We start from the raw sequence: 62,462 nt of genomic DNA on the forward strand, positions 1-62,462 counted from the left end.
CTTATCTACCACTGGATGCTTTATCCTGCTGCTTGCTCCAGGCAGAGCTGGAGTGTCAGGGACCCACACTTTAAAGCATTAATATCACTCTCTGATATGCTGATGGAGTTGCAAAAAAAAAACCCCAAACCTTCCGGTGAACACTAAGTGCTATCTGCTCAGAATTTAAACGTGGGAATCAAATGCACAGTGGGATGCACCAGCCATAAGAACTACAGACAAATCTTCGAGGTCTTCCCTTAGACATGCTGGGAACATTTTTCCACTCAGCCTTGAAAGGGCCAGGATTTCTCCAAGTCAGCCAAGTAAAGCTAAATTGTTGATCAGCATCCAGAGCAGACCTGCCTGGTCGAGGCTGCAAAAGAAAAATGGCTTTATTAGGGGCTGTCAAGGCATAAACCTGGTCCCATGCTGAAGACACTGCTTGGTGCCTGTGATAAAGAACGTCTGTGCAGCGAAGGCTCAGCCCCAGCAGGGAGATAAATGGGCAGCACAGCCCTGCTTTGGGTGCTGTTGCTGTCGGGGCCGCTCTGTGTTGGGTGTGTCCTCGTCAGAGAGCTCAAGGGTTGGAGCTCTCAAAGCAGCAACTCTGCTGGGGTTTTAAACTTCCATGAGCAGCTTTAATGTTGTCTTTATACACCCCCACCACGTCTTACCTGCCTTGCTTTCTTGCAGCATCTCCGGGGCACTTCAGCACAGGGGAGAGGTGCACCCACAGAGCCGTCCTCGCTCAGGGGGAACAGGCAGTTCCTCCGGGGTGACAACCTGCAGGATTGCTCAGGAAAATGGCCAAAACTAAGCCAGATTACTGAGAATAAATGAGCCTCCATGTAAGGCAGGAATGTCTCCAATTCCCAGTGGAAATGCACACAACCCCCCTTGGAAACATCGCTGCCCTACAGAGAGCAAGTTGCCTTTCTCAGAACTTCTGCTTTTTACTTACACTTATTCCTCTCCCAAGTAGCTTTTCTACAATTGAATGAAGTATTTCAGGGCATGGGCAATACTATCCTAGAAATGTATCGACTTCTGCTATTTTTCTACCTCATCAGGAAGGAAAAATTGGAAGAGTACAAACTTAAGAGTTGAGAGAAATGCAGAAAAGTTGTCAAAGCCTTGTCTTTCTTTTACTGGCCACCAAGGCTGGGTAAGGAGAGGTGAGGGCTGTAACATCATGATTATTTCTATTTACTGGGGTATTTGGATGGTGTCCAGCCACAGAACATCACAGCTTTAGTCTTCTTATCAGAGTAGAAAGAGAGTTCAGACAACCCACAGTGCAATCCTGCAAAGCTAAGAGGCAGGAGTGTTATCCTCGGTGTCAGGTGTGTCCAACAGACAACCTGCTTGATGTGTGTCTATCAAACCCAAACCAGAGTCAAAATCTGGTCACTGGAAGGCAACCCTGGGCTCTATCCTGCAGTTTTGGTGCTTCAGCAGGGAGCACTCCCTAATTTTGGTAGGGAGGAATCATTGAGGAAGGGAACTCAGAACCCAAAGTGGGGTCAAGGATGCTGGCACAGCCACAGACAGCTGCCTGTTATCACCATCTCTTCTCCAAAGCAGACAAACATGAGGAACTCTAGACCAGATAATCCCAATAGTCATGTTAGCGTGGCACAGAGCCCAGACTAACATACCAAGCCTCTCAGTTTATTCCCCCACTGTTTATACGTGTTTGTAATCTTTAAATCACGGCTCTCTCCCATACTGAATGATCCCAAACAGCTCCAACAATAAACTGAAATTCCAGACAAACAGCTTGGGAGGCAGAGCAGATTCATTTGTGGTGAATCACAAATACTGAAACAAAATAAATGAATCAGTTCTAAAGAGTCTAATTAATAAAGGTTAATTTATTTATCATCCTGGCTAACCTGATATATCTGAACTCATCTAAATTAATGCAGGACGAACAAAGCACAAAAAGGGCAGCAGTAATTGGAAAACCTCAGTAGATACATTTTCCAGGAGCTTCTTTTTCTGCTACATAAAAAGCATCCCAGGTTCATTTGGTCAGGTGCACAGAAATGCTGGTTGGCAGCAGAATAATTAAAGGATGTTAATGGATTAACTCTTTCTGAGTCAGAGACAGATCTTTCTTCTCTTCCCTTTATCATCAAAGGCATCAGGGAGAGTCACCAAGAGCAGCTCTTCCCACACATGAAGCCATGCCTCTAGCTCACCCAACACACTCCTCACAGAGAAAGAGTCCACTGCTCCCAGCAAATCCAACCTGGGACACTGACACACTGCAAAAGAATTATTTGATGAGCTTAAGGATAAAGTTATTGCCCCCCAACTGATAAACTTCAGCAACTGGATTAGTGAAACACTCATTGCATTTGTTGGCTCGCTGTAATTGCCCCTCGACTCTGATGTCTTCTAAAACATCTAAACTCACAAAATTCGTCTTCAAGACTCAACACTTAAATAAAAAGGATTTTCGTGGTTCACAAGGGTGAAATTCACGGTGACACCACACCTCAGGTGGGCAGCAGGAGTGCTGGGACAGCTGTAGGTGCCCCAGTCCTCCCACCACCCCCTGAGCTGCCCTGCATCCAGTTTATGCAACAGAATTAGTTGTCTAATATTTCAATAGCGCCAAAAATCCCACTAAGTTCTGTGCTTTCTGTTGCACCATTAGAACACTTCAGTGTGTTCTTGGTAAATTCAAGGTTCCCACAAAGCCATCACTAGTTTTTAATTTGAGGGCTTCACTAGGTTCTCCCTTTCTATTTTGGCTCCTTAGCTTGTGAATTATAAGATTGATTTCTAATATAATTAGGCAGGGAAAAAAATGCCTGGTAGGTCTACAAAGACCATTTCATGCTGATGATTTCTGAGTTTTTTTGGGGGGATATCCTGATATCAACCTTTTCACTCCCCTTCACATCCACATATGAGGTCACATCCTCCTGCCTTCCATCGGCAAGGAAAGATGCATCCACCACTGAAAAGCTTCAATAACAACCTACAAAACATGGCTTGAAACACAGAGTAAAGAAATCTAAGAGGGATAAAAAGCATTTTATTTTCTTCCTTTTTTGTTTCTTTTTTGTAAGAGTCCTTCTGAATGACTGTGTCCTGCGCACTGTCAGCGACTGTGTTTCATTTCTGAAGGTGTTAAGTGGCTGTCACTTATAGAAATAGCTGTGGGAAACGGCAGGGGAACATGTCAAAGTATTCAGTTCAGAGGGGCAGGTGTATCTTTCATTACTTCTTTCCTTGACAATCCTGCAGATGTTTAAGGAATGAATTCCCCTTTCAGAAGAAAAAAAAAAAAAAAAAAAAAGACACTTAGGACTGTATTTTTCTGCTTTGAAAGAGGTAAGTGCAGTTTTTGAAAGTGGAGATGGGTTACCACTCTGTCTAAGCAGAGCTGGGAGCTCTGATGTGTCACTGGAGGAAGGAGCAGAGCAGTTCTGGGAGGTTTTAAAGGGCACAGCTTAACTGAGCCGTGATTGACTTCCACACATCGATCCATTATTATTAGTGTTTGTTTAAAAATCAAAGGTTATTTAATTTGAAGTTATTTTGCTGCTTTTGGGGGTCATGAAACCTGTTTGACTCCACTAAATTTGATCATTCCACCAAAGCAAAGAAACTTTCTAGAAGCTTTTCTTCTAGTAATCCTCTCTCCTTGCCCTCACTGTAGACTTCACTTCTCCATAATCAAATTCCTGTGGGGACTTCCCTTAAACTCCAGAGCAGCATCCACTTGGTTTGGCTTCTTCATTAATGTGGGTGCTCCCCATTAATGCCTTCCAGCTTCCAAATGTAGAAGACAACCCTGGTTTCAAGTTCTAGATGCTGTCAGCAAGATCCTTCAGATGTATCTGCAGCGTGAAAACATCCACCTTTCTTCCAACATGGTTCTTAGAGGTAAAACAGCTCCTTTTGTTGTTTTCTGTGTTCATGGGCTGTGTCTGTCACCACCAGCAGGTCCCAGGCTTCCATCAAAAGGGTAGAAACTCTTTCCCATTTGATTTCCACTGGTCCAAATGACTTTACTGCTGACACCTTGAAAGAACAGACACACCACAACCTGAACACCCAAGTGGGTTAGATAGAATTAATTTTCAGTTGCTTATTCATTCACTATTGCAGGGGGGGAAAGCTCCAGATGTTTCATTTGATGAAGATCATTTAAACCTTTTTTTCCAATTATAGGGTAAATAAGAAAACAGACAATTTGAATGTTGTGTATGACTCCATTATTACCAGACCTTCTCGGAACAGAATTGTGATTATTAGTCCCAATTCTCATCTTACCCTGAGACTGACAAAGTCAATGTCTTCCTAACTAAATCTCATAAAAAATCCATTCAGTTTGCTTGAACCCCTGAGGTTTGGGTCTTTAGGATGTTAAGTTTTCATAACAAAAATTACAGCCATATAAACCTCAATTTCCTTTTTTAAAAGCAGCGATTTTCATATAAGCACATGACTTCACCTGGGACTTGAAGAAAATGGTCCATTGCTGCAGAAGAAAAGCTATGAGCCACAAGGATTGACCAGAGGAAGACTATGAAGCTCCTCAGGCATTACTTTATAAAAATACAGCCAGATATGGAGCATAATTGGTACTAAGGTTTTAGTTCCCAGTGCACAGACTGGGTTTGTTGGATTTTTCATATTAGCCAGCACAAAAAGGCCCTGGACCTGAGGCACAACAGTAGCATAAATAACATAAATAATTTGGGCACTGACCATATGGGACCAGACCCAAAGCTACAGCAAGACAAGTTGATCTGCTGCAGAGGATGGAACTGTTCCAGCTTGTGCTGAGGAAATGGCCCAGGATCTGATCCTGTTTGTGGGTGCCATATGGTGGTTTATGGATTTTTTTTTTCCCATTTAAAGTTCCTCAGACTGGCAAGGGAAAAAGGGAGAGAGGAGTGGTGTGTTGCAGCAGGTTGGTGGGTGGTGATGTGGAAGGGAGGAGGAACCAGGAGCATTTCCCTACATTTGTGGAGTGTGACGTAGAATGAAACAGCACTGCAGACTAAACAAAGTTAATCTTGGGTATGAATCCATTCCTGTCATTGCATAGGAGTTTTTTCATCTTCTCTTCCACCAAATCCAGCGAAGGATCTGGTTGGTTTGCTCCAGCTATGGGTCGAGTCCAAGTCTCCTACACATCCCTCCTTTGTCCCTCCTCCTTGGAGCTACAAGGAGAGTGTTAACAAACATGAGAGTCCATCAGCTCTTCTGCGTGTGCTCCACTCTACCCACACTTCCCACATGGAAAGAGTGAGTAAACTACCACACTACTTTACTCCAGTCCATTTTCTTTAGAAGGAATGTTACTTCAGTTGAAATGTTGAAGAGCAACAACTCCACGAAGTGCAGTGAGGAGCTACTTCAGACCTTCCAAGTATCTTCAGCTTCTGGAGAAAATTAATAAGCCACTGAGCAGGCAGGAGCACATAGCAGGGAGCTTTCAGAAGAGGAAAGATCAGCAGCAACTCTGTCTTGCTCTGCCAGGCAGGAGCTCCTCTGGAGAGATGGATGACAGGAGCCAGGACAAGTCACTGAGAGTCCCAGTGTGAGAGCTCCCATGGGACTGTGCCTTTCTCTCTCTCTATATAAGTATTTGCTGCTCTGTGTGTGTGCATATATAGGCACACAGTTAGAAAATCTCAGCCCATGTGGTGGGTTTGGGTCTTCAAACATTGTATTCAACAGTGTTTCAATAAAATGAGGAACAGTCAATCCAGTCAAGATTTGACAAGTCACCTATGTGGGTGCTGTGAAGGCACAGATGTGAGAAAAGAAAGCTCTGGGGAGGCTTTGGAGCATCTTCCAGTGCCTAAAGGGCTCCAAGATAGCTGGAGAGGGACTTTGGACAAGGGACAATGGCTTTAAACTGAGAGAGAGTAGGTTTAGATTAGATGTTAGGAAGAAATTCTTCCCTGTGAGGATGCTGAGGCCCTGGAACAGGTTACCCAGAGCAGCTGTGGCTGCCTCAGCCCTGGAAGTGTCCAAGGCCAGGTTGGTCGGGGCTTGGAGCAACCTGGGCTGGTGGAAGGTGTCCCTGCCCATGGCAGGGAGTGGAACAAGATGATCATTAAGATCCCTTCCAACCCAAACCACTCTAAGATTCTGTATCTCTTGCAGGATACTCTGTGCACACATTGTCATTCCTGACCAATTTTAAACTGGAATAAGCAGCCAAAGACTGTTACACCCAAAACACTGTGACCATGATCATCCCCTTCCTTATGAGAACCAGATGATCCTGCCAACCATTTGATTTCCAATGCTGGGCTGGGGGAGCTCTCACCACCTCCCTCAGCTGAGGACTGCAGGGAGCAGCCCTGATTTCCCCATGAGCACCCCCAGAGCCCATTTCCAGCTGCAGAGAGATTTGCTGGGTGGTGGAAGCACAGTGGGAGCCACTTACTCGAAGGCAGAGCCTCTCTACTGGCAGGGGGGACACTGCAGAGGCAGTGATGAAACCTCTGATACTGCTTCTAATTGCAGCCTTTGCCCCCCAGGAGTTGCTGTCTTTATTAATGCAATTATGATGTAGCCAAAGGCAGCAAATGCTTCTGCTGACCTTGCTTGGGGAACGGAGGCCTTTCGTCTCCACGGGAAATTGCTTCCTCCCCTGGCAAGTGGCACATAACCCAGTGTGTTCCCATGCCTGCAGATGCACCATCGTGTCATCTGACCAGACAGGATGTAAATTGCTGTTTGATGGCACCTCCCTGGCTCGTGCAAATCAGAAATACAATCCAATCGTGTTCAAGTCAGTCTTTCGCAGGAGGAAAATCAACAGTAAAACGGAACAGTCACTCTTACATCATGATTTACAAAAGATAGTAATATTAATCCTTTAAAATTCCTAATTACGAGCATTTTTGAGCTCTGATTTAATTGTAGTTTGCAGCCTCGGTTCAATTAGCCTGAAGGCACTCAACATGGAGACCTGATCTCAAAACAATATGTCCATAAATTGAAATTCTGTATCATGGCAAGAAGCTGCTGTTAACAATAATAATGGGGTGTTGGGGGAATATCTTAATGATTTAAGGATTAGATTTCTAATCACACATTACAGACTTAGAGCCAAAGCAGATTCCAAACTCAGAGCAACATCTACATCTACTCTTAGTCAAAAGAGCATTTCCTAAGGTTATGATATATCCTTTGTCAATACAAATTTGAAAGAGAATTAACAGCTGTATTTGGATTTTAGAGGACCAAAACCCTCTTCTCCAGACCTTAGTCTGGAGAATCATCCAGCACTTTATCCCCAGAAGGTCTAAAATTACACTGACTGCCATCAAGATTTGAGGTTCTCCATAGATCAATCACGGAAAGAAGAAAGAACATCCCATGACTGGACTTCTCAATTTGACTGCTCAGGGCAGAGAGTGAGTGGAAAAATGAGAACTGTTCCTTTACATAAAAATATACTGAGACCTGGAGGGCTTGGGTGGTTTAGGCAAGGTCATTCATGAAATCATATGCAAAATTATGGAATATTCGGGTGTCACTGGACCTACATTTCCTGGTGGTGGCCCCAGGACGGGTGATGTTCCAGCCACAGGGTCTTTGGCTGGGCTTCACTGCAGAAGAAAGTACATCCTCCACGTTCAGCATCTGCCATCCTTGAAGACTTTACTGGGGGGGTTTGGGCCATCTAAGTCAAGGAAACCTGCAGGGTCATTTTTCAAGGTACCTGCGAAAAGGACAGAAAGACCTACAGGGTCATTTTGCAAAGCAGAGGATTGAGAATCAGAAGAAATAAATGAGCGTGTGGAGAGGCACGGAAGGCAGGTTGGGCAGGTTGCTGGCACCTGCCCTGAGGACTGATACACACTGTGACAAGGCCCTGGGGAGACCCGTGTCACCAGCCAAAGGCCCAGAGAACTAAAGACCCTCCCATAGTTTGAGGGAACAAGACACGGACAAACGCTTTTAGTCAGATGACTCATCGGCAAGAAGAAGCCTGAGGGCCCAGAGTTTTAAAAGACATTAGAATGCATTAGTCAACCTTAAAGTAAAGGCTTCTGTGGGCCTCAATATCTCAAAATAATTATGCCTTAGAGACATGCCCGAGGTGGCACAGTCACTCTGACAGCCCAGCAGGGGAACAAGACCCCGATCCCAAACTGCTCCTCCCCGGGACAATCCCAGACACCCTTTAAGCAGCAAAGGGGAATTTGCATGAATTTTCCTGTGCTGCTCACAGCCCCTGATAGCTTCCCATTCTGCATGATGCTGTAGTTTAGTCTCCTACTGTTAAGCATGAAAACCTGCCATAAAGCAGCAGCTGGTGCTCGCAGGATCTGCTCAGTCCCCACCACCACCCAGCATGTACTAGTGCTGAATACTGGTGGAACTCAGAGCTTATTACTATGAGCACAATATGTTCCCTGCCTATACATCCCCTTCATTCAGAAGGGGAAAACAAAACAAAACAAAACAAAAAAACCCAAAAAACCAAAACCAACACAAAATGAGAATCCAGGTTAGGTCCAGATTCAAAAACAAAACATTTAAGTCAAGGTTTTGGAAAGCCCTATGGGTCTTGCTTGGCTCTAGGAAGAAGTGCTTCCTACTGCAGAGGTCTAACCCTGCTGTGAGTGACCCCAAAGCTCTGGGGGTCAGGTCTTGATCCATCTCTACTTAAGAACACACTTGGATCCGATCTGATGTCACGCTTCTTGAGGATAAAGGCAAATTAACCACTTCAGAGCTGCCTCCACACACAGTGAATTTTGTTCTCTCTCTAGAACTCGAAATAAAAATCCCTGTTTACCAAAATCAGTTTTTCATCTTGATGTATTTCAAGTTCAAAACTGGAAATGAAAAGAAATGTTACATGATCTGTATCAGTTCAGAAATAGAAACACAAGTGCAAATGATAAGGCTATTTCAGATACAGATAAATTTTGAAGGAGTTTTACTTCTGGGAATTTGGTGAACTTAGATCTGTGCATCACTGATTCATTCTTTGGTAGTGTTCCAAACTACACAAGATCCACATTATTAACTTTCTGTAGTTGATAAAACACATTATGAATTCCCACATTCACCCCCACAACCAAAGAAATTTGGAGAAACAGCAAAAGCAGTTTTAAATACTCTGGTGGTCTGCAAGATGCTCTGTGAAAAGAAGAAAATATCAGAAAACCAGGGGCAGGGGAACATGCACATTATTGCCTCCCAGCATTCACACACAGGGCTGGTTCCTGATGGTGGGAGTGATCCCAGACAGCATCCCAGGAACCCTCTCCTGCCTTGCAGACCAGAAACAAGGAGGGAAGAGACCTCAACAGGCCTGGCCTCTACACTGGGGGAGATTCACTTTCACACAGACCATATCTTCATGCTTGTGATGAAGCTTTCATAGTGCCCTAAGGCCAGTGATGTCAGTGCTGGATTATCCTTCCTATTGGAAAGTTCCACTCAATGGTCTAAGTATCCAAACCTGAACCCGTGACTTCTCCTCCCATGAACAGTGGGCACAGAGAGAGCATTTTATTCCTCACTTTTTTGTTCAAAATTGTTTTAAATCCTAGTCCTTCTCTGACGTATTTGCAGCTGAGACCTTCTGTTTGACCTCATTTGCAAATCAAACAAGAATATCTCATCCTCGAGATCATCAATGAGAACACTTATGGACAGCAACCCCAGTAACCTTTGCAGAACCCCACTTTGCAAAGTCTCCTCTTTTGATAAGAGATGACTTTCTAGCAGTGCTTTCCAACCAGATTTGCAACTACCAAATGAAAATTTTCTTCTAATGAGGTTTCTCTACCTTGATTGTGAAAACCTAATTGGAGAAAATCAAAAAGTTTTATTAATGTCAAGTTATACAGTACCCACTGCTTTCCTTTTGCCCATAAAACTGGATTATACTGTCACAGGAGAAAAATCAAAATGTTTTGAAAGCCATTTGTTCTAGACAAAGCCCACAGGACGCTGCTGACCTCCTTGTTATGTGCTAAGGTTTTCATTATTTGCTCCAATATTTTGCTGGCAGAAAAATTTAAACTGCTGGTCGTTATGTGGAGCTTCCTTAACCCCATTTGGAAGAGAATTATTTTTTTTAATCTTTGCCAGGAGACATTACCCACACTTTGTAATGTCTCAAAACCAGTGGTGAGCAGCTCCAAGTTTGCTCCAGGTTTTTTCCCTATGTCCCCTACGGTGATTTGAGAACGACTTGAAAGCAGCAATCCACATTTTTCACTTGCTTTTTCCTCTGTGTGTTGGCTGCCTGATGGCAGCTGCACATTCTGGTTCAATCTGAAGCAGTTCAGCATGAAACACTGATGAGCTCCTCCACATCATCCCCTTCTCTCCGAGGGCCGGACCAACACTTCCCAACTGCCTCTTGTGTCTCATACACTTGTGCTGAGCGTCTTCCTCTATATCCTGCCTAGTTCCCTCATCTTTTTGTGCCTTGGCCTTTTAGTTCTGCCCTCCCAGGCTCACACACTAGGCTTTTGTACTCCTCCTTAGCAATGTGACCCACTTTCCCCAAGTCTGGACTGCTCTGCTTTGCATTTGTGGCGACCAAAGGCATCGTGACTTAGTACGAATAAACAAAGCCTGTGAGCTGCACAGACAAAGCACAGCAGAGAGATCTGGGCCACCATCAGCCCTGTCCAGTGCACCAATTCCTCTCTGCATGCTGATCCCAGAGACTCGTGCCTGCAGAAAAACAGGAGAGACATCCCTGGGGTGCAATCAGCAATTATTTGCGTAAGTGTCTGCAGAAACTGGCTGTGACTCAGTTGTTCCAGGCAGTGTACAGAGCAAAGAAGTCTCTTGCCTGGGTGATGAAGGTATCCCATGTTGATGGGACAGCAGAGGGAACTGGGGGCAGATCTCCAGGCCCTGGGCTGGGAGCAGCAAGAAGCAAAGGGCAAGGAGCTGGTGTGACCTCCTGCACGTCACAGGGAGGGCATCAACCCATTGGAGTGAGTACAGAGGGGACACCAAGGTGATCAGAGGGATGGAGCACCTCTGCTCTGAGGAAAGGCTGAGAGAACTGGGATTGTTCAGCCTGGAGAAGAGAAGGCTTTGGGATGACCTAATTGTGGCCTTCTAGTGACTGAAGGAGCCTGCAAGAAAGATGGAGAGAGAATGTTTACAAGGGAGCCTGAAGTGACAGGACAAGGGGGAACGGCTTCAAACTGAAAATTAGTAGGTTTAGACTAAATATTAGGAAGAAAGTCTTTACTGTGATGCACTAGCACAGGTTTCTCAGAGAAGCTGTGGCTGCCCCATCCCTGGAAGTGTCCAAGACCAGGTTGGACAGGGCTTGAAGCAGCCTGGGCCAGTGGAAGGTATCCCTGCCCATGGCAGGGGGCTGGAATAAGGTGATCTTTAAAGTCCCTTCCAACCCAAACCACTCTGTGATTCCACAATCACTCACTACCCCTGTGGACCTACTGCTGCCCTCGGTGAGAGGAGGGAAGCAATAAGGGAGCAGAGGGGCTGCACTGAACATCCCCATAGACTAAAGTCCCATGTTTGTCCTCTCCCTGATGTCAAGGCTTGAAGGTGCAAAACAGACCTTAAAGGAAGAAAGAAAAAGCCCATCATGAGGAATCTGGGAAGCATTTCTAGGCAGTTTGTCCAGCTGTGGGAGACCAGTGAGGAGAGGCTGCAAAGATGCTTGTCAAGGTTGGCATCAGGGAAGGAAAACACTCGACTTTTGCAGACTGAAGACAACAACCCTGCTGGAATGTTGGTGCTGTGAAAGGGGAGAGGAGCAGCAGGAGTGCAGGTACAGGAGGAGGGGTGGTCACAGCAAATTCGCTAAAACAAGATTCCCAGAGAGGTTTTAACTGAGCAGAGTGGGGCAGGATGCATTTGCTGAGGGAAGAACAGGGCAGCAGCAGAGATGACATCACATTCCCAAGTTTCTGGCACTTCTGGGTTTGCCCAGTTGAGGGGGTCTTATCCATCTGAGTGAAAATGTCTTGCTGAGGAGGAAAAAAAACAGGATTCATGTTATTTTCCCATAACTCTGGAAGTCTATTAAGAGAAATAATTGAAGTTGGCTTAAGGGTATCTACAAACCTACCCAAACACAAAGAAAGTCTCCAAACCTGCAATAAGTTGGTCAAGCCCCAAACCCAGTTTGGCTATGGAAGTTTTAATACCTCCCTCCCCCTGCACTGCAGCACCAGAAGAAACACCTGAGCCCTCAGTAAGCTAAGGGGCACACACAACCTCCCTGCACAGGTGGATCAGAAGGGTTGAATTATAGAAATGTTAGGCAGAAAGCCTGCAAAATTTAGAAGTAGCTCCAACATGAGGACCCAGAGGGAAATGTGAGTCTGAGGAAGCAACAGGGAGCTGACCTGAATGATAATCATGGTATTGGCAGCAGATCAAGGAGGGAAGGGCATGGGGAAGAGGCTGAGGTCTCTCTGCTACATGGAGACTGATGGTTGTACCTGCAGAGGACACTGGACAGACAGGCTGAGATTTTTGTACGAACGGAGGAGAAAGTGGAGTGACCAGGCAGAGGTGCAACAAATCTGCACAAAATCAGGAGCTGAGTATTTCACAGAATCACAGAATGGTTTGGGTTGGAAGGGGCCTTAAAGTTCCTCTCATTCCACCCCCTGACATGGGCAGGAACACCTTCCACCAGCCCAGGTTGCTCCAAGCCCCATCCAACCTGGCCACCTTTGCAGCAAGAAACAAGTCACTGCAGCCTTAGAGCAGAGGTGCATTATATGAAAAAACAGTTCCTTAAAGAAACATCTGGGGGAAGATCGCCCCTGAGTGACTGGGAGAGACAAATTATTAATAGGAAATATTTTTTGGTGAAAAGTACCACTGATTATCTTTCTTGCTGGTGTAAAGCAGAGCTTAAAATCATTGTTTGGACAGCAGTGAAGGGTCCTGCTGATCAACAGGAGCAGGAAGAAAACCTCAAACCAGGATTATTTTGGTTTTTTTATGTTACAGGAACAGGTTGCAATTCCTCAAAGGAAGGCTTTAGGGACCCTGGCACCCTGGCAGTGGCTCAGCTGCTGCTGGACCCAGCCTGGTACTGGAAGCTGAGGGGATCTCTGTATTCATGGGCATCTCAGTGCCCACTTTGGCTCCCAGCATGTTTGGATAGCAAACACACAGCACTGGGAATTCCTGCCAAAAGTATTCAGCCTCTCTCAACCCAGTATTAACTGTTACTGAAGCACTTTGAGGGAAAATCTTCCTTCGACTTCAGAGGCTCCAGATCAAACCCCAGTAATAACACTTTAATTTCTAGATGGAGAGGCTCTCAAATTAAAAAATAAAAAGACAAGTCGACATGCAATTCATGGGTAGTTTTGTATGTTCTGCAATACCTTTGTTCAATTTGGATGACCCAGGTGGTTTGCTTGAAAAGAAAGCAGGAATCCTGTGGCAAATATTTGTCCATTCTTCCACTTTCTTTCAGTTTCTTTGTAAAATACCAAATCTTCTCAGAACTGCCCACATTTTCCGTGGCACTGATCAAAGATATCATTATTAATGAGGAACATCTCTGGACAGGGCATGTTCAAAAATACATTTTCCCCTAACAAGACCCTCAAACCTGGAGCTCAGCATCAAAAATACCCCCCAAAAAAACAGCCTGTGTTGTAACTGGAGGAAAAAGGCACCAAAAGGGCTGTGGGGCAGAGATCCCACGTGGCCAGGGCAACCACACACCCTGAAATAAATACAGCACTGCCACCAGCAGCAGGCCAAAAGCTCTGTACCAAGTTTGATAAGCGCAGGACTACAAGAGAGCCATGGGATGTAGCAGAGAGGAGGGTGTGGTGTAAACACAACAATAAATAGTCAGTTAAAGAAGTTCAGACCTGGAGCAGGGCAGGATTGGGTTTGGGAGTCAGAGGGGGTAGAAACAGCAAATAATCCATGAAAATGCCACAGCATGTGATAAATTTAAACATAACTCAGCTGCAGACCACGGAGAAATCAGCAGTGCTGTAAAAGCTCAATGAAGGAAGAGCAAAGGGGTAAAAGTATGTTAGTAAACAAACAACAAAAAAAAAATGAGCCCAGAACAACTAAACTAAAATCACCACATCGTATTCTTAGCAAAAGATTCAGGCACTGACAACTTGCTGTAACATCCCTCACTGCCACAGAATGAAACCACCAACATCGAGAGCCAGGGGAGCAAGGCAGAGATGAGCATAAGGCTCCTCAAAAAAAGGGGTAAAAGCCAATTGCATGTATAAATATTTTAAGTGCATTATTTTTGGTAACAACCTATCTTGTCTAATAATCATTTAACTCTTAAGATACTGTATGTACCAGCAATATGTGCCAGGCTTTTCTTTCACATAAGGCACGTGAAATATGAATTTGAGCATAGGAATATTTTCTGAGTGAAAATGGACTCAGTACAAGGTGTCATTTGTGCGTTGTTTAACAGGATTTGGTCTCTGCTTTCACTCTGACTGGGTTTTCCTATGGAAGGGACTCTCCCAACTGCAGCTGACGTTGCTCACTCCCCATTTCTCTCCCCGAAGAGACCTTTGCAAAGGCACTGTGAGAAATCCTCAGTTTCTTACGAAGCCCCAAATTAATTTTCTGCTCTACCCGGGGCCTCGAAGCCTCAGTGAGTGCCCTGCAGTCATGTCTCAGTGGCACTGTCCCCTATCCCACAGCACCATCTCGTGGGAGACTGCAGGTTGAAAAAAACCCACCAGCAAAACCACCGGCTCGGATTAAATCCGCTTCCAAGAACCACACCGCTCTTCCCACAGCTCCAAATCCCTGCAGGAAGCTGCCGTGGCACGGCAGGGCCAGCGCTGCAGCCTCACAGGGCTTGCAGTGCCTCCGGAGGGCAACCAAGGCTCAGAGCAGGAGCAGAAGTGTCTTTTCTCCCGAGTAAAAAGTGACAGAACAAGAGGACATGGCCTCAAGCTGAGTCAGGGAAGGTTTAGACTGGATATTAGGGGAAATTTCTTCTCTGAAAGGGTGGTCAGGCACTGCAACAGGCTGCCCAGGGCAGAGGTGGAATCACCATCTGTGGAAATGTTCAAAAAAATGTGTAGGTGGTGCTCAGGAATGTGGATAAATAGTGGTTTTGGCAATGCTGGGTTAATGGTTGGACTCAGACTGCTTTTCCAACCTAAGTTGATTCTATGATTCTAGGAACTGTTTAGCCCACCTTTGAAGTGCCCTGCTGCGATTCCATCCTTAGCAGAAGACCTTCAAAGGCTGCCTGCTCACTTCTCCCAGCTCAGTCAGTGGGAGGAAGAGCCCAGGCAAGCCCCTCCCGTGCTCATGTCCAACAGCTGGCAAAGCCTCCACCTCCCCATCTGCGATGATCTTCCTCAAGATCAATCAAACATCCCCCAAAAGTCTCCCCCAGACAAAGCCATGAAGAGGTTTCGTAAAACCTCTCTTTGGGCAATCTGGGAGATCTTATAGTGAGCCCAAAAGCATCTCAAGCACATAGGGGAAGCCTAGATCAGAGAAAGTTTTCATCAGCTCAAAAAGATGTCTATATTTGTGGTTCCAGTCTTTTGGAGACCATGACTGGAGTCAGCTGGGATGGTTTCATCTGTGTTTACCAGACTTCCTACAACAGCACTGCTGTTTGCCAAGGAAGAGGGGGACCAGACTCAGTGGGTACAAACAAGGCTCCTGCTCAGAAGCTGTGCCAGGCCCAGATTTGGAGCTTGTCCTTCCTCCGGAGGTTTCCCAGAGAGCACGTTGGAGGGTGGAATAACCATGTAAAACCAAAAATATTAATTAAATTGGACTTATTTTCTGCAGAGAAAAAGTAGGATTTCTGTCTCAGCAGCCTGCCTGCAGCTGCAGATTTCCTGGGATGCAGGGAGAACCAGAGGAACCAGTGTTCCCAAGCTTGGGTGCTGCAGGATATCAGCTGGGTGACATCAGCTGGGTCCCACCCTGCATCTCAGACATGCCCAATGCTCTCCACCTTCCAGAAAAGCCAATTTTGATGATCTGAGCCAATTTTTATGGTGATGGTGCTGCTTTTCTTGATGGACATCCACACAAATCTCCCACAAAAAACATTTTCTGCTTCCTTTTAAATAAAATTATTGCTATTCTTGGAAACCCTCCCTGCTCTTCGCCAGCACTGCAGCGAGAATAGTGGGAGTAGCAAACAGCTGTTATCTGCTACAAACATTTAACATAAAGCACATCAAATTAGCAGCAAATGCCTCATACCTACACATCCTGCAGTGCTGGGAATCCTGTTTGGGAGCAGCAGCCTGCACACAAAGGCAGGAGCTCCAGATATTTTTCTCCATCTCCCCTCACCTTCCCCCCCTATACCCAAAACTAGAGTTTAGCCTCCAGCTTGTAACTGTGGGAGCTCAGTTCTTCCTATTCCTTCAGTCACCAGCCCTGGGGGGTTATTAATGGGCTCAATTTACAGCAGCACGTTGGAAATGTGGTGTGTCAGACATTCATTAGGCTTCCAGGTATCCTGCTGAGCTAACAGGCAGGATGACTTATTTTCCCAAACAGAGCCAGTGAGATGATGGTGATGGGGAGAGCACTGGGCAGGCTGGTCCCCTAGACAGTGTCAGGCACAGGGAGCAGAGCAAACACCTCTGCCTGCCCGTTCAGACCTCTCTGAGGAGGGAGCCAGCAGACAGAGGATCCTGCAGTGGTTTTATCCATCCTTCCCTTCCTCACCAGATGCTCTTTGCTCTCAAGCATGTAAATCCAGCCCAACAGAGCTCAGCAGGGCAGAATCTGGGGTTCACCCTGCTCCTTTCTCCATCCCCTGAATGAACCAGCAGAGAAGTTCTACTACTTTCATGTCCTGGAGCCTGTTTTGCACAGATTTTTGTCTCAGCCATGAGCATTTTGTGCTCTCTCCCACCCAGGAAAGGCTGAGCTGCATGCACAGGGAATCAGCTGCAAACTGAAACAACCCAAAACACCCCAAGACTCCACTCCTATGGGCTGTCTCCAACACTTATAGACCCATTTATTGTGCTATCAGCCCATCAGCTCCCCAGTGCTTCCATCTCTAAAATTCAGTATAATCAAGCCTGGCTAATGCCTTGGTTTTTAGGAAAAGTGGGCAAGAGGCAAAGATGGAAAGGGTTTCTATTGGCATTCAGACATTTGGGAATTCAGGCCCAACATGAACAACCTTCCATTGCATTTCAAAGTCTGCTGGGAGACTGAAGTTCCTACCTGGACTGCAGGGCTTGCTTGGAGCTTTAAAGCAGAGGCAAGATCAGAGGCCAGACCCTCTATTCCAGACACACAGACTCTCAGCAATTAAACTGAAATGGGTTTTCCATTAATGAACAGTAATTAGGGCTTCTGCTCAGAGCCAAGCAGCTCCAGCTCCATCTGAAGGTGGTGTCTGTGCCCTTGTGCACTGGCCAGCTCATTACAGGGGCTTTATTTGCCATGTCCAGTGCAGGCAGCATTGAAGGACCTTCCCTCAGACTGTCCCCTGTCACCAACATCAACATGGCCCTTCCCACACTGCACAGAGAAGGTGCCAGGTGGGCAGGATGGAATAACAGAGCTGAGACAGATAATCCAGGGTTTAGGCTATAAATGAGCTGGGAATCTACCTTATATCGACTACTTGTTTCTTATTCAATAAGACTCTGCTTCACAGCATCCACTGCTCAAAAGCAGGTTTGATTTTACTGATATTACATTCTCTGAAGGCTTCACAATGTCTAAAACTTTTAAAAAATGCAAATTTGTTCAAGCTTTTAAGAAAAAGTGATGCCTGTGAAGGTTTTATTTCTGCATAGGGACTCCTCCAAAGAAATCCCAACTTTCCTGTTCAATACTGACCTAACACAAAGCTGCTGAGGTTGGGAGAGAGAAGCTGAGAGCACACACCAAAGAGGTGTAGCCACATTTCCAGCACTTGCTCCTACAGGGATGCAGAACCCAGCTACTACAGAAAGGACAGAGAAGAAGCACAACTCAAACTGACAAAGACAGAGCCTTCCTCATACTCTGAATGCAACACTTTGGGGCACTGGGACTGATCAAAACTCGAATTCGGGGGGGGGTTGTAAGTATGCCATCCCTTTTTGTCTGGACTGAAGCCCCTTGAACTCTGAGGGTCTCTGCACTGGCTCTCTTCTGGATTGTGCTGTCTGAGCTCAGCTCTGCTAAATAGAAATAGTCTTTAAACAGCACATGAAACAGATTTGAAGGATGATGAGGCAATGGTAAATCCAGGGGGATAGGGAATGGAGTGGTTAAAGCCCCTCTAACTTGATCAGAGGCTTTCTAACTATATTTAAAATTTAAAACTCAGAGGTGTTGGCTTGCTTTTCACATATAACCAGTCTTCTTCTTCAGACATGGATACCCCACTCCTCTTCTTCCTTGCAGGAACCTGCTGCCCCAGCCTTCACTGCCAGCCCTTTTCTCTTCCCACAAGGGGACAGGAAAGTTCTTCCTTGAGCCTGATCAGCAGCAGCGACTAATCGGTTCACACAGGGATGTGTGAGCAGCCAGGCAGAGGTAACACCAGGCTCAAAACCTGCAGAACCACCTGCTGCTTCTTCTGAACCCTTGGCATTTATATCCAGGTTTTCCCTCGAGGAAGGCCAGGCTGAGAAAGGTCTCTGCTCACCCAACACCAAGCCAAAGCAGCCAGGATGAGCTGCCCAAGATGTGCACCACGGCCACAGGGAACAGACCCAGACTGTCACAGGGCTCACTGAACAGGGGAGCAGCAGCACAGCACCCACAAAAATCTCCTGTCAAGGGCTGTGTCTCCTACTTGGAAAAATGCTCCTTGCAACAACACTCCAGTGCTTTCCTCAGAGGTAACACTGGCACAAACCTCAGTTAGGGCTGGCAGCCACTGCAAACACTGCCTTTGTATGCAAAGGTGGCTGCTCACAAACCAGCTGCCAAAGCCATTGCAACACTCAGGACCTTCCAGGAAAAGAGCAGAGGTAGATAAGGACTGCAGAAAAATTGCCTAACAGCACTGTCTTTGAGCAGCTGCAAGAAAAAAAGCTGTTCCAAGGAGTGCCTTAGGATAAAACTAAGAGGGAGCCTCGGGTCTGCACTTAAATGTTGCCCCAGGACCAAGTGGAGGACGGGACTGGGATTCCAGGTGAGGTTTATCTGGGGTTCAGGTTTATTAGTGCACTCAGGTGCACTGCTGGTGTTTAAGCAGAGGGGTTGCTTGTGTGGATTGAGCCCTCACGGTGTGCTCCTGTTAGCTCAGCTGATGGAGAAGGCTCAGGTGTCTTGGGGGACACAACAAAGTTTAAACAAGGGGGTTTTTTACTTTTATATTACAGAGACTTCTTTTTCTCTATCCAACTACTAAATGTCGATACTGTTTATCTTTAAAGCTACAAAGCGTCGCTTTTTGCCTTCCTTAAGGAGACCTTCCCTTGGGAAAGAGTTAATGGTTTCTGTAACTCTCTTCCTTCTCGCTGCTCAAGGCCTGCCCTGGGTTTCTGACTGGGCACTTTTCTGAGGAGTGAATGTAAATGTAGCTGGGCTTTTTTTTCCCGTTTTTTTTTCCCGGGAGCAGCTTGGAGGTGGCTGCGCCATTCCACGTGGCCACCGGGTGGCGATGCAGCCCCGCAGCTCCCGCCCGGCAGAAATGGGGCAGAAAACCCCGTTTTGGAGGTTTATTGCAGAACTTCGCTGTTAAGGACCTCGGTTCGCTTTGGGCTTTTGGGGTGCTGGTCCAGGAGAAGACTCATGGGTGGGAGGACCGTGGCGATGCTCTTATCCCTGTCCCAAACAGAGCAGCCCTTGTGAGGCTGAGCTGGGGGAGCTGGCAGCCTGGGAGATGCCCTCAGCATCCCAGAGGGCCACTCTGATGCCCTAAATTCCCGTGGCCATTCCTGGACCGAGGATCTCCGTCCTGGGAGAGCCAGGCTGCCTGCCAGGGTGCTGGAAGTGCGGTGGTATTTCCCTGGTGCCCACGGGGTAAAGGTGGGTGGGAGGTGTTGAGTGCCGTGCTGGGTTTCTGGAGCAAATTTCTGCTCGTGAACACCCCCATCCTGCCACACTGCGGTGTCACTGGTGTTGGGGACAGCCAGGCGGGGGGGCTCCTACACCTGGCCCCAGGACCTGAGTTACACTCCTGCACTGCTGCCCTTGCAGAGCCTGAACACTCAGCATGTGGGACAGGAGAGCTGGGCAAGGGGAATACAGTGATCTTATAACCCAAAAGCAAGACCTGCCCCCTCCCCTGCCTCCCCAAACTGGTCCCAGGAGTACGGACAGCAGCAAAACAGCCCAGAGCCCCCCTGGCCTGTGCCTTAAAGGGAGGGCAGCAGGGGCTGGGGGGGTTCTGTGTGCTTTGGGACCCACACTGAGGGCAGGGTGGGGAACCAAGGATAGCACCTGTAAGGACAGGAGAGAGTGAGCTGCACAATCCAAAGTGCTGGGAGGCGGGATTGGCTCGGGGAGGGGCTGCAGGGCTCGTGGTCAGGCTCAGCTGGTGCTGGACCATCAGGTGCCACAGCTGCAGTAGCCCTGACACCAGCTGGTACAGCAGTGGGTGCAGCTCAGGGCCAGGGAAGGGGAGCCAGGGATGTGTCTTGCTTTGTTCCTCTTTGCATTTTGTAATAACCTCACTGCAGGTCAGTGAGATGCTTGTGCTGTGCCATGGAAACAGGGTGCTGCTCTGACATCCTAAATCCCTGAGACTATTCCCAGACCCAGGGAATACTCTCCAAGCCCCAGCAGCCATTTCAGTGGGCAATGCCATCGTGCCCTGCTGTACAAGCTGTGTTGGCACTGCTGTCTGCTCACAGGTTGCTGCTGAGCCCAGAGGTGTTGGGGTACTTGGCTCTTCTTCCTCCCTCCTGTGGGATCCAAGCTGTATTGGGGCAGAAAGGCTGCGATTCCCACCCTGCTGAAGGAGACAGCCAGGGTTTGGGGTGGTGCTCAGCCAGGGTTTGGGGTGGTGCTCAGCCAGGGTTTGGGGTGGTGCTCAGGGGTTCTCTGGAGGCTCAGGCTGCTGGAGGTGGGATTGCCTGGAGCTTCTGGAGCTGCTCACTGGGCCCAACACCAGAGTCCTCACCTGACAGGGGACAGCAGAACCTCAACCTGGGGACCTTCCCAGGGGCAGATCAGCCTCTCTCCCCTGCCTGGCCAGAGGTTTTTGCTGCCATCTCTCAGGCAGCAGCAAATTTGGGAGAAATCATTATCATTTTTCCTGGGAAGGTGGAAAGCCAAGGCAGACCCGTTGCTATGGTTGCCGCAGACCGTCCTTGATGCAACATCATGTCAAGCAGCTCTGCAAGCAGATGTGCCACAGCTGGAAAGCAAAGTGATTCCTGCAGCTGTGAGCATGTCATGGAAGGCCACACATGGTCCCCTCTGCTCCCTCAGCCTCCCCTGGGATGCTGGTTGTGCCTGTGGCTGTGTGTCCCTATCCAGGACCCTCCCTGGCAGCAAAAATCCCATCAATGGAAGCAGCACTGGGGAGGGGGAACGAGGCTCTGACAGTAAGCAATGCATGTAGGTGTTTAAAAATAACACAGTTGGAGTATTTGTCATTCAATGTGTGTGTGTGTGTGTGTGTATATAAAGTACTTGATAGCAGATGCAAACTCTGCTTGAACGAGGGGGATGCTGAACATTGTCTGAGCATGACAACCATTTCTAAATCTTTTGTCCCTAAGAAATTGTAGAATCATCAGTTTAAGGGGGTTTTCAGCTTTGCTCAACACAACTTGGGCCATTTTCACTGTGTCCTGCTGCACCTCTGGAGACAGAGGGCTCAGGATCTGCCTCCTGCCACTCTCCAGGGCTCACTGCTCTTTGCTACAAGGTTTTTAACACCTTATCCTAAAATGCACCTGACAGCCTCATCAGAGGGCTGGAGAGAAGCCAGCACTGCCATTGAGAGCCAGAGAAGGAGCAGAGAGTGTGCAGAGCCCAGGCCCTGACCCAGAAATGTGTTCAGGTGCAAAGACCTGCTGCTGATTCCTGGTGCTCACCTGGGCTCTGCCTTTGGCACTTGGGACACACATTCTGGGATCTGTCCCCTTGAACCCCCTGAAGCGCTTCTGCCCTTGCCCACACCGAGCGTGGTGCCACTGACTGCAGGGCTCCGGAGGTGACAGGTGGCTCTGGGAACCTTTGCAGTGCAGTGGGGTGATGTTCCCTCTGGTCACTTCTCCTTGGTCCCCTTTCTGGGCCCCAGAGCCCCCCAGGATGGGCTGAGTGGCTGGGGGAATCCTGCTCAGCCCAAGCCCCATCTCCAGAGGCACAGGCTCTGGTGAACACTTTCCCTCTGTGCTGCTCAGGGATGCTCCAGATCCTGGCTCCAACTGGCTGCCAGCCAGGCCTCCCGAGGGCCCAGGGGGCTGGTTAAGCTCATTGCTTTTCTTTCAGAGGCTTCAGAAAGCCGCCTGCCCGCATTTAATTCAAATTTATTGAATAATTCTCCTGGGAACAACTAGTTCAGGACCAAGCACTACCACAGACCATCAATGAGATCAGTTGGCACAGCCCCGGCCCTGGAGTGCTCTGTCCCCTCCAGCACATCTCCATGGTGGTGCCAAGGGGATGGGGAGTGCAGGACCAGGCGCCTGGCCCAGGGCAGACTTGGCTCAGCTCTAAACCTGGCTGCCTGCATGGCCTCCAGCCCCAGGGGATGTTTTGAGGTCTGCTAATATCCCTCCCACTTCCATCCCAAACCTGTTTCACCCTTTTGAGCCATGGTACCTGGGCAGCAGTCCCAGAACAGGGCTGGCTCAGCCCTCACCTACCTCCCAAGCCTGTTGCCAGCTGGCTGTGCTGCACAGGTGGGGAGATGCCATGTCCCTGTTGGGATGCACAGGTACTGCTGGATGCGCCTCCTGCTGTGGTGGGATTCACATCCACCACTGGGTGCAGAAATCTGAGTTCACATGGGCAAGTCAGAGCCAGGCTGGGAGCACAGGGATGAGTCTCCAGCTCCAGCAAGTAGGCAGTGAGTGAAGAGACCATCCAGATCCTGGAGATGGGCATCCCGGAGGAAGGCTGCTCTCTAGGAAAGCAATTTTACTTTGCTCACCCTGAGCAATTCTGAGGGTGTGTCATGTGCCACATCCTTATGACATCCTGGGGGCTGTACCCGAGAACAAGGCTGAGGACAGGCTGCCTTCAGCCCTGGCTCCCCTGCAGCTGTGTGGCTCCAGGAGGGCAGCCCACGGTGTGCCTTGTGTTATGCAATTAGCCACTGCTCAGAGGAGAACTAATGATCTTCATTAATGAGCGCAGCACTTGTCGGTCAGGGCCTGACGTCCTGCTCGGGGGCATGTGCAGTCATGCAGCAGGACTGAGTCACAGCTCTGGAAATGATGCTGTGGGGAGAGCAGCCTTCGTTAGCGCTGGGCACGGGTTGATCTGCAGCACGTACAGAGAGGCAGGTCCTGCCACCCTCCATCCATCCCTTTGTGCCCCAGGATGTTGGGCAGGACCTGTGACTGCTCAACCTGCTTTTTCCCGCAAGGGGTGGGTTTAGGAAACATGCCAGAGCCTGGAAAATGGCACCTGTGGCTGTGATTCATCCTGGAAAGGGCAGGAGTGCCCAGGGACCTTCCCCTGGTGCAGTGGTTGTATTGCAGCATGGGGATGGGACGCTGATCCTCCCACCTCTTCCTGAGAGGATTCCATCCACACCCCCCTTGTCATGCTCATTGGATGGTGACCTCAGGATTCACAGAGCCACAGCAGGGGCTCAACAAGCTGTAGCCAGAGTCACCCATCTGATTTGCAGCCCTTGCCCAGCCCACGAGCAGGAGGGAGTGATACCTGCAAGGAAAGCCTGGGTTTGTTGTACAATCTTTATTTTGCTGTGCTGGATGCGTGGCTGGTTTAGGGCAGAGAGGGGGTGCAATTCCACCCTGTGTCCCAGAGGGTGCCTGGTGCTTGTGGAGGCTCCCAGGGAGGGCAGGGAGCTGTGTGCTGAGGTGAGAGGGGTGTTGAGCAATGCCCTGATAAACCCCACGTGTGTTTATTTGTGTTTGTTTTATTTTAATCCGATCAAGATGCAGGGTGGGCTCTGCCCCTCGGCAGGCTCAGGTTTGCCCCTGGAGGGAAGAAGCCACTTCCTTGGGGTTGTGCTGCCCAGCATTAAAAACCGAATCTGAGCATCCAGGGGGCCCAGGGGTCTGTATGACACGGCAGAGCATCACTTCCCGTGGCGAGGCCACGGCCGGCAGTGCTGCCGCGCGGGAAAGCACAGAGGAGCATTTTACAAACACAGCTGAGGAGCATTTTTCAAACTCAGCCTTCGGATGCCGGCGGAGGGTTTGGGGCCGGTTGGTAACGTATGACAGACGCGGCGGGTGGGTGGGAGCAGACTGGAAGAGGCACTCGCTGCTGCTGCCTTTCCCCCGGAGAGGCACTGCGCGAGCTCCGACTGCTCACAGGGCAGCTGAGCCGGCCCTGGGCAGCGTGGCAGGGCGCCCCATGGGACTCCCACAGATGGGGGTGCCTCAGGGGATTGGGGTCAGGAGGGGCCCCCGGGACCTCCCATCCATAAAGTACATGGGAAATTTCCATCTCCGAGGGTGCCCTGCACTTACAGTGCTGCCCCGGGGGACCCCCACCCACCGAGGTACCCACCCCCAGAGACCCTCACCCACGGGGTACCCTGGGGACCCTCAGCTCCGAGACTGCCCCGGGGGACCTGCAATTACAGGCTCTCCCAGGGAACTCGCTCTGCTGAGGACACCCTGAGGACCTTCTTCCCCAGACCCATCCTGGGCTACCCTTACTCTCAGGGGCATCCCAGGAACCCCCACCTACAGGATTGTCCCGGGGTGACTCTGCCCCGCAGGGGCACACCAGCGACCTGCTCTGCAGAGGACAAGACAGCATCCAGGGATGCTCCAGGGACCCGCAGGGGTGCGCTGGGGGTACCTGCCATGACACCGCTCTCCTAAGGACACACACTGATGAAGATACCCGGGGGGGACGCCTCGCCCCGGGGATGCCCTATTCCTCGGGAATGCCCCATCCATGGGTGCCTACATCCATGGGGGACGCCCCATCCTTCGGGGATGCCCTCATCCATCCCGTTTGTCGCCATCCATCACAGGTGCCCCATCCACGAGGGATGCCCACATCCATAAAGGATGCTCTCATCCATCACACATGCCCCAGTCGCGTACACCTCATCCATCGGGGATGCCCCCAACAACCGTGCACGCCCCATCCACCGGGGATGCCCCCATCCACGGGTGACACCCCATCCTCGCGGGATGCCGGGGCTCTAGGGTGGCGGTGGCAGGGTGGGATCTCGCAGCGCGGCTCCGGGCGGGCGGAGGGGTCGCTGTTGCCGCCAGCACGGCCAACCACCATCACCACTACCACCACCCCCCCCGCTCTCCCCCTCACTCCCTCCGCCGCCTTTTGTTCGCCGCCCGCGCTCGTCCCCGCCCGGCGGCGGCGGCGGGCGGAGCCGGGGCCGAGCCGGGGCCGCAGCCGCAGCCGCAGCCGGGGCCGAGCCCAGCGCAGCGCAGCGGGAGATGGAGGCCGCGCCGGCAGAGCCGGGTCCCCCCGCGCCGCCGCCGCCTCCGCCTCCTCCACCGCTCCCGGAGAGGAAGAAGAAGCCGCAGCGGGCGCCGTCGCCCGCCCGCCCCAAGGAGGTGCCCGGCTGGTCGCTGGCCAAGAGCCGGCGCGGCGGCCCCGGGGGGCACCCGGGCGCGGCCCCGCGGCTGTCGGCGAGCGGAGCGCACCCGCACCCGCACCCGCGGCGGGCGGGCGGCAAGGACGGGCGGCCCGAGAAGCGGGGGGCGGCGGGGGCTCGGACAGGAGGCAAAGGGCCGGCGGGGCGCGGCGCGGCGCGGCCGAAGGGCCGGCGGCACGGAGCCGACACGGCGGCCCCCGGGGCGCGGAGAACGGCGGCGGTGCCCGGCTCGGTGCCGGCGCCCGGGCCGGGCTCCGGGCTGACCGACAGCAGCTCGGAGGTGTCGGACTGCAGCGCCTCGGAGGAGGCGAAGCTGCTCTCTCTGGAGCTGGGGCTGAGCGGCAGCGATGGCGAGTCCCCCGGCAGCGCCCCGCCGCCGCCGCCCTCGGCCGGGGAGGCGTCGCCGCTGCCCGAGGAGCCCTCGGTCGCCTCCGTGGCCAGCAGCCGCCTGCAGCTCAGCACCTCGCTCGCCTTCTCCGACCTCACCGAGGAGCTGCTGGACGCCGGCACCGACGGGCTGCTCCGCGAGCTGGAGGACCTGCGTTCCGAGAACGACTATCTCAAGGTGGGCACGGCGGGACGTCCCTGGGCACGGCTCGGTGTGGCGCGGTATCCCTGGGCAGTACTGTGGCAAAACGTGGCGTGGGTCAGCCAGGGTCAGCATCGCCGTCCATAGCGTGGTTCAACGTTCTAGAGCTTTGCAGGGCGTCTGAGGGCACGGCTCAGCATGGCACAGCATCCTTGGACGTGGCATGGCACGGTGTGGCATCCATGTGCACGGCTCAGCACCTCTGGGCAGTAGCATGGCACATCATCCCTGGGAATGGCATGGCATGGCATGGCACTGCATGGCTCGGCATGGCACAGCATCCCAAAGTGTAGCTCAGTGTGGCACAGCATCCTTAGGTACAGCGTGGTGCAAGGCACCCCAAGGCATGATTGGGCACAGGGCACAGTTTGTCTCAGCCCGGGGTGCCCTGTCTCAGCCTGGCCTGACATCATCAAGCACAGCCTGGCCTGACTCTGTTGGGCAGCCCAGCACAGCCTGTCTGGGTGCAGGGCTTGGCACTGCTCAGCCCAGCATGACATCACTGGCACGGCACAGCCAGGAATGACCTGGCATGTTGTGGCTGGGCCTGGTTTGGCTCGTCTTGGCACAGCGTGGCATGACTGGATGCAGGGCCTGGCTTGCCTAAGCCTGGCATGGCCCTGCTGGACACAGGGCAGAGCTCTGTGGCTGTGGCACAGCGTGGCCCAGCTGGGCATGGTCCAGCGTGGTGTGGCATGGCTGGGCACTGCTCGGCTCAGCGTACCATGGCACGGCTTGGCACAGGGCAGGCACTGCCACAACATGGGCCAGCTCAGCCTGGCATTACCCAGCTAGGCATGGCTTGGCCTGGCACAGCACAGATGGGTGTAGCATGGCCAAGCCTAGTATGGCCCAAGCTCAGCATGGAGAGGCTCAGCACAGCCTGGACTGGCACAGCTCAGCATGGCTGGGTTTGGCTCAGCCTGGTTTGGCATCCTGGGACACAATATGGCATAACCTGACCTTGTGCAGCTGGGCACAGCCCAGCCTGGCATGGGGTAGGATGCTCCCTGCTGCTCTCCCTGCCCGCTGATGCTGCCAGACCCTCGGGAGATTTTCCAGCTCTCTTCTTCCCGCTGGTTCCTGTGCACCCTGGGGCCTTTTTCCAGGCGTGCAGAGTGGCTGCCTGGTTCATGGGTGCGTGATAAAGCCAGGGCAGACGTGCTGTCTGAGGGGACAGGGGCACAGAGCCATTCTGCCTCTGGCCACACGTTGGCCTGATGCACTTGGCACACGCTGCCTGCTGCAGGGTGGGCACCAGCACCCACCAGCTGCCACGTCCTTGGGGCTGCAGGCATTTTAAACCCTCTGATCTCCTTCAGGGTGGAGCTGTGAGTGAGATGCTTGTGCAGTCACCTGCTGCAGGGGTCAGGGATGGGTACCAGGTCTCCCTGACTGCTCTTCGGATGCCACAGGTTGGAAGTCAGGCCAGCTCTCATCTGCTGGTGCACACGTTTGTAAATGTGTCGGGATTGCAGCCCCGAGGTGGGAGCTGGGCATTGGTGACACACTCTAAGATGCTCAATCAGGCCCTTTGTCCATTAGTCAAGCCCCAGTTCACAGCTGGTGTCCCAACTCCTGCCAGAATTAGCAGCAACAGCTTAAGGGCTTTGATTTACTGGGAGTTGGAAAAATACAGATGAGGCCCCTCCGTTTCCAAGAACACGCGTGCGAGCGCTGCCATTCCTGTGGACAGAGTGATTGCTTCCTCCAGTTCCACAGGATCTCCGTCCTGGCAAGCTGCAGGCGTGTGGGGGGTGAGTGTTTCACCTGCCATGAGGAGTGGTAGCTCAAATCCCCTGGCCAGGAGCAGTGGGAAAGCGGAGAGCTGCTGGAGGTGTGCACCAAGACTGACCATGGGGATGCTGGTGGCATCCTCCCTCCTCTGCCAGCATGTGTGTCTCCTCTCTGACATGTGCATCCTGCTTACATCCATGTTTCTGTGTTGGAGCTCGCTTCTCCTGACGCTCAAGCAGGAGATTGGGGTGGTACCCTGGCTCCAGCTGGGCAGAAGCCCAGAGCACACTCCCCTTGTGCTCCAGAAAAATGCTGGAAGGTTTGCCTAGTTTCTCCAGCGAGGAGCAGTAAACTGGGCTGGCCTGGGCTGGGCTGCAGCAGATTGCTGGCTTGTGCTGTCTGTGCTAAAAAGTCAGGGATTTGAGGACTTAGGGCAAAAATAAAGCCCTAACCCAAGTGTTGGCATTGCCTGCCTTGCCACGCAGCTCCCTTCCCCTCGGGTGCGGATGAATCAGGCTTATCCAAGGTGACTTATTTCCTAGGACTCACTCGAGTAGCTGCAAATGAATATTTTTTTAATGTATTCACCAGAGCCAGCTAAAACCTAGTGCGTGTTGAAAGCGAGATGAGGATTTTTGGGGGTGGGAGGGTTTTGGTGACGTTCTGGCATGAGCCAGACGTGTGTGGTGCTACTACGCCCGTGTGCTGCACGCTGGGGTTTGGGAGCTTCCCAGCAGAGCTCCAGCAGTGCCAGCTCACGTCCCATCTTTCCTCAGCTGCCATAATAAAATGTACACGTTTAAACACATTTCACCCCTTTCTCTTTGCAGCCCAGATCTGTGCAAGGCTCTGCCTCCTTCCTCCCAGTTTGGGAGTACGAGGCGGACTGGTGTCTCCTCTTGTCCCTGGCTCTCAGGGCGGTGCACCTGCTGTAACCCTCCCTCAGTGGGTTATTCCAAGTGTTTTCCCAAAAAGGGGCTGTTCCTCACGTGCAGGTTGGCTGCCTGGTGAGGGAGGAGGTGTCTTGGGTGTCCTTGCCCCGTCTCGCTGTCGCTGAGCCGTGCACTGGAGAGCAGCTCCCAGCCCTGCTCAGTGGGCTGGAAAATGTGAGATGTGATACGGCAGCAGCTGCGGAGGGACAGGCAGACAAAGAGTGGGCATGGAGGGGGTTTGGAGCGAGGGGAGGGGATGCCTGCAAACCCTTTCCTCTCCTCCCTGCGGGAAGGGGCTTAGGCAAGAGCCATACAACGCTGGGAGCGCAGCCCTGCCTGTGCCTTCCTGCTGCTTACCCCCCCACCCTGCTCCCTGCCCTGAGTCATCCCACATCCCTCGGGGTTTTCGTGCATTTCCCAGCTCTGGGAGAAACATGCAGAGTGGGTGGGTGCCTTGTTTTCCCTCAGGCAGTCAGGGACCAGCACACACCAACAACGAGGGCTCTCTGAGAGCATCCCGAAGGGGCACTGGGGGCTGTGCCTGGGCAGCCTGGTTGACACTGAGCCCCTGCTCTGCTGCTGTTCAGATTCTGCCCAGCCACAGGGACAGGGACAATTCCCGGGGATCCCAGTAACCACCTGCAGAGCCAGGGGCACACAGCTTTGCCACGGAAGGGTCTTTGCAGCCTCTTGCCTTTTTGGATGGTACACGACACGGGTTGGGCTGCAGAGAGCCCCCAGCTGTTTGCCTGTGAATTTATGGGGGCAGGTGTAAAGGCGAGAAATGTTGGTTTTTCCCTCACTGCCAGTGCTGATCGGGAGCTGGTGTGCTGGCCAGGGGCAGGGATCAGTGCACAGGCTGCTGCGCTGAGCTTCATCCAGCGTGACATGGAGGGAAGGATGGCTGGTGTTTGCTGTCAGAGCTGGGCTAGAGCTGCTGTTAATGCACCTAAAAAAAAGCGTTTTGTGTGATATGGGCGTGCCTTGCCCATCCTTCCACCCACTGCACCCCGCCATGGGCTCGGGGACACGCCTGAGCACCCTGGGCAGTTTCCTTTAAAAATCCCCTCTGATTTTATTTTCTCTCTAGCAAATTCTAGCATAATTCCCTCTCCTGCCTGACGGGCGCTCAGAGTTAATTGAAAGCTGCTGCTTTTGTCCTGTAATCTGGGAGGAAGCCGGTGCTTGTTGCTCCTGCACGGTAATCCCTGTCTTTGCACGAGGGAGCCGCGGGCGCAGCCGCTGCCAGCAGGACCCTGAGATTTGCACAAAGGCACCACTGCAAATCATCCAGGCAGCTTCCAGCCTTTCTCCTCCTCTACATCCCGCACTGAGGTTTAGGGGTGCCGGTGGGGGTTGCAGGCAGGGCTGTGCCCCACAAAGCGCTGCCCGTCCCCCACGGGCAGGCGGCTGCTGCTTGGCTGTGCCCCAGAGCCTGGGGCTGCCAAAGTGAGGGTGTGTGTGCTGGCAGCGGCTCCGGAGCCAGCCATGGCGGCATTTGCATGATCCTGTTTTGTATCCCTGGCTGCTTTCTGCTTCCCGGAGATAGCGGGTCCTGCTGAGGAGCTGCCGGCGTTGCACAGAGTCTGAGCTCTGCTCTGAGCTCGCTGCATTCTTGCACTCACTGAAGCCAGCGACTAACTCCCCTTGGGAAGGAGACCCAAAGGTTTAACTCTTCTTCTGCAGCCTCTGATGGGTCTGGTGTGCATTTTGAGGTGTGCTCTGCTGTCCCCACTGTCCCCCCTCCTGCCCTGACGCTGCTCAGGGCCATCACCCTAAAGCTCAGCCCTTTCTGGGTCTTGCCCTTCCAGGAAGAGCTGGTGTCCTGCAAGTGGATGTGTGGACACAGCTGTTACCTCCTCCTGCTCTGAAAATGCATGGTTCCTTTTTCCTGAACTGGAACCAGGCAGTTTGCATCCCACCTTTTCGTTTCTTAGTTTCCTTAATAATCTCCCTGGGGAGAGTCGGTTGTCTCCGAGGTTTGTGCGGAGGAGGTTGAGGGAAGGTTGTCTCTTGGGCTCCTCCATCGAGGGTAACCTGGCTCCTGCAGACACAAAATGGGCTGTTTGCTTCTGCACACAGTCCTTCGGGCATTCAAATGAGTCTCCCTGGACTGCAGATTCCCAGTGTCTTTTCCAAGACAGGTGATTTCTGGTGTAAAAACACCGTGAAATCTTTGCCGCTGCAGAAGGCAGGACGAGCAGGATGCAGCAGTGGGTAATCCTGGAGGATGGAGGGCGTGAGCACCCCAGGAGTGTTTGGAGGCTGTGACTACACACAAGGGTGGGAACCCTGTTATTTACAGGACAAGTGGCCGAGCACAGCAATTGTGTTGGAGAGAAGTCGTTTATCTCCTCCTCAGTGTTGCCCACCTCGTCTCCATTTCACACTTCATTTATCGTTGCTTATGGTGCACCATGCTCACAATGCCACCCCCGAATCTGTGGTGTTTCTGTGGGGTTCCTCCCTTCCCCTGGCTCTGCTCTCACCTTAATCCAAACGGAATTTTTACTGAGTTGGGCATCAACTCCAGAAAATGTGCAGATGCACAGGGTGAGGCTCAGTGGCTGTCACAGACTCCCGAAGCCATAAGGAGCCCCCTTTGCAACCCACCTGCTGCCTCCAGACCCCACAGGGCTGCTCTTTTGCCATGGCTTGGCCGTGAAGGAGGTCAGCTCTGCCCTCCTAAGGTCTCCTCTAGCTAGCTGGCATTTTTCCACTCTCCGATCCTAATCCCTTTACTATGGCTTAGTGGCGTGGCTTCCTTCCTTGGGGCAAGCTGGGGCTGCTGGGCTGTGGCCACTCCAAGGGTTTATTGGCGTTATAGGATGCGGGTAAATTCCTGTGGCTGGAGCGAAGGGAGGTGCTCCTTTCCCAGCCCCCCCAGTGCCAGCCCTGCTTCAAAATCCCCCAGCCCCATCCACAGGGAAGCAGCCAGTGAAGGAGCAGCTCAGGGCTGTGTCTCCAGGCCGTGGATCCCGCTGGACACGGCCTCCCCCTAAAATAACGGTTGCTACAACCCGAGGCATAAACAAGCAGGAGCTCTTAGCAGGGCAAGCCCAGGCTTCCTTCCAAGCAAATGCAAGGTTTGGTTGGGTTTTTTCCAAGGTCCCTGCTCCCTGCCCTGCTCAGCTGCTGCCTGGGGAAGCCGCATAGCAAACGGGAGCGGGAAGGGTCAGTGCTGGAGTGGGATTGGAATTGTATTCCAGCCACGATTCTCCTGACTTTGGTGGTGAGAGGCTGTTTTCCACCACCCGTTGCACTGCGCCTGCTCACCTGCAATCCATAATGCTTTTTTGTCCTACGAAAGCTGCCAAGGAATAGATGCCATAAACCAGCTCCCTGGGCTGGTTTGGCTCCCTGGGGGATTTCACCCCTGAAATCCGGGGCGGTTTCATGTGCCTGGGGGGGTTCCAAAATGTATCTGCAGTGATGCCCTTTCACAGGACAGTCTCTGGCAGTCCCTGGAACAGCCTGGCTGGGTGTCCATCTCGGAGCCTCGGGGCTGTTTCTGCTCTGTTGTTGTTCTCAGGACCCCCCAGCAAGAAGCAGAGCAGTGGAGGGTGGCCGGACACTGGCAGCCGTGGTGCCACCGGGCTCTGCCAGCCCGGGCCAGGAGATAATCTGGGATTGTCTAATTGACGTTCCTTCTTTGTCACAAAGTGTTTAAAGCCAACAGTGAGTGACTGTGACTTGTCCCTGCAGCTGCCACCCCCCTCCCCGGGCTCAGCTTTGCCTTTTGGGGAGTTCTTGCAGCTGGGGCTTTGTCTGGGCTGGGTGAGCGTGGCAGCCGCGGTGCCAGCGCCTGGCAGAGCCGGCACAGAGCTGCAGTCTCGGGCTCTAGGACACTCTTATGGGCAGTGTGGGGAGCAGAGAGGTCCTGTGCCCCTCTGCCCAGGGTGAATCAGGGCTGAGCACCCCCACTGCCTGTGCTGGCCCCTCGTGTCCCTCCCCTGGCCATGCTGTGGTGCAGGGTGGCAGCAAGAGCCCTTCACTTCTCAAGTGGCAGTTGTGTTTGGCAGCAATGGGTGGTGTTTAGTGGTGGGGTTTTTGGCAGGAATGCAGGGGTTTGATCCCTTCCCAGGAGCGTGCTGGGTCCACCGGGTCTTGTCAAGGAGGAGAACAACCAGTGTGATGGCTGGAGCATTTGCTTGGAGGATTGGGGTTGAATCTATATTCATGGCTACATGGAAGGAGCTTTGGGCAGTGCAGCCCGTGTGGATCCACAGGGGACAGTCCTTGAGCATTCCCAGTGGACACAGCCCTGGATGGGGCTGGACGGGGCGGTGGCACTGGGGATTCCACAGCAGTTGTGTGCTGCAGCCCTGGAGGAAGCTTTGGGTTGGCACCTGTGCCAGCAACCCCTGGCCCTGCTGTGACAGTGATGCAAAGGTTTCATGCCAGAGGCTGTGCTGGGCTGGGAGAGCTGATGGGACTGGGAAGGGGTGGAAATGGGCACCCAGCTCAATGACTGCTGCTTGGTGGCAAAACAAGGGGCAAACTCTGGTCCCCCGTGCTGGTGGCATCTCGTTCATGTCCCTGCATTGCCTCCCCTGTCCTCGCCTGCTGTCTTCTCCCTCCCTCCCTTGCCTCCCTGACACATCTTTTCCAAACATAACCTAATTTTTCTCCCTGTGGCTGCTGCCTGAGCTGCTCCTGCAACTCCTCTCCCTCCCCCTCCTTCCTCTTTCTTTTACCACAAATACTCTCAGGCACCCATGTTGACTGTTCCCCCACAATGGGTGTCAGGCTCGTGTGTGGGTGATGGTGCCCAGCTGGCTTTGAGCCCTTTTCCTGCCAGATTTGGGCTTGACCCAAGGAGTTGAAGGCCTGTGAAAATGGCTTATGGGGTGGAGGAGGGCAGGGGAGCCACAGTGGCGAGGTGTCCCACAGCTCTGCCCCCTCTAACACGCATCTCCCCACAGGATGAGATCGAGGAGCTGCGCGCCGAGATGCTGGAGATGAGGGATGTCTACATGGAGGAGGACGTGTACCAGCTGCAGGAGCTCCGGCAGCAGCTGGACCAGGCCAGCAAGACCTGCCGCATCCTGCAGTACCGGCTGCGCAAGGCCGAGCGCCGCAGCCTGCGCGTGGCACAGACCGGCCAGGTGGACGGGGAGCTCATCCACAGCCTCGAGCAGGACGTCAAGGTGAGCCTGGCAGGGCATGTCCCTACCCAGGCAGGGCCCCCAGAGTGGTTCTTGATGAGCTGTGGCCATGGAGGTGGCAGGGGATGCTGGGCTATGGGGAGCTCCGTGGGGCCGTGCTGTTTGTGAGGCTGTTGATGGGGACAGCACGATTCCCCACTAGCAGTGGGGATGTGAGAAGTGGGAGCAGTGCTTTGACTGTGCCCAGACCCCAGATCTGAGGACATCTTGGGGTGGAGATGGCCAGTGTGGCCCAAGGATGGGGGTTTCAGTGCCATTTGTGAGGTCCCTTATCCTGCTCCAGTGGGGATGTTATGGGGCCACCACTGAGGGCAAGGAGGGAGTGTGGGAATTAGGACCCTGGGCACCTGGGAGCTGCTCCTTTCAGCACTTGGGGAAACTTTGCAGAGCCCCAGGAATCACAGCACTCCAGGCTGGGGCAGGGACAAGGGGATTTCTGCAGGGTGACGTTGCTTTGCCCTCGAGGAGCTGCTGGTGCCGGTGAGTGTTTGCTGAGGGCTCTTGCTGACACAGCTGCTGCCAGGAGGGGGATGTGGTGCCAGTCAGAGACAGCTCTGCATGGATGGGCAGCGGTTCGAGGACTAACTTTGTTTTTTGAGCAGAAAACAGCCGGTCCTGGTGCCAAGACATGTCACAAGTGTAGGGCTGTGAACCCGCCTTGTGCTGCCCATCCCTGCTGGGGCCCTGATCCCCTCCCCAAACCTCCCATCAGCCCCCAGCTTGGGCTGCTGCTGCCAAAAACGCCTCCTCCAGCTTCTCCCTTTATGGGAAAGAGAGCACAGCCCATCCTTGGGGGAACAGGAGCCTGGCCCCATGGCCTGAACCCCCCCCAGGCCTATAGAGGGTCTTGCTGCTGCCTCCTCAGCCCTGGTGTCCTGGGTTGTGCTGAGGAAAATGGGCATTGGGGACAATTCTTCCCTTCCTATGGATGCAAGAGTGAATGTTTTGTGCTATTAAGCTCCCTTTATGCCAGGGCTGCTCCCTTGCAAGGATCTGGAGAAGAGAGGAGGCTCTGGGGTGGATGTAGGCACCCTTCACCTCGGGGCAGCTGCTGGTTTTTCTGTAATGTGATGCAGCAGCTCGCCTTTCTCCTGACCAGCACAGCTGCTGCCCACAGTGAGAGGCTGCCTGTTCTGATGCTTCCCAACAGATTTTCCAACTGTCTGGGGGCTTTTCCAGCCTCATGGTGTAGGAAGAAGGTAGAAAAAGGCAACAACAGCATGGGGTTAGAGATGGAGAAGGCAGGTTGGCCAGGGGATGGGGGCATGAGGCAGCCTTGCAGCTGGGGTAGGGGGAACATCAGTCAGCACATGTTCAAGGGACACACACAGGAGTCAGGGTGTCACCCACCAGTGTCTGCTCCAGGGGATCTCAGTAACAGCCTGAGGTTCTCTGTGTGAGTATTGTAGGTGCCCAGGAGCCGCAGTCCCAGCCCCCTGCACAGTGTGGCAGTCTGATGAGACCCCTGTTGTGTCCCCAGGTGGCCAAGGACGTCTCTGTGCGGCTCCACAATGAGCTGGAGGTGGTGGAGAAGAAGAGGATCAGGCTGGAGGAAGAGAACGAGGACCTGCGCCAGCGGCTCATCGAGACCGAGCTGGCCAAGCAGGTGGTGCAGAACGAGATGGACAAGCTCCGAGAGGTGAGTGGGGCACGGGAGGAGTCCCCAAGGCTCTGCTCGTAGCAGGTGTCCTGGCCTTGAATCATGGGATCCCCCAACCCTGCTTGAATCACTGAAACCCAAACCGTGCTGCAGATGCTTGTGAAACTTGAGCAGTGCCTGCCCTCGGCACGATTCATCCCACCCTGCGGGCACAGGCTGGCTCTGCCCCTTCTGGGGGGGCTGCAGGACTTCCCCCCTGTGCCAGAGACACTTTATATGTCCTCATCCCCTCGCTCAGCCTGGCCACCTGGGCTGTGCCCAACTCCTGCTGGGCAAAGCCCGGAGTGATGTGTGGGGTCTGTGTGTCCCTGGCACAGTGCCCAGTGCTGGGTGTATCCTGACCACATGCTGCTGGTTCAGACTGAGCTGAGCTGTGGGGCTGCATGGTAACCGTGTCCCAGTGGTGTCCCAGTGGTGTCCCAGCAGTGCCCTGGTGGTGCTGCAGAGCTGGGTGGGTGCACAGTCCCCTCTGTGTCCTGCGCAGCCACACCTGTACCCATACGCGCAGGTCCAGGGCACTCTTGTGCCACATTTGGGACCAGCTCCTGGCACGATGTTATCCTTGGTGATAGGAAAGGCATCCTGGTGACAGCATGGACTTGTGATGCATTGCAGCACTTGTAACCCACTTCCCTACTGCCCGGGATGCCTTCGGTCCCCGGGGAGCCTCGGGAAGCACCGCTGGCTGAGCCATCAGGGCAGTGTGGGGGAGGGAAGGGAAGGCTCTCACTTCCCCCACCGTGCTTCCTGCACACGGCTTGGGATCTCTGGGGCCATCTCATCTCCATTTAATGCCGGGACCAGCTCCTGCGAAGGACCTGCAGGACCCGGCCGTGGTCTCACCCATCCCCTCTCAGCCACTCTCCCGCCGGTGACACGGAGCAGTGTCCCCCACACGGGGTGCCTCGTCCCTGGGCTGCGCAGGCTCCACTGACAGCCATGAAATGGGTTTCCCTGCAGCCGGGAGTGCAGGCTGAATAACAAATGGCAGCAGTGGGAGCCGGGAGGGAGCACTCCCGCGCCTGGGAAACAGGCAGAGAAAATGGTTGCGTGGTCAGTGTGTGGGGGGCTCCCAGAGGCAGCTGCTGCCTTGCCCTGGCTGAAGAGCCTGGGACAGGACAGGATACAGCCCCTCTCTGCAGCTGCCTGAGCCCAGAGGGGACGCTGCCGGCTGGTACAAGCTCAGAGATGGTCCCCAAGCTGGGGATGGAGTGTCCCCAGGGTAGCAAGGGCGTTGGGGTTACTCGCTGATTGCAGAGTGCTAATTAGGCAAACATTAGACAAAGTGAGCTAACAGCCGTCCTCCACCTCCTCCCTGCTGCTGGAGGGCACAGAGCCTGGCAGAGCTGAGAGCCAAGAGGCTGCACAGGGCTGGGCTCACCCCTCAGGGCTGATTATTTCTCTCTTTCAAGAGGTTTCTCCCATAATTGGATAATTGTCTGGGGATCATCCCCAAAGGCACAGGCATTTTCCTCTCTGCTCTACACCTCCATGGCATCTCCTGAGGGGGGGGGGGCAGGAAAAAAGTATGACCAATCCGTGTACCCCACGCCAAATCCGCCACGTGGAGCCTCGCTGTGACCAGACCCTCAGGTACAGCCACCCCAAGGGATGCTCCCAAGGTGGAGTGATGACATCTGACCCAGGGTGCTGTGCCTGGGGTGCTTGGGGCTGCTTAAGGCTGGTGATGTCCTGTGTCAGCCCCAGTCCCCAGCGCAGTGGGGGTGAGGGCTGTCGACGTGGCACAGCCAGCCCCTGGAGGAGGCTCTGCAGCTCCAGCAGCTCCAGTGATGGTCGTGGCCTTAATAGGAAAGCCTGGAGCCCGGCACCTTGGCACAGGCAGCAGCTTACATTTCACAGCTGCTTTCTTTGGCTGTTGGGCCTCAGCACCAGCTTGGAAATAGGTCCAGGGCAGCTGCATGGATCGTGCTCATGGGGGCTGTGTGGATGTTCTTGAAGGTTTTCCCCCAGCTCCCCTCCCCAGGGTGCTCTGGGCACCCGCTTTTTTCTCACACTTTTGGTCTCTCTTATTGCTCTGTCTGCCTTCCCCATCTCCCAGCTGTCCTCACTAGCCTGGACATTGTCCCTTGTGTCCCCAGAGACCCTGAGAACCCAGTCAGCACTGTCCTGTTGAGGAGCCCTCCCTATAGCTGAATGACCAGGACATGTCCCTTGCTTGGGGAAAAGGCAATGGGGAATGTCATCAACTGCTGCTCTCACACTGGAATGCCCTGAGAGCTGTCCCTTGGCCTGGGGGTTGGATTCCCTGCTCCATCCAGCCCTGACAGTGACTGTGACTCAGCCTCTCCACTCTCCATGGCTCATTTCCTGCTCACTCTGCTCTCTCACTGCTCGCTTGCCTGCAGGGGGAATTTCTGGCCAAAGCTCGCCAGTCCAGCTCCCTCCAAGCAAAGGGCCTCCCTCAGCCCACCAAGGCTCGGGGTTTTCCTGGGGTTCACAAGCAGCTGGAAAAGTTGGCGTGGATGTCCATCCATGCTGTGTCTGTCTGTCTGCACTGGGGTGCTGTGGGATTGCTATGGGTAACAGCTCTCTCTGCTCTCTGCAGAATTCCCTGAAGAAGCGGGGCTCTCGCTCGCTTGGGAAGACGGAGAAGAAGCCGTCAGTGCAGGTATCAGTGCCAGTGCATCCAGGACACACCACAGTGACCCACCAACACCCAGGTCACGGTGCCAGCTGGAGAATACGCTGAGCCCAGGAGTAAATCTGGGCACGGCAGTGCCATCCCCTCCTTGCAGGGCTTTGCAGAGCTTTCCTGCCTCTCAAAGCCCCCGCATAAGGGAGGGATTGATGTGCTGGGCCTTCCTCTTTGTCCTCAGCCGCTCCCTTGTCTCATTTATCAATGGAGCAGCAGTGGCCAGGCGGTGGCTTTAACCCTTTCCCTGTGTAAGGAGCTGAAGGACTTTGGCTTTTACGTTTCAAAGCTGCTTGTGCCCTTGGGTTGTGGCTGTTGCAGCCTGGCTCTCTCCTGCCTGTCAACAGCTCTGCTTGAGAGTGGCCTGAGAACCTCAAGGGGTCTGGGAGAGCAGAGGGTCCCCACAGGGGATGACTGGAGGCCACACGCTGTCCCTGCCCCTCACAGGCTGCCAGGGCAGAGAAGGGGATGGGGGATTTGTCGGTGGCAGCAGGATTTCAGCTGTCACTTGCTGTTGGGCTGAGCTGCTGTGACTCGCTAATGCTGTTACCAGGGCTCGGAGAGGCAGAGCTGCTGTTGCTGGGATAGAAAGGCAAGAGGAAAAATCCTCTTTCAAAGGCAAAAAGACATGAAAGGTTTATTTTGGGGAGCAGATCTGTTCCCCCAAAGCTGGAGCAGGGAAGGAGACACAGTAAAGCTACTCCTGACTGAGAGCTTCTCATGGCAGGAACCCTGAGCACCCCAAGGGTTCTGGGTGACAGCTGCTGGCACAGCCCCCTCTGTGCAGCTGCAGGACAAGGATCCCCAGGCCCTCAAAGACATTCCCCTTCAGTCTTTCATTTGTTATTTCCCTTTAACTCCATCCTTGAGATCCCTTTTCCGGCCAGCACAGCGTCCTTCCCCCACTTCCCCAGAGAGCAGACTGTGGCTTTGCACCTACAGCCGGCTCTGCCCTGAGCTGAGGGGGCCCCTCCATCACCCCTTTCCCAAGGCTGAAGCCCCTCCTCTGTCTCCTCCTGGGGCAGGAAACAACCCCCAGCTTTTGGCGGCAGTAAAACCCCCTTCTGCTCCCCACACCCCTGCGGAGCTGAGACCCCTCAGCCTGGGGATGCAGGGCTGGATGCAGCCCCAGCTCTGTGATGCTCCAGCAAGAAGCCCACCCTGGGCTTCCCTGGGTGCAAATGCCCCTGGATGTGGCCCCTCCATCTGCTCCCTCTCCAGTGGCAGGGCTGGTGGCCCTGCGGGCACAGATAATGATGATTCATCAGCAGCTTCCTGGGCCCCTTTCCTGCCCGGCCGGCCGAGCTGGGTGAGCATCAGCACTCACCAAAAATGGAGCTGTGGGGGACAGACTCAACACCAAGGTCTGCCCAGACCCCAGGGATACTCGAGGGGGTCCTGGGGATGTGTGTGTCCCTCTGGCAATGCCAAGGGGTAGAGGGACATGCTGGGCCCGCTGCTTTTTTTTTTTTTTCCCTGGAAAAACAGGAACTGAGGTCATGTCTGCCCTGGCGGGGAGAGCTGCCTGCCAGCCCTCCCCTAATCTCCACAGCTAATTAGGGGGACGCAGTTTAATGCGCCTTAACGAGGCCACATCTCTGTGCATGAGCACAGAACAGCAATAGGGTGGTTCCTGTGGTCAGGGCAGGACATTTGGGGAATAAAACATCACCCCAAACTCATGGGATCCTCCCCCCCCACCTTCCCATCACCCTCGTTATGAGCAGTCCAGGAAGTTTGCAGAGTAAATACCTGCTGCAGGGTTTTAGGGGTGTGAGGGTGGGCATGGCTGGGAGAGCTGGGGTCTGGATCATGCAAAGAGGGGGACAGACTGTTCCTGCGAGCCAAGAAAAGGGGAATGGAGGTGAGTTCAGCTATGAAAAGGGCTGCCAGGGTCACCAGCCACCTGGCCAAAGGGCTTGGCCACCCCCACCACCCACCCAGCTCCAGCGGGTGCAGCAGGGTGAGGGTCACGGCCAGGCAGGTCCCCTCCTGGCAGCCACCACACCAGAGCTCAGAGCACTCAAGTGACCCCACAGCACGGGAAGCTGTGAGCTGGACGTCAGGAAATCCTGGTCCTCCATCCAAAAACCTTCCCAGAGCAGAGAAACCTCTGTCTGGGCAAATAGCCAAAGTGCTAACTGCTAAATAAAAAAAAACAAAACAAAACACACTGAGAAACAGTCCTGAAAAGCAAAGGGGCTTGGGAAGGGACTAGAGTGCTGATGCTGAGGCTTTGCTTGGGTTTTCAGTCCCCTGGCAAAGTGGTGGCAGCGAGACCAAGGGCTGGATTTCAGGAGGTTTCCAGCTGAAACTGCTACTTCTCTGTTCTGTGATGGAGCGTTTAGGGCTGAGTGGGAGGAGCAGAGCCCTGCTGAGGGTGCAGTGCAGTGGCAGCAGTGCCAGTTGTTTCAGTGCTTGCCGATTTTAGGGGAGGAAACCTTGGTTACTTTCGTTTTGCCCTGTGGAGTCTTGACAGCTTTCTGTCCGTCTCTGCCCTGTGGTGGATCGGGCTGGGCTTGGTCTACCCATCCCTGCTGGTGGCTCGATGTCCTTCCTGGGGCCAGAGCCATGGGTCTCCTTGCCCAGGCTCAGTGCTGTCCCTGAAAGCCTCCAGGATAGATCTCAAAGCTTCTTCCCCTCCGTGAGTGGCTGCAGCTTCCCTGGGATGACTGGGGTGGGAGGGTGGCAAGTCCCCAGGGCTCTCTCAGAGCCACCATGGCCCCTATGAGCACCTTTCCAACCCCCACACCCTCCGTGTCCCCAGGAGGACAGCGCAGACCTGAAGTGCCAGCTGCATTTTGCCAAGGAAGAGTCGGCTCTGATGTGCAAGAAGCTGACCAAGCTGGCCAAGGAGAACGACGGGATGAAGGAGGAGCTGCTGAAGTACCGGTCCCTGTACGGGGACCTCGACAGCTCCCTCTCCGTGGAGGAGCTGGCCGACTCTCCCCACTCCCGCGAGGCCGAGCTGAAGGTGCACCTCAAGCTGGTGGAGGAGGAAGCCAACATCCTGAGCCGGAGGATAGTGGAGCTGGAGGTGGAGAACCGCGGGCTGCGGGCGGAGATGGACGACATGAAGGGCCAGGGGGACAGAGAGCTGCCGGGGCAGGACGCGCGGTTCCTGGTGGGCGTCTCGAGCTGCGGGGACGGAGGGGACACGGTGGCGGAGCTGCGCCGGCACCTGCAGTTCGTGGAGGAGGAGGCCGAGCTGCTGAGGCGCTCGCTGCTGGAGCTGGAGGACCAGAACAAGCTCCTGCTGAACGAGCTGAGCAAGTACAAGTCGGAGCACGAGCTGGACGTGACGCTGTCGGAGGACAGCTGCTCGGTGGTCAGCGAGCCCTCGCAGGAGGAGCTGGCCACGGCCAAGGTGCAGATCAGCGAGCTGAGCGGGAAGGTGAAGAAGCTGCAGTACGAGAACCGCGTGCTGCTCTCCAACCTCCAGCGCTGCGACCTGGCCTCCTGCCAGACCACCCGGCCCATGCTGGAGACCGACGCCGAGGCCGGGGACTCGGCACAGTGCGTCCCCACCGCCGGCTGGAGGGACGGCACGGGCGGCGGCGAGGCCGATGGGCAGGACAGGCTGCCTGGCAATGGGAAGGTGCTCGATGGCCCCGCCAAGGTACTCAAGCCCAAGGACCTGGAGACCTTGCTGGGCATCAGGGACCAGGCGACGCTCGTCAGCAAAGCGATTGACGTCTTAATTTCGGATGCCAACGGCTTCACCTCCGGGCTGAAGGCTTGCCTGGACAACGAGTGCGCGGGGGTGCTGCTGGGCGAGGCGGTGGGCAGCGGTGGTGAGAGCCCCAGCGACGCCAAGCTGATGAACGTGCTCCTCATGCGTCTGGGAGTGCTCCAGCAGGACCTGGGCTGCCTCGTGAGGAAGGTGGACCACCTCACCGGCGGCCTCAAGGAGCACACGGACTCTTTCCCCTTCTCCAGCCCCAGCAGCCACGACGTCACCAAAGAGGGGTTGCAGAAGGAGCATTCCTCCGACTTCCAGGTACAGCTTCTTCCCACATCCCTCACAGCAGCTGCTGCTTTATTTGCTGCCCCATTTCCTCCTGCTTTAGCGGAGCAAACCCTGATCCCCAGTGTAACCTCCCTCCTGCCTCTCCAGAGCGAAATCCAGACTAACACTTCACTGCATGCCAGTGGCACCGGGGACAAGGTAGGACTCTGCTCCAACAGAGTGTGCCCAGGGCAGGAGGCAGTGGGAATTGTGGCACATCCCAGCACAGGCTGGTCATGCAGAGGCTGCCCTGCCCGTGGCCAGGGGGTCTCAGGTGCAATCCCTCCTTATCAGGGGCTGATGTTTTAGCTGCTCAACCCAACATCCCCAGCTTGGAAGCTCTTTTGTGTTGGGGATGCGCTGGGTGGGAGGAGAGCGGCCTGTAGCCCCTGAAAGCAACCCAAATTGTGGGGATTCTGCTTGCAGGACGCCTCAGCTCCCAGGGGTGCCCAGGCAGGGTAATTTGGAGAGCAAAGGCTTCAGGGCAAATCTGCATCCAGTGAGGAGCACCTTTGGAGCAGAGGAGAGCAGCTCATGCCTTGCTATCACCCTCCTCTCAGGGGTCCCAGCTCATGCTGGGGACCAGGGATGTCAGTGGTGGGTGGGGCTGCGGGCACAACCCCTTTTCTGGAGCACACTCCCTTGTTCAGAGTCCTATTTTTCTGCATGTGGTCCCACCAGTCCCGGGTCCCAGTCTCCCCCAGTCACTGCATGGCACCGTAACTGGTGTTTGCACATTTTTTCCCTCTTTCTCTCTTTCTTTCCCTTTCCCCAAACAATCCAGGCCACGTGTCTCCTCATCCTGTGTTTCCTTTTGGTTTCCGCATTGTCTCCCGCCATGGTGATGAAGCTCCTTCTCCTCATCATCCTTTTTGTCGTCTTGTAGTTCTTTACCGTTTCGGAGACCCATTGTTTTGTTTTCTGGCTTTTTTTTCTTCCCGCTCTTTTGGTTTGTTCTCATTAACTTGCCCACGCATGCAGCAGCCTGATTTTAGGGACGCCGACCCTTTCCGCATCCCCCACGCCAAGGACACGGACCCCGCACATCCCCGGAGCTACAAAACCTGCCGGCCTGAGGAGAACGACTCCTACGCCAGCGAGGTATGACACGGGCAGGGAGCTGCTGGGGACAGGGCTGGGGGACAGGGCTGAGAGCTGGGCACCAGGGAAGCTGCAGAGCCCTGCTAGGGAGGGACACGGGGAGGTGCAGCCAGACACAGCCCACCATCCCTGTGGCCTCTCCGGGCTGTTGCAGATGAAGGAGCTGCAGCTGGTGCTGTCAGAGGCCAACGAGAGCCTGCGGGGGCTGCAGGAGCAACTCTCGCAGGAGAGGCAGCTGAGGAAGGACGAGGTGGACAACTTCTCGCAGAAGATCTGCCAGGTGAGTAGGCAGCAGCCTGTCCCCCACACCCGTGGCTGTGTCACATCCAGCCCCAGCCCAATGTCCCGCTTGGGGGCCTGGGTGTCACCTGGGAGCTCACACAGCATGTCCCACCTTCAAGGGTCACAGGCTGAGCTCACTCCTCTCACACATGGGTGTGCAGCCATGCAGAACTTCCCCTGTGGCACTGCCTCAGTGGCTCTGGTGTCCCCAGCACACTGCCAGGGCATTGCAGCTCCCCAGAATAGGGATATGGGGCTGACACCAGGTTCAGCCCAGACCCTGGGGTGGAGACAGGCTCCTGGAGCCCACACATCTCCCCACAGCTGAAGGAGGATCACCAGAAAGCGCTGCTGCGGCGGGAGTTCGAGCTGCAGAGCCTGAACCTGCAGAGGCGGCTGGAGCAGAAGTTCTGGAGCCAGGAGAAGAATCTGCTGGTGCAGGAGTCGCAGCAGTTCAGGCAGAGCTTCCTCCTGCTCTTCATGAAGCTCAAGTGGTTCCTCAAGCGCTGGCGCCAGGGCAAGATGGTGCACAGTGAGGGCGAGGACTTTTTGGAGGTACAGTGGGCTGAGGGGCTCCCACCCCAGCTGCCTTGGTGGGGGGAGCACACCGTGGGGCATCCCCAGGGCTGTCCCTTGTGCCTACACGTCCCACCCAGGGCTGTTTGGGTGTCCCCCGACCCTGGCTGGGGGCTGTGGGTCCCCTCCTCACCCCAGCCATGGTGTCTCCCACAGGTGAACAGCATGAAGGAGCTGTACCTGCTGCTGGAGGAGGAGGAGCTCGCCCCACAGCAACAGGCAGACAACAAGATGTGTGCTGGGGACACCTGGACCCCAAACACAGTGAGTGGGGTCCCCACAAGCCCAGGGGTGGATCAGGGCAGGATCAGCCCTTGCTGTGGCATATGTGAGGTGCATCCTGTGCAGACTGGAGCCCAGGGGCTGAGCTTCCTTATCCTGCTCCGATGGGGATGCGATGGGGCCACCAATGAGGGCATGAGTGGGCAGGGAGGGAGTGTGGGGACCAGGACCCTGGAGACCTGGGAGCTGCTCCTCTCAGCCCTTGAGGAAACCTTGCAAAGACCCAGGCATTGTGGCACTGTGGGCTGGGGCAGGGACAAGGGGATTTCTGCAGGGTGACGTTGCTTTGCCCTCGAGGAGCTGCTGGTGCCGTTGATTGTTTGCTGAGGGCTCTTGCTGGCACAGCTGCTGCCAAGTGACATGGGGTGGTGGTTCCTCTCGGGGTACATGGCTGGGTAGGGATGCTCACTGGAGACACATCACCCCCAGGGCTGGTCCCTGCCTTGGGAGCAGGGCTGGGATGCAGAGAGGGCAGCTGCCATGGAGCCCCCCCGCCTTGGGTACCCTCTGGGTCCCATCTCCCTGTGCTCACCCCTGTTCCCTCTGCAGCCCAACGAGTGCATCAAGACTCTGGCAGACATGAAGGTGACCCTGAAGGAGCTGTGCACGGAGCTGCGGGAGGAGCGGCGCGGGGCCAGCGAGCTGCAGCAGCAGTTCACCAAGGCCAAGGCTGCCTGGGAGATGGAGCGCGCCGAGCTCAAGTGCCACATTACCCAGGTGGGAGCCCTGGGCACCCCGCGGGCTGGCAGAGCCCCCTCCTTGCCTGTTTGGGGGCTGGGGGGCTGCCTGTACCCCGTGCCAAGCGCTGGCCATTGGGCAGGGCTGGGAGCAGGGTGGCACTGTGGGAATCTTAATTAGCAGCCGCTCAGGCAGGCGAGTTTCTATAGCAACGGGGCTGGCATGGAAATCTGACTGTGGAGCAGCAGAGGATGCTCTTTATTTCTCTGCTGGGTTTGTATAGGGGGGGTGGGATGGCACAGGGGCTCAGCATCCCTGCCCAGGACAGGCATCTGAGAGTGGCGTCACAGCCCTCCTCTCCTCTCCAGAGTTACAGCGCAGGTGGGGGCTCTGCATTCCCTGTGGATGCTGCAAAAGGAATGCATATGTGGTGTGGGCAGGAGGTGGAGGGAGGGCAGCCTGGGCTCCTGCCTGCAGAATCAGTCCTGTTGGTCCCCCAGCCCTGCCCTCCCAGTGATGAGGGGTTTCTGCTCCATCACACTGTGTTAGCTGCAGCCCACGGCTGTACATCAGCTCTGCTCCCTAGAGCAGGTGCCAGTGCTTTCCAGGCAGGATTTCTCCAGGCAGAGCTCAGCAGTAGTCCCCAAGTCCCCACTCCCCCTCAAAAGAGAGCAGCACCCCAGTGGCAGCAGCATCCTTGGGGGCTGCTCTGCCAGCCCGGCAGGTGATGCTGCCCCTCCCCAGGAGCCAGGTCCCTCATGGAGGAGTGTGGGCAGAGCACAGCCAGGCAGGCAGGACATTCAGCCTGTGTCCCACTGGGTGACCATCTGCCAGGCCAGCTGGCACAACATGGCTGCAAGCCAGGGCTGGCCATGGTGCCCACAGCACACAGCCTTGGGGGCACGCTTGTTGCCCGAGCTGGCAGCATGGGACCAGCAGTGGGAAGCGGGATGCCCACAGCCTTGCCCCTCTGCTGGAGGTGTCCAGCACCGCTCTGGAGCCACGGGTCCCCCACAGCCAGCAATGTGTGTGTCCCTGCAGCTGGAGTCAAAGGCAGGCAAAGGGATCGCAGAGCGCGCGCTGCCGGACTGGAAGGTGGCACTGAAGAGGGAGCGTGAGGAGCACCAGCACCTCTTGGCAGAGTCCTACAGCGCCGTCATGGACCTCACCAAGCAGCTGCAGATCAGTGAGAAGAACTGGAACCAGGAGAAGGTGGAGCTGCTGGCTCGCTTCAAGGAGGAGCAGCAGCAGGCAGAGCAGCAAGCGAAGGATCTGCAGAACAAACTCAACCAGGTATGATGTCCCCCATCCTGAACGTGTCCTCCAGCCTCTGCCGCTTGCCCAGAGGGGCACATATTGCAGATGTTGATTGGCTGTCACATTCTCCAGTTGCAGAAAGGATCCAACCCATGGGCATTGAAGCACTCAGAAATGGAGAAGCATGGCAGCAACTGGAAAGAGGTGGGTAAGAGAGGGTGGAGGGCTCTCAGGGTGCTCCTTGGTTTCAGGTCTATGCTGAGGGATGGGTGGGAGGTTGTGTTTACCCCAGTTAACACCCTCTCAAACAGCAAATGATGCTGCAAGTGGGAGCACCAGGAACTGGGGAGAATGAGAGGGTGGAGGGCATAGCTGAACCCCAAGGGCTTCCATGGGGTTATAAAAAACTGATGTAAAAAAGGTGTGGATGCAGTGAGCCCCATGCAACCCTGGGAATGGGATGCTGGGCCTGGGAGTATGTGGGAAGCTGGTGGTGCTGGGGGGGAGCAGGATGCAGCCCATGCTCCAGCCCGTCTCTGTGCTTTGGTCCTGTGCTGGCTGACCCCGGAGCTTTCTCCTGTGCCCTCCTAGGCTCTCAATGAGAAAATCACAGACAAGGAGACAATCTCTGAAACAGAAGCCAAGGGAACCAACCTCAAAAGGTGAGTGTGCTGGTGCCTGCATTGTTTCCAGGGCACGGAGAAGGCCCCTGGGCTTGACATCCCTGACAATCAGGGAGAGATGCAGCCATGGTCCAGGGTAGTGCTAGAGGCCAAGGGCTCTCCATGAGGAGTAGAACTGGGCATCCAAGAAGGTCCCACTGTGGTGGGAGCACCATGCCTTCATGTCCCCCAGCCTGCTGCCCTGTCCCCTTTTGACCCCAATCCTCTTCCCACAGGACCAAGTCGGTTTCCTCCATGTCAGAGTTTGAAAGCTTGCTCGACTGTTCTCCCTACCTCCCTGGAAAGACCGTGCCAGGGCTGGGTGACCATGCCCGGGGCAAAAAGTCATCCTCAGCCAGCCAGCTGCTGCCCAACGGGATCCGGGACAGCGCCAGCGTTCCTCCCTCCAACTGTACATATGTGAATATTGAACAACCTGCCCCCGACAGCCTGGCCAAGGAGAAGCTGGGCGTCTCCTCCTGGGACTACTCGCGGGCAAGCAGCCTCTCCGGGCACGACCCAGCCCACAAACAAATACAGAGGAGCTACACGGCGCCCGACAAGACGGGGATCCGCATCTACTACAGCCCGCCGGTGGCGCGGCGGCTGGAGGCGCCTCTGGTGCACAACAAGGAGGGCAAGATCATGATCGAACCTGGGTTCTTGTTCACCATGGCCAAGCCGAAGGAGCCGGAGGAGTCGGCCAGCACTGAGGGCACCTACAGCCAGTGGCTGTGCAACTTCTCCAAGCAGCAGCGGGAGCTGCTGGACGGCGGCGCGGTGGAGGGCGCGGTGCCGCCGGTGCCTCGCTTCCCGCCGGCGCTGCACGACCTGGAGATCTCGGGCAACATGAGCGACGACATGAAGGAGATCACCAACTGCGTGCGGCAGGCCATCCGCTCCAGCTCCCTCGAGAGGAAGGTGAAAAGCACCTCCAGCCAGACGGTGGGGCTGGCCCACGTGGGGACACAGACCATCCAGACGGTGAGCGTCGGCCTCCAGACCGACCTCCCGCGCGGCGCTGGCATGCACGGCAAGAGCTGGTCCCCGCGCAGCTCCTCCCTCGTGTCCGTGCGCAGCAAGCAGATCTCCTCCTCCCTGGATAAGGTCCATTCCAGGATCGAGCGGCCGTGCTGCTCCCCGAAATATGGCTCTCCGAAGCTCCAGAGGAGGTCTTCCTCCAAGCTGGATGCCTCCAAGGACAGAAGCCTGTGGAACTTGCACCAGGGCAAGCAGAACGGCTCTGCCTGGGCCCGCTCCACCACCACCCGCGACAGCCCCGTGCTCAGCAACATCAACGACGGCTTGTCCAGCTTGTTCAGCGTGGTGGAGCACGCGGGCAGCACCGAGTCCATCTGGAAGCCGGGCTGCCCCGAGAGCAGCCGGGCCAAGCCCGAAGCACCCAAGTATGGCCTCGTGCAGGAGTTCTTCAGGAACGTCTGCGGGCGGGCGCAGAGCCCCACCACCCCCCAGGAGAAGAAGGAGGCCGCTGGGGAGGAGGGCAGCAAGAGAGCCGAGCACCCCAGCGCCGTCACCCACCACCCAGCCGAAAACATCTCCCGCGTCCTGAACAAGAAGGTCCTCAAGCAGAGCAGCTGCGAGGACCCCAAGCCCTCGTCCCCCGGGCAGGGCAGTAAGGACACAGCCCTGCGGGACCCCGACCTCATCTCGGCCTTAGCCAGCGAGGTAACGAGGCACGGTGCCCCCCGGGGTGTCCCGCCGTGGCGGAGGTCGGGGTGCCCGGCCCCTCTAACCCGGCTGTGCCCTGTCTATTTTTGCAGGACACGGCGTGTGACTGCAGCTCCCAGTCCCTCACGTCCTGCTTCGCCCGGCCGTCCCGCTCCGCCGTCCGCCACTCCCCCTCCAAGTGCAAACTGCACCCCGCGGACCCCCCCAGGGCGGAGGAGAAGCCGGGGGCCTCGAGTGAGTGAGGACGGGGGGCCGGGGGACGCAGCTATCCAGTGCCTGCTATCCAGAGTCCTGCCGGAAGAGCGCCCGCGCTGATGCCCGCGGGGGCCCCTCTCGGAGGCGGCGCGGGCGCATCTGTCTCCTAAACGTCCCCTCGCCCCCGGCGGGGACGCTTACGAAGCAGATGTGGGGCCGGAGGCTGCCGGTAGCCCTGGGGGCGCGGGGACATCCCGGCCGGGGTGGTCACTTCACCTCCCGCTGCCGGCACTGGGGGGTCCTCGCCGGTGCCCACCAGCCCGGGAATGTTAGCTGACACCCCGCCACGCCGAGGGCTCGCCGGGCCCTGAGAAGGGGAGAGCGGCCGGGGGAGGCTGCTCGTGTGGACAGGGAGGGCTGGGGGAGAGCGTTGCCCTATAGAAGCACTGGCTGGAGGTGCAGTGCTGTGACAGCCCCGCGGACAGAGGGTGTTGGTTCTGGTGCTGCCTGCCCTGCCTGGGCTCCGGCTCATCCTGCCAGCCCCGACTGCGGTGCTGGCTCTGGTGCTGCCAGCGCTGTCCGCCCTTTTCGGGCTCCAGCTCATCCTGCCAGCCCCGATTGCGGGCGGTTGCATCAGCCGCACGTGCTTCCCCGGGCAGGAAGGAGGAGGGAGGGAGGCTCCCTGCGGTCACCCGGGCTGCGCTGGCTGGGGGGGGCCCTCCCTGGCCATCCCTCTGCTCTGGGGGCGCTGCTGAGGCCCCTTTGCTGCTGGGAAGGGTACTGGTGGTCCCTGGGGCTCCTCAATTGCAGGGATAGGGTCGCTGGGTGCACAGCATGGGGAGAGGCAGTGTGTGCCACATCCATGGTGCCCCTGCCTTGCACCCACCTCCTTGCTTGTGGCCACTTGTAATTATTTCTCCTCCAAGTGCTGAATATACATATTTCTCTTTTTTTTTTTTTTTCTCTCTTTTCTTGTTTTGTTGTTTGTTTGTTTGTTTTTTTTTTTCCCCTCCACTTCTGGCTCTGGCCAACTCCGGACAGCCTGCAATGTAAAACCAAGTGCATTTTAAAAATACCGAAATGAGCTACATTGGAGAGGCACCAATTGGATTAAGAGATTGTGGGTTGGGAGGCTGCAGCGTGGCCCGTGGCCTGCGCTGCACATCCCTCTATCACCACCAGAAAAAGCCTTACCTGAGGAGGGAGGGGGCAGCAACCTCAGCCCCCACGGCAGTGCAGAGCTCCTGGGGCCAGGGGTCTGTGACCCAGCCCCACATAGAGCAGCACTGGTGCTTCTGTGCAGCTCCAGGAGAGAGCAGAGATTTCTGAGGCAGCTGCCTGACCTATTTTCGATCTGCCTGCCAGGGGCCAGGCAGGGATTCACCCAGATGGAGCTGCCTGCAAGGTGCCTGTGGATCCTGGGGCTCTGTGCATTGCTCTAGGGCTGTGTACACTGCTCCAAGGGTCCTGGGCACTTGGCACTGCTCCAAGGGGCTGTGTACCCTGCTCCAGGGGCTCCATGTGCTGCCTCAGGGGCTCTGCATTGCTCTGGAGCACTGTACACTGCTTTTGGGGCTCCATGCACTGCCCCAAGGGCTCTGTGTGTTGCTCTGGGGCCGTGCATGCTGCTCCAGGGGCTTTGTACGCTGCCCCAGGACCTCTGTACGCTGCTCCAAGGGCTCCGTGCGTTGCTCTGGGGGTGTTTACACTGCTCCCAGGGCCTCTGCACATTGTCATCCTGCAGTTCCACTTACAAACTGCTCGTGCTGCCGAGGCTGCTGCCCTCTCCCGTCCAGCCCAGCCGCTCTCTGCCCGCAGCAGCAGCAGCAGCAGGGCTGCATCACTGCCACGTCGCAGCCTCCGTCAGCACCTCCGCGACGGCCACTCACTGCCTGTGTCTCCAGACACAAACCAGCATCAGCCAGGGCTCTTCAGGCCCAGCACCGATGGCCTTTCGCTCCTGGCCCCACGGGGACCCTCGTCACGCGGGTGGGGGACACACAGGGCAGGTGCCACCCACCCTCACCAGCAGCCGGGGCCGGACGCTGTCCCTGCCTTGCCGGGGAGCAGTTGGGTCTCTGTCCCACAGCACTGCCACGGGTGATCTCCTGCTGTACATAGATCCTTTCGGGGTGGTTTTTAGCCTTTTCATTGATAAATTGGGGTTTTGGTTTTGTTTGTTTGTTGCTTTGTTTGGATTTTTTTTTAAAGACTTCTCTACTTTTGGAATGTGGTTTCTCATTTTTACAACTGCCTTTTAATTATTTGTAATATTGGTCAGTTCTGTCTTACTCTGTAAATAGCAGTGCTGGGCATTTCCCAGGGGGGCTGAGCCGAGGCTGGCAAAGGATTTGTGGGGAAAATTTGAGGTGTGGAGGTGGCTGATTCTACCCCAGCCCCTGCATGGACTCTGCCCTGTCCTCCACACACACCAGTGCCCAACCTGGGGTGAAGCCCGAGGTGTTTTTGGGCAAAGCCACGCTTGCCCCTGCCCTGTCCTCCTGCCTCCTCTCACCAGCCCATGCCAAGGTCGCATGAAGGGCACCTTGTGCTCCGATGACAGGCTCCCTGCCCACCCTGTCCTGCACCCCTGTACCATGCCTGCTTGTTGTGTGATGAATAAAGGTCCTACAACCCCTCACCCCACACCCTTGGTGCTGCATTCCTGTGCTGTGGTGGGGGGACCATGGTGCTGCAGAGGGAGGTGTGGGGTGATGCATCCTGTCCCTCTGCCCCCACCATCCTGCCTGCTGCCCAGCCCACACACGGTGTCTCATCCTCTCCTCACCTGCCCCTCTCTCCCTGACACCATCCCCATGTGCTGACCCCACCTGTGCCACAACACCAGGGCTTCTTGTCACCACCTGTGGGTCTTCCATGGCCTCACTGCCAGTGCTGTCACCCCACACCAGGCTCCTCTCAGCTTTGCATTGTTTGTGTGATGCTGGTGTTTCTCATGCCCCCCTGTCCCGTCCCAGCCTGCCCAGCTCACCCCAGCCTGCACCCACAGCCCCTTTCCCATCACTGCCCGTGGCTTCTTGTCTTTGTGCCCCTTGGTTGGACTCGATGATCTCAGAGGTCTTTTCCAACCTTCATGATTTTGTGATTCTCTGATCACCTGCAGGTCCCAGCCTCCTCCAAGGCTCACTCCATTAAACTGACCCTCCCTGAGGTCCTCCAACACCCACCATGAGCCACCTCTCCTCCTTTTGCTCCTCCATCACCTTTCATGCCCCATCCCTTTCATCCCTGCTCTTTGATCCCCTATGCCCCACCCCTCTTTATTCCTCTCTTTCATCACTCACCTAACCCAACCCAACCCTCCTTCCTGTCATCCTCCATCACCCTCCACCCCATTCCTCCTTCCCATGCTCCATCACTCACCCTATCCCATTCCTTCTCCTCTGTACCTCCTTTTATGTCCCACCCCTCCTTCTGCTGCTCTTTCGTTGTCCACCCATCCCTCCTTCCTGTGCTGTCACCCACTGTGTCCCATCCCGCCCTGCCACCCTCCTCCATCACCCACCAGGTCTCATCTCTCCTTTCTGTGCTCCTCCAGCAGCCACCATGTCCTGTCTCTCCTTCCTGTCCTCCTGCATCCTCCATCATGTCCTATCCCTTCTTGTGCTCCACTGTCACCCATGACCTCTTATCCCTCCCTGTTCTCCCTCACCCCCTCCACATCCCACCCCTCCTTCCACACGTTCCAGAGTGTGCTATCAGCTGTGTCCCATCCCTCCCTGACATACTGTGCTCCTCCATTACCCACCATGTCCCCTCCCACTCTCTCCTGCTCCTGCATCCTATCCTACATCTTCTCCCTCCTTGTTGTGCTCCACCACCCACCATCTCCAACTCCTGCTCCTCCATTGCCCTCCATATCCACCTTCCAGTCTTCCTGTCCCATTTGCATCCCATCCCTCTCACCTGCTCCTCCTTCATTCACCACACCCCGTTCCTTGTTATCCTCATTCACTTCCACCATCTCCTCATGTCTTCCTTCTTCACCCTGTGCTATCCATCCTCATCCTGCTTTGCCTCCAGCTTTTCATATTCATGTCAGCATCTCACCATCTCTTCTTCAGCTCCCACCATCAGTCCTCTACATCTTACCATCATCTTACCCCTGTTTATCTTCCATTAGCTCCCACCTCCACCCCAACATGTTCAACTTCCTCCACTCATTTTCTCTGCATCTTTCTTCATCCTCTTCTCTCTTCCTGTCTCCTCACTCAACTTCCTCCACTTCCCCATCCCAAAGTCCATCCTGACCCTCCACCATTTCTCCATCCCCTCACCTGTCAGTGTCACCCAAATTTGTCTTCTCCATCTTCACATTTCCAATCCCACCCTTATACTTTTCCATTTCCCACCATCTCCTCATCCATCCTACTCCACTGTCCTCCAGTCTTTTATCTTCTTCTATCCCTTAGATGTCTCTTCATCACTCCTGTCATCCTCATCCATATCCCGCTGTCTCCTCATCCTTCCTGTTCTCTGTCTCCTCTCCCTCCTTTCCCTCCACCACCTGCCACATGTCCAGTCTCTTCATCCTCCCCAACCTCTCTTTTCCTCTTCATTGTCTTTTCCACCATCTCCCATACCTTCTCCCTCATCCTCCATCTCATACTTCTTATTCCTCCACCTCAATCTCTCTGAGTCTCTCCTTCCTGTGACCCTCCACCTCCCGAATGTCCTTTTCCTGCTGTTTCACCTCTTGACCTGTCCCTCTCATACTTTACCTCTGGCTATCTCACCATTCCTTGTCATTTGCCTCCCACAGTCTCTCTGTTTTTCTTCATGTTCCTTCACCACCCCCCACCTTCCCATCCCTCCTTATCCTCTAAGTGTCCTGCCTTACCTCACAGATTTCCTCTCCACCCCGTCCCTGATCTCCAACCATCCATCCTTAGCTCACAGCTTCCTCTCTCACTGTCCTTTCATTCTCCTTCATCTCCCACTCCATCCTTACCTCCAATTTTCTCCCAGCCTGGCCTCTCCCATTTACTCTCTCCTCCATCCTCCCTGCACTCTTTTATTCCTGGCACATCTGACTGCAGCTGCAATGTTCTGCTTCCCTTCCTCCTTCCCCTGCCTTGTATCCCATTCCTTCCTGACCTGGGAAAGCCACCACCAGCTCAGCCATCCCTGATGCAAGCAAGAAGGGCCCTTCCTGACATCAGGAAACACTTCTCCCTAGGGCTAGTGAAGCTGGAACTGGTCACTGGGAAAAAGGGAGGATCTCTGCCTTTGGAAGGTTTCAATTACTCAGCTAGATAAAGTCACCACTGTCCTGATTTAGCTTTAGCAATAACTATTTTGAAACATGGAGCTCAACCAGATTCCCCTGGGATCCCTTCATGCACGCACATCTTTGGGAGACTTCCCCAAGCAGTGAAGGATTTCCAAGAGGGGCAAGACATGGCTTTGAATGCATTGCTTGGGATGCTGCAGGACATGAGGAACTATCCCTGCTACTTGCAGTGGCTCCATGGTGCTCAAGCAGAAACACCACACACTGCTCAAGCAGGAATATCCCATCCTGCCTGAGCAGGACCATCCCACACTGCCATCCTGTGCATCTTGAGCAGGATCACACCAGCCTGCTTGAGCAGGACCATCCCACCTTGCTTGAGCAGGGACACCCCAGCAGGACCATTCCATGCTGTTCTACCAGGACCACCCTAATGCTGCTCCAGCAGAACCATCCCATGCTGCTTGAGCAGCAGCAACCTGTGCTTTTTGAGCAGCACCTATTCCAGCTGCTTGAGCAGGATCATCCCATGTGGTGGAGCAGAACCTTCCCATATTGCCCAAACAGGACCACCCCATGTCATTTGAGCAGAACCATTCCAGGCTGTACAAGCAGAACTATCCCAAGGCTGCTTGAGCACCATGAGCCAGGCCAAAGTGGCTTCCTGAAAGACTGCCAGCTCCCAGGTCAATGAGCTATCCCTGAGATGTTCCCTCAGACCCTGGAGCCAGGGGTCCTTCCATCATCTTTGGTTTCCTTCCCTCGGGCTGGTCCATGGCCATCCCCTTCCAATGGCCTTATGGCTGCTCTAGGGCACAAGGCTGCTGGCACTGCTGCCAAGGGAAGGACAGGTCTCCTCTCCATCCCAAGGGAGCCCCATTCCCTGAGGGTCCTGCATGCAGGGCCTCTTCAGAGCATCCCATGTCACTCACGCACAAGGGCCAACCAGCCTCGCTTCTCTGCAGACTTTGCCTTCCAACGTTGGAGGCTTCCAGCCATCCCATGGAGGGGACTCTGCCCTTTCCAAGGTGATGTGTCTGAGGGACTGTCCCACTGCAATACAGGCAGGGACAGGGCAGCCAGTCTCTTGATGGGGTGGGGGTGACATTCCTACCCAAATGCCTTCTTGGCTGGGAAATCTGGGGGAGGGAATTTGCTACCTGTGTTAGGAACTAGCTGAACTTAACATGTCTCCCCAAGCTGGATTTCTTACTCCAAATGTTGTATATTGTACTGGGATTTTTACATTGAATTATTGTAGAAAACAAAAATTAAAACCAAGTCTGTTAAAAAAATAAACATTAAAAATCTCTATGAAAAACATAAACGTGAGCTTGTCTCCAAGTCCTCTCCTTACAAATGTGTCAGAGCAGGGATGTGTCCCCAGCGGTGGCTTTCCTGCATGAGAGCACACCACCCTCTGGTGTCAGCACCGACCTCAGCTCCGTGCTGGCCCTGCTCCAGGCGTGTCCCTTTGCTCCCAGCTCTGCCTGGCTGGGATCCTCACAGATCCTTGCACCTTGCCTCCTTACACCCCCCCAGTCCTGCTCACTCGAAGCGGGTCCCATCCCAGCTCATGGACAGCCCTGTATGGTGTGGGGCAGGACAGGGCCAGGCCAGAAGGAAGCAAAGCAAGAGCAGAGCAGACCCTCTTTGTTGGGTGCTGTCCCCACCCCTCACAGTCCCACCAAGAACTGGGGTGCAGTCCTATTTCCTCCCAGGCTATCTGGAATGTGGGACACACTCCTGTGTCCACATGTTCCCGTCCCGGGGCTTCATGTGAGGTGGCAGGTGTGGGGTTGGGCAACAGCTTCAGGCACCCCTGTGCAGGTAGGTAATGGCTTTCTTGCAGTTGGGTACTGGAGAACCACCTGATACAGCTCAGCTTCTGCCTGGTGCCAGGGGACAGTGTGGGGGGCACATGTGCCCAGTGCCAATGACCAGGCTGAGACCCATGAGACCTGGCTGCAGGGAGTTCATGCCTGGATCCTGCACCCCTGGCACTTCGCAGCTGACATTGCTGGCAGCTCAGACCCTGAACCACTGTCACCACAGGCCCTGCACTGGTGCAACCTCAGACCCCACATCACTGGCACAGCGTGCCCTGCACTGTCAGCATCGCAGACCCCACTGAGTGCCCTGCATTGCTGGCACTGGGGGCCCTGCACGGTTGGCAACTCATCATCTGAGGGCACAGCCACTGCCACCTGCCTGCCCATGGGCCGGTGCCACCTAGGCAGGACACTACTGCTCCACAGGCCACGGTCACTGATCTTCCCAGAGCTCCAACTATCCCTTCCTGCTTAATAAACCAGGGACAAAGGGAGGCAGCCACAGTTCTGGGTGTGTTCTGACATCTGGGAACAGCTTACATGGGGAAGCTGGTTATTAAACCCACCCTCCTCTACGTGCTGCTGCTTGAAGGCACCACCTCTCCCGAGCCGAGTTTCTCTTCCATCCAATCTCTTACTGTCCTGGCCCCCTCTTCCAGAATGAAAATAGCAGCAGCTGGCAGAGCCCAAGTAAACAAATGAGCCACTGTGAGAGGAGAGAGCATCTTTATTAGTTAATTGGCCCCATCGAAGAGACAGACAGACATTTTCTCGTGGATAGATCGCTCAAGAAGCTCAGGCAAACAGCACTAACATGTCTCCTGGGTTTGATTTATAAGCCTGATTGCATTACTAGCTCATCTCCATATAAAATGATTATGAATATATTGTCTGTACTCTGCAGAGGGCTAAATTACCAGGCTCTGATAATCATCAGCTACTCTTTGAATATTAAACAACCTGAAATTCAGAGGTCTCTCTCTCCCCCAGTGACAGCAAAGGTAGAAAGGAAACAGCTCAGGCTTGATCCTTGTGTTCAGCACAACCTGGGCTGTTTTAACACCCCGATTAACATCCCTGGAGCAGGAGGCTGGAAGGAGGGAGGCAGTTTGAGCCCAAGGGCTGTGGAGCAGGCGTGTGCTGGAACCCAGAGCCAAGCCTACGGTACAGAGCAGTTACATTTACAAACAAAGGAGCTGATAACTCCCAGCAGGACTGAAGGGCTGTTATCACGGTGCTGATTAAAATTTCCTCTGCAGCCAGCCTGCTGAGGAGGAGTGTCATCAGTGGGGAGACAGTGCAACACGGTGCTTAACCCTGTGCTGATTCATTTAGCTCAAGTGAAGGGCTGCCCAGTCTAGCCATGTGCTGAAAATTAGCCGAAAAAAAACCAGAAGGCAGATCCACCCCCTGATCACACCCTCCCACTCCGTCTTCTGCGCCTCCCACCCCATCTCACCCCTGCTCTGCAGGTCCCAGGAGCTTTTGCTCGTGTCACTTGTGATTCCTTCCAAATTCTTTGCTCTTTTGTTCTGCCCCTCAATTCTCTGCCTTTGCCTTTGGTTAAAGAAAAGTTTCCCCCTGCAGGATATTCTGATAAAGCTTCCCACTGCCTGTGGCAGGTCCATGCAAGACATAAGCTTGTTTGTGTGCTGTGACATGTTCACCATGTCCATGCCAAAAAGATGCCTTCTCTGATTACCATCACCAAGCTGCTGAAACTGCATAGCCAGACCCTGGTCCAGGCTGTCCTGTTCAGGAGATGGTCTGGGATGAGCGGGCAGGCAGTAGGAGAGCAGGTGGTTTCTCCTCTATGCAAGGACATGAGCCTCAGCCATCACACTGACCTCGGTGTTGCTCTCACACCTCTGTGCCTTCCTGGGTTTCATCCTTCCTGCAGTGTTGTCTCCTGCACACCCAGATTTTGGCAAAGAAGAAAAGACATTCAACTGCAGAATGAGCAGAGGAGCCCCAGAATGAGCAGAGGAGCAGAAGAGCCCCTTCCACAGGTTTCACTCAGAGCTGGTCCCAAAAGCAGCTGACAGTGACAGCACCCCAGAGCTGACCCAAACCATCTCCCACACAGAGCCCATCCCAGACAAACTGAATGCATGTGCTCCCACGGGAGGGCTCTCCCACAGGACACCTGGGATGGGTCTCTGCAGGATCCCTGTGGTGGCAGAGATGGTGAGAAGAGTGGAGAGACCCCTTGGAGGTGCTTTGGCAGCATGTCCTCCACAAGGCATGGAGGCTTTAAGCACTTGCAACTCTCATGTATTTTCGAGTGGAAGGGGCGTTGGATCAAGTGCTCAGGGTGAGGGGGAGCAGGTGGAGGGAGCTCTGCTTGTTTCAAGCTGCCACCTGGCTGATATGCTCGGTGATTTGCATGAACAGGGATGTGATTCCCACACATTTATTGGCAATAAGGCCAGTCAGAAGGCAATGCCCAGTTGGGGCCCCAGACAAGTCAGCTGCTCTCCTGGAGCAGTGCTTTGCCCAAATTAACACAAGTTTCCCACATGGGGCTGCCTCATGCTCACCCCACTGGGATCAGAAGGTCTGAGATGCACAGACCATTTCACACTTTCCAGTTTCTTTCCTCTATCCCCAGCATTTCCAGGACTGAGGTCTTTCATGTCAGGGAAGGTGCAGTGAAGAGTCCAACCACAGCCACAGAGCTGCTGCAGGTGCTGCACTGAAAGGCTGTTTCCAGAGTACCCAAGTAAGGCTCCACATATCCTGGCTATTGACCCTCTGAGTATCTACAAGAGACCTTAATATGCATTAACATGTATCCTTTATGTACTTTTATTTCTTTACAAGAAGAGGCAATAAAGGGCCCAAAATGCAGCTGATTTTCCTGGACTGCCTGGTGAGTGAGAACAGCTGGGAGTCAAGCTCAGAGCAAACCCTGCAGCATCCAAGCCCACCACACACCAGCTTCCAGGGCAGGGGCCCATCTGGATGCAAGATGCCCTGGGGTGGAGGGAACTGGACCAGCAAGACATGGACATGCAGCAGCAGCCCTTTCCCTGGAGCCCATAAAATCCCAGAGGGAAGCCTGGACATGTGTTCAAGGCCAGGTTGGACGGGGCTTGGAGCAACCTGGTCTAATGGAAGGTGTTGGAACAAGATGGTCTTTAAGGTCCCTTCCAACCCAAACCATTCCATAATTCTATGGTTCTGTGGTATTTCAGCTGTAGAACACTGAAATGAAAGTGTCTTTGTGCCATGGGGGATCTGACTGGTAGTACCAACTCTGCAGATCACAGCCCTGTACACTTGGTGCTTGCAGAGCTACTGGAAGAGGAGAGAGCTTGGGAAAATGCCTCTGGGAGGCTATTTGGAATTTTCTGCTTTGGAGGTTCTTTTTGAGAGATGCACCCTCTCCCCACCAGGCAGCTTCCAGGGCCCCAGCTGTGGGCAGCAGCAGCACAACCACAAAATTCCCTGGCTGCAGCAGCCAAACTGGACAGTGCTGGATGAGGGACAGTTGTAGGGCTGGTGGGACACGGTGCTGTCCTGGCCTCGTGGCCTGGAATGTGCTGCACACAGAGGCAACAGTTGCTGGAGAGAAATCATGCTGTCACTGAGCCTGGTGGAGGATTTCAGCTGGATAAATCACTGAGAGCAAAAGGCCAGTGAGAAGGGAAGCCGAGGGTGCCTCTCAGATCTGCAAACCACCTCTTTTCTGGCTCTAGGACAGTCCCATGATGGGGAGAGTGACAAAGCCCTTACCCAATGGTGGGGTGAACAACAGACCTGGCAGGCAGGGGGACAAGGGTTTGTTAGAAAGCTGCTGGGCCCTGCTGGCAAATGCAAAATCCCTGAGACAGGGGCTGCTAAGACTAAAGGCTGGCAACTAGTAACAGAAAATTTTCAGCTTGAGGTGGCTTCTGAAGGACTTTAGGGTTGGGTTAGTGTTTAAAAGTGTTGTGTTTATCCTGCTTCTCAGGAGAGGATTAGTGTGATTTCCAGTTGGTTTGTTAAATGATGTGCCATCTGTACCCTGAAACTCATGGGACTGTGTCCAGACTGTCAATTCAAAGGCAGTACTGGAGCAGTGCAATTCCCATAGCTCCCAGGAAGCTTCAAAAATACCCATGTCAGAGAGCCCAGGCAGTGTAGCCAAAATCACTTTTTCTTAGGAAACTCACTTTTTTTTTCCTTTTTTTTTTTTTTTTTTTTTTTTTTTTTTTTTTTTTTTTTTTTTTTTTTTTTTTTTTTTTTTTTTTTTTTTGTAATAGGGAACTTGGAGGTAACAAAAACGCTGGCTGGTGGAGGGAAATACCTTGCAGGGTTTGGCTGTGTTTGTACTATGTCCACCAGGCAATCCTGAGCTCAGAGACTGGTGATTCCAGGCTGAAACTCCAACAAGAAATCTGCTAAAATTGGGCATTTAGATACATGTGGACTTGTGTTGGAGACTTTACCTTCAGGTGTTTTTTTCCTCGTTACTAAACAATGAAATCAATAATCTGAGGCCACTCTGTAGCTTTCCAGAGCAGCGATTTGATACTGCACAGCTGAGGAATCTTTGTTACAGTGCTGTAGTGGGATGTGGAGTGTAAAGCCTGCTGAGGTCATGTTGGAGGGGTATAGAGAGTATCTCTGGAGTGATACTGTCCACAGAGTACAGCCCATGGCAGGGGGTATCACCTGAACTACTCCTGGGTTTCACCTTGGAGAAAACCAGCTGTGCACTCCTAAATGGAGTCACAGAAGAATCTCTGCCCCAAAGCAGTGTGGGCAAGGCAGCAAGTTTGCAGCTCCTCCCATGTACAGCAAGGTAATGCTCCCAGGAGTGCCTAAACCATGGAATACACCAAGGATCCTGGTGTAGGCTGTACCTGCTCACTGACACCAGACCACTGGAATACTGTGCCAAGTTCAAGTTTACAGACTTATATCTCTTGAGTGCTCCTTGACCTGACTCCAAGACAAGTGGTTCCCTGGACACAGTAGTGATTTGCTCCAAGGGGTGATATTCCCCAGTGCAGAAGTGGAATTTGAGGTTTTGGCAGGTATTTCCTGCCTAGGAAATATCAACTTGGCAGGCAATGCCATGGGGGCAGTCTAGCTGAACTCAGGGAATGTTAAGGATTGGGATGACAGTGGAGTGGCTGCAGGAGGTACAGCCACAGATGACTCATGGAATCACACTGGTCTCTGGGAGATCCCAGGTACACCCCCTGCTCCAGTGGGGCTGGTTGCTCAGGGTCTTTGGTTGAATTTTTCTGTGTCTGAGGACTGAGACCCTGCTGCCACTCTGAGCCCTCATTCCAGTATTTGACTGCCTTCTTGATTAAAAATTTGTTTAATTTCTCACTAACTGCACAAGGTCTGTACAATTTTGCAGAGGGAGGGTGCTTGGTAAACTGCCACAGCTTACTGTGCTCACACAGCTCAATGGAGGCGAAGTGGAGGTCGTGAATTCAAAGGAAGATTGTTTTCTTCAGAGGGACCAGGCACAGGGTGTGGCCATGGCCTCTGGCTTGTACTGGGGCTGGTGAAGGAGGATCTCTGATGGAGCTCTGGGTTGCTCCCCTGTGCCTTGCAAAGTGGCAGGAACTGGCACTGAGGGGACACTGCTGATGAGGGAGATGTGGCTGATGGGGCAGCTCTGCTAATGGGGACACAGTGCTGGCATAGGAGCTGATGGTGGGGGGCCATGGCCTGACAGGGGACACCACCAACAGGGTGGGGAGACACCTCAAATGGAGGGGACGTGGCTCAGAGGGGACACCACTGACACGAGGACACAACTGATGGAGGGGCATGGCTGACAGGAGGAGGCAGCAGTGACAGAGGGGACAGGCCTGACAAGGGGAGGATGATGGGTGTGACATGGCTGATGGGGGGACACACTGACAAAGGGGATGCTGCTGACAGGGGGTCACCACTGCTGGGGAGGACATGGCTGACAGGGGTCACCACTGGCAGGAACACACGGCTGACAGCAGCGACACGGCAGTGGCGGGGGGGGATTCCTGCCTGTTGTGGTGACAGGAGGTCACCACCGGTGGGGAGGACGTGGCTGGCAGAAGGGACACGGCTGATGGGGGATCACCGCTGACACACGGGACGCTGCTGAGAGCAGGGACACGGTGTTTGGGGGGTACACATGGCTGCGGGGGGACACTACTGACAGAAGGGACACGGCTGCCGAGGGGGACACGGCATTTAGGGGGATCACGGCTGCGGGGTGGAACGGCTGCCGGGGGGACAGCACTGACACAGGGGACAGCACCGACAGGAGTACACGGCCGCGGGGGTGCC

The 62,462-nt window shown here is 54.6% G+C and overlaps 1 protein-coding gene across 2 annotated transcripts; it reads left to right on the top strand.

Moving 5' to 3' along the window:
* Positions 1-25,863: 25,863 nt before the first annotated feature.
* On the top strand, positions 25,864-51,741 carry SOGA1 (suppressor of glucose, autophagy associated 1). 2 transcript variants are annotated; one of them, XM_027883334.1, is made up of 16 exons: positions 25,864-26,192; positions 33,811-34,035; positions 35,534-35,692; positions 38,280-38,342; positions 41,134-42,366; positions 43,357-43,476; positions 43,631-43,756; positions 44,083-44,313; positions 44,491-44,598; positions 45,166-45,333; positions 46,336-46,587; positions 46,684-46,755; positions 47,143-47,213; positions 47,450-48,899; positions 48,995-49,136; positions 50,139-51,741. In XM_027883334.1, the coding sequence occupies exons 2-16, from the start codon at positions 33,838-33,840 to the stop codon at positions 50,165-50,167; spliced, it is 4,422 nt and encodes a 1,473-aa protein (XP_027739135.1). In that variant the 5' UTR covers positions 25,864-26,192; positions 33,811-33,837; the 3' UTR covers positions 50,168-51,741. The 2 variants fall into 2 exon arrangements, with proteins under 2 accessions (XP_027739135.1, XP_027739134.1); XM_027883333.1 differs by having other exon boundaries at positions 26,111-26,192; positions 43,360-43,476.
* Positions 51,742-62,462: the final 10,721 nt, after the last annotated feature.

Source organism: Empidonax traillii, unplaced genomic scaffold (genome assembly GCF_003031625.1).
Source record: "Empidonax traillii isolate 1590-97213 ecotype Southwest subspecies unplaced genomic scaffold, ASM303162v1 scaffold124:size1682992, whole genome shotgun sequence".
NCBI classification, from domain to species: Eukaryota; Metazoa; Chordata; class Aves; order Passeriformes; family Tyrannidae; genus Empidonax; species Empidonax traillii.

What these genes read in the sequence shown, in the direction of transcription:
- SOGA1 (XM_027883334.1), top strand. Translation starts at nt 33,838, where the DNA reads ATGCTGGAGATGAGGGATGTCTACATGGAGGAGGACGTGTACCAGCTG. An exon ending in TCTCGCAGAAGATCTGCCAG is followed by an intron (nt 43,757 to 44,082) that starts GTGAGTAGGCAG and finishes ATCTCCCCACAG; the next exon opens with CTGAAGGAGGATCACCAGAA. An exon ending in TCTCGGCCTTAGCCAGCGAG is followed by an intron (nt 48,900 to 48,994) that starts GTAACGAGGCAC and finishes CTATTTTTGCAG; the next exon opens with GACACGGCGTGTGACTGCAG.